At 39.2% G+C, this 61,739-nt stretch overlaps 1 protein-coding gene across 1 annotated transcript; it reads right to left on the bottom strand.

Annotated features, from left to right (window-relative positions):
- Positions 1-1,038: 1,038 nt before the first annotated feature.
- Positions 1,039-53,727, bottom strand: HIF1A (hypoxia inducible factor 1 subunit alpha). Its single transcript, XM_070750970.1, has 15 exons — positions 53,371-53,727; positions 27,555-27,745; positions 24,462-24,607; positions 22,961-23,045; positions 21,625-21,737; positions 18,567-18,769; positions 16,604-16,710; positions 14,656-14,803; positions 12,156-12,376; positions 11,300-11,583; positions 10,572-10,697; positions 9,274-9,686; positions 6,569-6,677; positions 4,601-4,727; positions 1,039-3,601 (listed from the first exon to the last, which is right to left on the bottom strand). The coding sequence occupies exons 1-15, from the start codon at positions 53,412-53,414 to the stop codon at positions 3,450-3,452; spliced, it is 2,469 nt and encodes an 822-aa protein (XP_070607071.1). The 5' UTR covers positions 53,415-53,727; the 3' UTR covers positions 1,039-3,449.
- Between the last annotated feature and the right edge of the window lie 8,012 nt (positions 53,728-61,739).

Genomic DNA, 61,739 nt, shown 5'->3' with positions numbered 1-61,739 from the left:
TATTTATACTATTTCAAGCCAAAACCTCCCCATCGCAAAATGTGTCTTACTTTTTTCTGCAGAGAAACAATTTTCAGTTTTCCCTGCCAAATTTCACACTGTTCTTATTGGCTCACTGTTTGTATCTTTCTTTTCTAAAGTACTGGTAGTTCTCAACCTATAATCACAATTAAGCCCAACATTTCTGTTGTTAAGTGAGTTTTGCCACATTTTATGACTTTCCTTACCAGTTGTTAACTACAGTTGATAAGTTAGTAAACTGGTTCTTAAGTGAATCTGGCTTCCCCATTGGACTTGCTTGTCAGAAGGTTGCAAAATGTGATCACATGACCCCAGGATGCTAAAAGAGTCATAATTATGAACCAGTTGTCAAACATCTAAATTTTGATTACAGGATCACAGGATTGCTGCAAAGATTTTAACTGTGAAAACCATGACAGTGCCATTGTGACTTTGTATGGTCACTAAATGAACAATTGTAAGTCAACATTCCTTCTAATTCTGTATCACCTGAAAATTTTACAATAATCTCCCCCAGCCCCTTAATTAAAATTGTTAATAAAAATATTGAACAGCATAGTGCCTGAGGAAGAGCTTTCTGACATGCTACTCAATACTATCTTCAAAGTGATACAGTAATTTATGAATATTGTTTTTTGGGGGGAGCCATTCAACCAATTATGAATCCATCTATCAATGTCATCATGTGACCAATGTTTTACCATTTTATTAATAAGGATGTAAGGAGATTTTGTTGAGGTCAAGATACATTTCCCTCTAAAAGGAAGATTATATCCAAAAACAGAAATTTATAACAATACTGTAAGGGTATATGCCACATCAATCTGTTGAAGTAGACATGTTCAGAATGTCACTATAAAAATCATGCATGCCTTGAGAATTTTTCTAACATTCTGCGGTGAACATGTGCCTATCAGAGCTGAAGCACCCATCCTTATAATACTCCTCAACATCAAAAATTTCCTGGCATGATTATTTTGATTTCTACCCAAAAAAAACTACAGTACACACTGGAAATTCACTATGATCTGCAGATACAATCCTTTGTTACAGGCCTGGTCCACATAGTTTATTGATTTAATAAAACAATACAGTTAGTGTCATATCCAACCACAAAAAGAAAAAAGAATGAGTAGGTTGAATTTATTGTACAGCATTTAGAAAGAAAGGTGTTTTGTGACTTATTTCCTAAATTTTAAAAAAATTCTAAAGTATATTCAGCATTACTGAAAGCTATGTTTAATGGGGTGGGGGCAGTTCTGATGTTAATAATAGCAACAAGGTACTTAAAATCCAAAACACTGAATTATTAGCAAGCAACATAATGATAAAACTAGATAATGTTTATTAGAAAAGCAACATGGCTCATGATTTTGTCTGAAATATCACCTCTACCAAACAAAATAATGAGAACATTTAAACTGTTGTTGGTATATAGTAGTGATGGCGAATCTTTTTTGGCTCATGTGCTAAACGGGTATGCACATAAGTTCATAGCCATGCCATTCCTGTGCATGCGCACAACCCCTGCACTCCCCCCCCCCCCGGTGTATTTGCACAAGCCTCACTGAAGCCTCCGGACTACTGAAGCCTGGGGATGGTGAAAAATGACACAACGGGTCATTTTCTACTTACCTTCCCCACCAGTTCACATCACAACGTTTTACACGATGTGAACCAGAAATTTATTTATTATTAGATTTATTTATTAGATTTGTATGCCGCCCCTCTCCGAGGACTTGGAGCAGCTCACAACAAGCAAAAACATCATGTGCAAATTCAATATTAAAACAGTTTTTTAATTAATTAAAATACCTTTTAATTAAAATACCTTAAAGTCCATTTTTCTGAACTTCCGTTTTGTCCAATGGACCTTTTTTCGCCCTCTGGAGGCTTCAGAGAAATCTCCTGAAGCCTCCGGAGGGCGGAAATGGGCTTTGCCAAGGCCAAAAATTAGCTGGCCAGTGCACGCATGCACGCTGGAACTGACATAGAGCAACACCGCGTGCCATAGGTTCACCATCATGTACAAGCTAGGGAGAATTTTGAGTTGGTCAAAAATTTCAACATAAAAAATGGATTGTTTTTCAAATGAAAAAAAAATCTTAATATAAATAATAAGCTGCCCTGCTGGATCAAACCAAGGGTCTATCCAACTCAATCAGATGCTTCTAGAAAATTCAAAAACAAGGCATGAAAACAAAACCCTCTCCCAGGATGCTAGGAGACATCGTGCCTTCAAACACAGATTATTCTAAGACCATGTCTATTTTATTTTTTTTAGAAAAAGACGTCTTTTGGAAAACCATTTCTAAAATTGCCACGTACTGGCAGTGAATTCATTCATTTGCAGAAAAATAAGAACTTAAAAAAGGAAAACAAATGATTTTCAACTGGTCTGAAGATCAACCCTATTTAGTGGGCCCAATTTTTAAAAATCCAAAAGGAAGTGTGTGTGGGGGGGGGGGATCCTTCCATCCACTTGTTCCCCAAATATTTGTATGACATTCCCATTATCTACTCCATCTCCAATAATCTTTTTTCCTAACCTGAAAGTCCCCAGATGTTGCTAGCCTCACATATCAACTTGTTTCCCTCTAATCCTACTTTAATATTAAAACAGAGTGTTTAGGAGCATCTCAAAATACAACATAACAAAAATATAATACTACTCCCAAATTTCTACATAATTTCACATGTAATTAACATAAAAGAGAAACAAAAAAGAAAAATGTTCATATTAAAAACTAGTTTTATAAATGCACAATATTGCATGAGGAACTGCTGGTATTTTGTTTATTTTCATAAGAAAATAGTTTGTGCGACTGGCTACAAATGCACTGCTGCAAAGCAATATTTCTTTTTTTTTTAAAAAGGTAAAGTAAAAATTTATTCAAACATTAGAGATAACAGCACAATGTGCCTTCAAGTATGCCTACAACCACATGATAGAAAGCTTAGACGAATTTATTGCGGCAATGTATCATCAGATAAAAAGTCTTCAGTGACAAAACTCCTAGTTAAAATAAAAAATAAATACTTTTTGAAAAGGTGCCTACTTCAAAGCTGTCATTATGAGTATGTTCTAAATTTAACCGACTTAAAACTGTTTATGTACCAAAAATGCAATCATTAGCTGAGGGAGGGAGGGAGAAAGAGAGAAAGAAAGAGAGAGAGAAAGAGAGAGAGAGAAAGAAAGAAAGAAAGAAAGAAAGAAAGAAAGAAAGAAAGAAAACAAACTCATTATGTCAGAAATTGTCCAAAATAGAAAGAGGATCAGATACAAACTAACTGAATTAGTGCAGTATTTGTATCCAGGCTTCTAAAATCAGATATAGAAAATATAAATACACTGCTTTTAGGTGGTAAAATCACCAATGTCCAAGAAAACAGAACAATTACGAAGAGGGAAGTACAGGAAGAGATGCTCAGTTGATCTGATCCAGGGCTCTGAACAACTCTTCGCCTTGTAACAAGTTTCGATTGCCTTGTATAGGAGCATTGACTTCACAATCGTAGCTGGTAAGCTGTGGAAGTCCCTTCTCATCCATTGACTGCCCTAGAAGTTTACTTGCTATATCTACAATGAAAAAGAAAATGAATGTTACTTCTACAGCATTCTGGAACAATAAGTGAAGAAATAAATAAACAAGTCACCAGTCATTGTTAGAGAATTTAGCTATAAGTATCTTGATAAATCTAAATGAATATTTCAATTTTACAGAGTAGCAGTGAATAGATAGAACCCAGGGTCCTCTGGGTGGTACAAAGCCTTTCTCCTGACTGTGTAAATGATCGATTAAATAATGCTCAGCTGATGCGCATTTTATTTTTTATTCTTATTTTATTTATTTTATTGTAAGTCTCCTATCGTCATGCAAAAGTGCAATGGGAGGCTATATATATTGAATACATAAATATAAGGTGAAGTATTCTTTAAAAATAAAACAGAATTATTGGGCCTATGGAAATACGTCCTTTAAAAACAGTATTTAGCAGAATATTAAATTAAAAGGGTAGCTGAATTAGGATTTACTCTTGCTCAGAAGAGAAACAGTGAAAGGGAATATTATGCAACTATACATCTATAAATCCTCTTTGCTCCCACCCCCCCTTTCCCGGACAGTTAGATGTTCTTCACAACTAAGTAATGAGAGAGTCCTACCTACTATTTTTATTACCCCAGAATGCCTCTGACACCTCTATGGGTTCAGAGGCATTACTGGGAATAAATAATAATGCACAAAAGTATGCTATATAGCATGGGCGGAGGGTGTCTCCAATGACTTTTTAAGAAGCAAGGTTGCTATGTTCTCAAATTCTATGGAAGAATATTAGTTAGTGTTAATTTCACATTATCAAGGTTCCCTTTACCATAGGATCCATTTCATTCCTTTCCACAATATACGTATTAAAATAGAATTCCTCTAATAGACAGCCCAATATTAATAGTTTGGGCCTTTATACCCTTCCCAATTTTTTATCAATATTAATAAAATATTTTGTAAGATACAGGTGTTTACATGAGAAAAGAAGGGATCGAGAGATTTTATTACGATAGCATTACACAGACTCTAACCTGATGGTAACAAAATTACAGTCTTCTCCGCCACCTCATTCTGTCCACTTGATCTGCATCCTTTTACGCGTTTCCAAGCCAGTGATATATTTGTTCCAGGAGGCCCCGGTTGTCCCAATAATGTGCCCTGAAATATATATATATATATATATGTACACTTTTTAAAATGTAACCACAGAAGTTCTACACAAAAATACTACTGAAATGAAAAAATGTACTCATTTAAAAGCAGATATTGTGAAGAGAAGGTGACCACGGATAGCAGGAAAGAATCCCAGGTGCCCTAGGCCTCCCATGTTTCCCCCCACCCGAATCACTCCATGCTCTTACCTAATGACCACTCGTTCGTTTAACGAACGCATTGCGGAAAGCAGGGATGGAGAGGTTATCAATTATGCCCTTACTTTGACATCGACTTCCAACATGAATAGGCATGTTGAAAGTTGTAAGTCTCTAGATCAGCGGTTCTCAACCTGGGGGTAGGGACCCTTTTGGGGGTCGAACGACCATTTCGCAAGGGTTGCCTAAGACCATGGGAAAAGACAAATTTCCCATGGTGTTAGGAACTAAAGCTTCTATTCTGGCGCTTTGGAACATATTTTTACAACCCGACCAATCAGGCATTTACAATGGGGTGTCCCTTTGACCTCCCTGCTAGTGATGGGCGAACCGAACCCGCACAATTCGGGTCCGTACCGAATTTTGTGGTGTTCGGTTTGCCGAACCCGAAATTTTTTGAAACTTCAGGCAAAGTTCGGGGTCACGTTCGGCGTTCGGATCTTTGACGTCACCGGCAGGTTGCTAAGGACGCCAAGGTGATCACTTCCTGGATTCCGTGGAATTCAGGAAGTGATCACCTTGGCGTCCTTAGCAACCTGCCAGTGACGTCAAAGGCTCCGCCCCCGGAATCTCTTCGTGGGAGGGATTCCCCAGCTCCTTGAAAGGGAGGTCTTCACATAAAAATAAACATTGTTATTTTTATGAAAAAGGATGCCGCAGCAGCGCTGCAAGCAAAGGGCGGTCCTTTCACGTGAAAATAAACATGTTTATGTTGGTCCTTTTTCGTAAAAATAACAATGCGGCATCCACTCTGACACCCTTAAAAGTTCTGGTGATCTCTTATCCCACCACTAAACAAAACCCATTCTGTCTAGTTGAAGCATCAGGTCCATGGGTGTAGTCTACAACTCTGAGAGGGCATGAGTAATGAAATACAGTGGTACCTCGTCTTACGAACGCCTCTTCTAACAAACCTTTCGAGATACGAACCCAGTGTTTAAGATTTTTTTGCCTCTTCTTCCGAACTATTTTCACCTTACGAACCCAAGCCCCCGCTGCTGGGATGCCCCGCATCCAGACTTCTGTTGCTAAGGTTTGTGTGAAGGAAGCAAGGACAACGGAGTGCTTGCAGAGGCAATGAAAAGGTGTGTTTTGAAGAAAGAAAAGGGAGGGGTGGCTTGGAGAGAGCGAAAGAGTTTGCATTAAGAAAGCAAGAACGGAGTGCTTGCAGAGGCAATGAAAAGGTGTGTTTTGAAGAAAGAAAAGGGAGGGGCGCCCCCTTGCCTTTCTTCCTTCCCACACACCCTTTCCGCTAGCCTTGCTTCCTCCACCCACCCCCTTTCACTGCTCCTCCCTGCCCTCCGTTCACCACCCTTCTAAAGTTTGGGATTTTCCTGAAGGATTTGCACGCATTATTCGCTTTTACATTGATCCCTATGGAAAACATTGTTTCATCTTACGAACTTTTCTACTTACAAACCTCGTCACAGAACGAATTATGTCCGTAAGATGAGGTACCACTGTATATTGCTAAAGGACAGAAGTAGAAGACTAGAGCTAAGCGACCTTTCATTTAGCTGAGAACTCTGGACTAAAAATTGTAATGTTCTTGCAAAATAACAACCTGATGGTTCAAAGAAAAATACATTTTTAAAGGTGTAATACCCAACATTAAAAGAAAGGACGTACAATTCCTACTGCCTGGAAAAGCAATCCGTCCTGCTCCATTTTTCGTTTCCTCTGAATATTATGTAGAGCTATTATCCTTGGACTGATGTCTTCATTTGCTTCAGTTGATCTAGTATGGAATATAAAGCCAGAGGATTAACAATTGTTCCAAATCAATTAAAACTAAATTTATGAATAATTTGATAGAATAAAATCCAAATTGTTTTCTTTTATAATAATGTTTTATGTTTTATTAATGTTATAATAGTGCCTGGAACACACTGCCAATGACATCCTTAAATGAAAAGGTCTTAAATTTTCAGCTCAAGATGTACTGTATATGCATTTTACGTGGACTAGTTGGGGTGGACTTAGGACTTTCAAATTCAAAGAGGCCATCTATGTCAAAATTGAACGACCCTCCCTCAATAGAGCAGGAGGGATACGACATCATCTGAGATACAATATCATCTATCTCCAATCTACAACACAGTCCTTTCAACAGTTTCAAGAAGGCTCCATACCCATTTGTACCACTCAGGTGACCCTGATATAGATAAACCTCCAGATGGCCTTAACGACTTGCTAAAATAATGCAAATGGCCAGCTGTCTTTAAGGAATATAAATCCTTCCATTCCCCAGCATCTAGTCAGCGCTGAAGAAGCTTCTTGTCCGAGAAGTGAAATACCATCAATGAAAAACCAGAAAGTCCAGCTGCCTCTGGAAAAAGCACCACTGAGACAACTATGACCTGGGTAACTGAAATCTCCATAGACATCCAATCAGCAATATTTTAAAAATACTAAATGTACTTTCAGTATCAAATTTGGCTTAGCTACCTCAGAAGACCAATATTAATTGCCAATCAATTAAAACAGAGCAAAAAAGACTAGCCCAGGTGCAATTTTATTCATGTTTAGTTTGATATGGAAGTAGGTGCTTTGGGACCATTTAGCTCACATGAATGTCCCATTCTCCAGTATTCAAAGCTAAATTTCAAAAACAAGATTCCACACTTCTAAGATGAAAATAAAGTGTACAACTTAGAGCAAGACTGACAGGAATGGTTTGGGTTTATTAAGAAGCCCATTAAACAGCTTCATCTAGCAGACTGGGGCTAAACTATTGGGTCACAAACCTAACTGCGCTTCTACTTAATAGATAACTTGGTAAAGATGCATCCTTACCTGTGAATAGGGAAAATATTACTATAAGGCAACACTGGCATACCAAGAATAAATGTCAAGATAGCTGACTTTTGTGACCCATGGCACATTGGATTATTTAAAAGCAGCAGTAGGTGTATTCGTCAAATGACTACAGGTGGTCCTCACTTAATAAACATTTATTCAACAAGCGTTTGAAGTTACAACGGTGCTGAACAAATGTATGGACCTAAGAGTGAGGGCCGCTACAGCACCCCATGTAATCAAAATTCAGCACAACTGTATTTGCAACTTCAGCATGTACTTCCATCTCCCCCCACATAGTTATTTCCCCCTATCTCGGCCTTTTGGCTACCCCCCACTCCCTGTCCCTGCTGCCTTGCCTTCTGCCACTCATGCTGCTGGGCAATCTGTTACCTTTCCCCCCTTGCCATCTTCTCCCCACTGCTGACCAGTAACTTGCAGCCAGCAGCTGTTAATGAAGGGCCAGGCCAAGTGCAACTTTGTCAGAAGTAGGAGAAAGAAGGAGACAGTGAAAACAGCAGAAAGGGAATAATATATGGTGCAGGGCAGGGCAGCCAAAAAAAGGGGGGAGGGAGGAATAGTGGATGGGGGAAACCGAAGCATAGCCTAGAGTAGCAGAAGTGTGAGATCCTTGGTTAATGACTGCAACCAAGATTACTAGAAGTGCTGCTGCTAAGTTGTATGGTCATGTAATGTTTTGCCTAATGACTGAATAACAAAATTGAAAGGGACCTTGGAAGTCAATGAGTCCAACTCCCTGCTCAAGCAGGAAACCCTATATCTTGCCAGACAAATAGTGGTCTGATCTCTTCTTAAAAACCTGCAGTGTAGGCGCACCCACAACTTTCTTCTGGAGGCAAGTCGTCCTATTGATTAATTGTTCTTGTCAGGAAATTTCTCCTTAGTTCTAGGTTGCTTCTCTCTTTGATTAGTTTCCATACATTGCTTCTTGTCCTGACTTCAGGTGCTATGGAGAATAGGTTGACCCCTTCTTCTTTGTGGCAGCCCCTCAGATACTGGAACATTGTTATGATGTCATCCCTAGTCCTTCTTTTCATTAAACTAGACATACCAATTCTCGCAATCGTTTTTCATATGTTTTAGCCTCCAGTCCCCTAATGATCTTTGTTGCTCTTCTCTGCACTCTTTCTAGAGTCTCAACATCACTTAGCAATGGAAACTCCTGTCCCAATAAGGATCCTTAACAGGATCTACAGGACTACCTGTATCAGAGGAGATTTCCCTGTTTACACATAGTTGTCACAGCCAATAGCAAAATACCTTTTTAGCAAATCTCCTCCCCAGTGATCCTATTAACTATTTCCAGAGAAGACTTTCTTGAACCTCAGAAATAGTTTCCAGCTTAAATGCTAGTGGTTTGTAATAATAAAACAAATTCTAAAAGAAAGCTAAGAAGGATCAGTGAACTTACTAGTGCCTGCAAGCAGTGCTGATCATAGGTTCATTCACCTTTCTATGTTTAAGAGTATAGATCACATGACTACCTTTAAGATCTGACAGATAACCCCATTTACCTGTTGCCAAAAGTGACCGTCAACAAGTCCGGAGCTCCTGGACCTATTTGGTCTGTCTGGTCTATTGTGGCTTTTCCTGTTCTGACTGGAGACGAAGTCCGACTTTGATTCTTAGCGTAAGGTGATGCCGGGGCACTGATTACGGGAGCAGGATCTGTGAGTACTTTTGACTTAATAGGGGCAGACGTTACAAGCATCTTCGGAACAGGTTCGTGTTTGATTGTTGTGGATTTTATCGTGTCAGTGGCTGATGACTGCATTGGAATTTGCGGGAACCCTGTACCAGGAGTCACATTAGAAGAAGAATTTGCAGTATTGCCCTCTAGTGGGGAAAGCTGGTCGAAGGTGCGCAACTGGAAGTCATCGTCCATGGGGATATAAGGTGCCAACATTTCCAAATCTAAATCTGTTTCCTGAAAGAAGATGACAATGACATAATTGCATAATCTGACACAGGATTGTGATTACACTGCTATCAAGCTTGTTATCTTCCAAGAATCTATCAATCCTCCTTTTCATCCTGCTCCCAAAAGGCTTAGCTGGGAAGGCTACTGAAGTGGAGATGATGAGCAACATAGTTTCCATGGATTTATGGGGTTCAGCTACATTAGACTGATAAAATGGCCTTATCTTTACTTTATACCGATATTAATTTTGTGAGGGTTCCAGAAATAACCTTTATAAGCATCACCCAGACACTAGGATTCTGCAGCATTTAAAATTCTTTCACCATCAGATGTTCCGGAACACACAGTTGCCCAAATATACCACCTGCCTTTAACAATTTATAGCAACCATGTAGCCATATCCTTTCCTAAATTGCCAGAAAATACTGGAAATAAGAAGTACATGGTGACACTGCCAGGCACTCAGAAGCATCGCTTTAGAGAATAAATCTGAAGTGCTACACAGACCATTTTGAAGTTTTCTGACTGCAATCACTTCAGTCAAAGTATTTTGATTCCTCAGAAATGGATATTGTAGGTGGTCTTTGACTTCGGACAATTCAGTCAGCAGCCACTTGAAGTTACAGCAAATTACTTACATCCATCCATTATCTATCTATCTATCTATCTATCTATCTATCTATCTATCTATCTATCTATCTATCTATCTATCTATCTATCATGTCACTCATTTTGCTAATTCCCTCACCCACTCACCTGTATCTAGTCAGATAGTAATGAACTTAGTACTCTACCTCGGTATTTGAATAATTACACCAAGCACTGTAAGCCCCGTTTGAATGTGTACATATTAAAATAGAATGAACCAAATTTTTTAATTAATGTGCTCACCTGCATTGAAAATGGATTTTTTGATTCTGGGTCTATTGCAAAAAGCTTTTCCACTAATTCCAGCTTGAACTCACTTGATATGTCATTATCCACGCTGAAGCAATAATCATTAGGAGGACTGTTAGGCTGTAAAAATAATCAGCAACTTCATTCAGTAAAATGAGACCAAATTTCAAGTGCGTTATCATAATGAATCTGATCCCATAGGGAAAAAAGGTCTATTCATTGAAATTTCAAATCACTAAGATCCTATAATTAGGATGACACACAACATATATATAGATTGGAATAATAAAGCTCACACAATCATTTTAACACATAGTTCCTCACATTTTAGAATTGTATTTAAAAACATTCTTAAGGCTTAGGAAACAAGGCTATACTAATAAAAACGAATTGTTAAATGCAAATTCTGTATCTCAGAATAATTCTTAACTGTCAACAGAAATGAATCAAATGAAAGAGGAATTGAATTGTTTTAATCTTTAGCTGAACAAAACAATTAAAAGCTTCTACTACAGTGTTTGGATAAAATGTGAAATAGTTTTATTATTTCTAATAAAAGGTTTTTGATCAAAAGTTCACTAGCAAAGATTCAATCAGTTTTTATTGCCCCCTACTATCCTCTTCTGCTGTTTCCTAAGCAAATGATCTGATACAAGGTCGATAGTGCATAAAATTTAATACAGAAACAATGGAAAGTTGCAAAAGATTGCTAAATGACAAACCTCAGGTGAGCTTTGGCTAGTGCTTCCATCGGAAGGAGTAGCTGGTTGATCTTGGCTCCGCCGGCTGGAGAAAGTAAGATCTAAGGGCTCCATGCTGGGCTCCAGCTTGGCCACCATCTCTCTATTGAGTGCTGGATCAGCACTGCTACAGAGGGGCTTTTTTGTTTCAGAGGCAGATAATGGAGACATTGCCAAATTTATATTCTGCAGCTTCTCATTGGAAGAGGGGAGCATTACGTCATTATACAAAGGAACGTCATCAGATGGTTCTTGTTCATCTGGCTCTACAAAAATTTTAAAAAAGACATCATCAAACAAAGACAGAAATATTGAGTCACCAATTAAGAGCCTTATTATGATTCAGTATATAACAACAACAATAGAGTTGGAAGGGACCTTGGAGGTCTTCTAGTCCAACTCCCTGCTTGGGCAGGAAACACTACACTACCTTCAGACAACATCTTAAAAACTTCTAGTGTTGGAGCATTTGCAACTTCTGGAGGCAAGTTGTTCCACTGATTAATTGCTGCTTCTCTCCTTGATCAGTTTCCACATTGCTTCTTGTTCTACCCTCAGGTGCTTTGGAAAATAGTTTGACTCCCCTTTCTTTGTGGCAACCCCTGAGATATCAGAACACTGCTATCATGTCTCCCGTAGTCCTTCTTTTTATTAAACTAGATATATTCAGTTCCTGCATGTGTTTTAGCTTCCAGTCCCCTAATCATTGTTGTTGCTCTTCTTTGCTGTCTTTCTAGAGTCTTAACATCCCAAGAACATATCTTTAAGAAATTCTAATGATCAGCATTTATGGATAATTATCCTTTTTCTTTAAATATTTGATTAAATGTACACATACCATCATTGTCGAAATCTAATGCTATTATGGTATCTCCAGCAGCAGGAGCAAGATAGGTTAATGCATCAGGTTCCTTCTTAAGTTTCTCAAAGAGGCTGCTGCTATCTTCCAGATCACTCTTGTTGAGTACTTTCATCATTCCCATCTCAGGAGAATCCACTGGTTTCAACATACGCTCTGTTTGCTGAAGTGAGAAAACCAAGTTCCCCTGAACAATTCCACTGCAAAAGAATAAAAACAGAACTGATAAAAGAGATACTGAGAGCTGCATAATGCTAATTTATTTATAATGTACGTCAATTGCATAAGAAACATATACGTAATATATTTTGGCCTTTTACTGCTCTGCCAAGGCAATGGGCACCTGAGCATTTATCTCAGTCTCTGCTTACTGATGAAAATTCTGGGTGTAAATATAGATGGTGGAATATCCAAAGCTACTAGGTTTTACCACCACCTTGAATCCTAAAATAACTTTTAACAATATTTCACAATTATATATTGTAAAAAAATATTAGTGATGAATAAACTGTCCACTAGAAAATGAATCTGCTATTGTTGTTTTTTCTTTTCTTGAGAGGCTAACCACATAACTCTCTAGATGTATGTTTAAAATAATAATATAGCATTCTTTTGGGAACAGGCATGAATTCAATAGGATATGTTTATGTATACAAACTTATAAAAAATGGGAAATAAGCACCATAAATAGCCTGAAAAGAGTCAAAATCAAAAGTATAAATGTGAGGATGTAGCTGAAAAATGTATTAATCCAGAAAACTCAATGATTCAGGTAAAGATTCTAACCATTTAATTTGGGAATGACAGGGACCAAAAATTGGAAGAGGTCAATCCATATACAAGTATTGAAGAAAGGAAACTTAACATAATACACAAAATAATACACAAACATCTTAACTTTGCGCATAAGCTAGGATATTCAATTCAGAATTAGAACCCAACATGGAAACGAGCAAGTCAAAGGTTTAAGATGGCTTTAGAAAAAGCCAAGAAACATAATTCCTGATTCACACTGTTTCCTTATTAATCAAGAAAGTGAAAGTCAGTATGGGTTTCATTGATTACAGGGACCAGTTTAATTGTATCCATCATGCCAAACTGTGAAAAGTGCTCATGCAAATATAAAAATGGGAATCCCAGAACACCTACTGTCCTCATGTGAAATTTAGATCCAAGTCAGGAAGACAGAGTAGATACAGAAAATGGAGAAATAGATCATTGACTCTAGGTTGACAAAAAAGTGAAAAAGGAATGTATACGCTCACCTTATTAATTCAACATATATGCAGAAGCTGGACTAGAAGATGAGCATAGTTTAAAAGTGGAGGAAGCAACATCAAGAACAGGTGCTATAGTGATGAAACTATTCTGATAGCTGAAAATACAAATGATGAACACAAATACAAATTCGAGTAATAAAAGTCAAGGAGCTTATTAAAAACAGGACTAAGATTAAACATAAATAAAACTAAATGAATTACCTCAAATAGAGTAACCAGCCTTTAAAAAGAAGTGATGGATAACTTTTGCATTTTTTAAAATTATCAACAACTAAGGAACCAGCAGAGATTAAATACTTCACATAAAGTAGCCATGAGGCCTTGGAAAAGATATTCAAGATGCTGGGATTATATCTATGTCTACAAAGATAAGAAACATCCGAATAATTGTTTTCCTCTGACATTCAATGGAACCAAAAGCTGAACCTTGAAGAAGATGGATAGAAAAAGTATTGACACCTTTGAACTTTGGTGTTGCAAAAGATCCCTGAGAATACCATGGATGGCCAAGAAAAGAATCATCAAACAAATCAACCCAGAATTTTTACTCAAGGTAAAACTGTCCACACTCAAGTTATCATACTTTAGATACATTAAGCAAAGGCTAGCTTAACAGAATAGTGGAAAACGTAGAATGAGAAGAGGCCAACTAGCAGCAAGATAGATGGACTCAATTAGTGGTGAGGGTGCACCATTGGAAAAAATGATAGACCAAGTTGGGAAAGATCATCCTGGAGAATAGCTATATAATCATGATTGCTAAGAGTTGACACTAATTTGATAGTATGTAATCAATCAATAATATCTGCATTGAAGTTATAATGTGATGTACAGTATGCATTTCTATTTGAAGGCAAAATATTCCAACAGAATTCTATACATGGACTGGAAAACTATGCGCTGCGAGTGGCACACATGCAGACTCTTATTTGTTGCAATAACTACATTCATTATTGCCCCCTGATGCAGTTTATTGAAATATAAATAGCACCGCAACAAACAGATATGAAAACCTATGGTCAATCAGTAGGAAGACAAGCTAAAGATTTCATACAGAAATCAACTCAACATAACAAAGAAATGAACAAGTATGATTACAAAGAAATACATACTAAGGAAGTAAGCTTTGCTTAATACCTGGCTGATTATTTGCACGCCCCCCCCCCCCCCCCACAACAGCATTTACAAACAAAACTTACCTCAAGACATAGTTCACACACACTATACATTGTGGTTGAGAATTCTTAGTATTGTATATAACAGTTGCTTGAGTCTCTACCCAGACATATCCCCCTTGCTTGGCAAGCATTCGATACTGTCCGGTGGTGACTTGCCCTTTGGCAAACACTGGAAGAAGAAAGAGACCCAAATTAATTATATACTGAAGACTGGGATGCCCAGTAAGTTGCCAGAGACTCACCCAACTCTAATTGGCCTTGCCTTTTTAAAAGCAATTATTTTCAATGAAAATAATGGGTGACCAGAATACTGCAAAATAAAGTTCCGGCCACTTAAAACATCTTTATTCCCAATAATGCTTTTAACATTAATATTTGCAGTATTAAGATGGGAATTGGGGTTTATATGGCCAAACTGTATGAATGGTGTGTATGCGTGTGATTATGACTTTTTAAAAAAAAATAACAAATGGTTTTTTTATTATGGGGTTTTATAGTTTTAGATATTACCGTGTTTCCCCGATAGTAAGACACCCCCGATTGTAAGACGTATCGGGGGTTTCAGGGGGGTCGGCTAATATAAGCCGTACCCCGAAAGTAAGACATATGTCTTACTTTCGGGGAAACACGGTACTAAAAGCAAGGGAGCTGCGCGCCCAGGAGAGTCTCCCTTACGCAGCCTGGTGCCAGCTGGCGGTGGCGCGCTGCGCCCAGAGCTTGGGCCTTGCTCCTGCTCGTGCCGCAGCCAGAGCCGCGCCGCTTTGGCCAGGGCCGCCGCCTCGCCCGCCGGGTGGCCCAAGCTCTGGGCGCAGCGCGCCACCGCCAGCTGGCACCAGGCTGCGTAAGGGAGACTCTCCTGGGCACGCAGCTCCCTCGCCAGCGCCGCAAACTGCTCCGACGCCTCCGACACGTTGGGCTTGCGCAGGAAGCGCTTGCGGAGCTTAGACGACACCAGCCGGTAGCGCGTCAGGAAGTCGCCGCCAGCTCCGGTGCCCAAAGAGGCCTCGCCCGGGCCGAAGCCCGAAGACGAGCCGGCCCCGGTGCCCGGGACAATATAAGACATACCCCGAAAGTAAGACATAGTGGGGCTTTTGGGGATAAAAAGAAAGTAAGACACTGTCTTACTTTCGGGGAAACACGGTATAATCAACTATTTGTATTTGTATTTATATCATTATTGTAAGCTGCCCTGAGTCCTTTGGGATTGGGCGGCATAGAAGTCAAACAAACAAACAAACAAACACACACACACACACACACACACACACACACAAAAACACACATATACATACACAGAGAAATTGGGGTTTTAGTTTTGTAAGCTGGTTGGATTCAACCAGAGCTGGGTATTTCTAAATAAAAATTTCTAAATAAATAATAGTTATTTTTTAAAACATAAATAGTGATGGGAACTAGGGGCAGTGTAGGGCATCTGAGTAAGCTAAAGGAGATGGTAAAGAATAAAGGAGTGTTTTGATTCACCAATGAAACACATGTGCATAGATGCTTGACTATTTTTGAGAATAATTACATGCTTGTTTCCAGTGTGGTCTTTCCCTAAGTGTGTGTATTTTGAATCAGAGTAATATGCTGAGGGACCATTTCTGTGAGCATTACCGGTTTGACACCGGCACAAATAGGCAATTTGATATTTGTGACTCAGACATCTTGTCAGTTAATGAGCAACTTATATCCACCTAGCAACAATGACTTTTACTGCATTGCTGTTTTACAATTAGTCACTTGTAAATTTGCCATTTCTTTATGGCAGCAAATCTGTGCCCAAGATTAGCTCTCCAACATTTGAAATATACTCATCCAGAACTTTTGAGTTGCTTAGAATTGCACAATAGCATACACAGTATCTGACAAAACGCTGGCATAACGTGTGCAAGATTTATGATAAATAGCACAGAATATGTTAATGAAACCTGAATAGCATAAAACAGTTCTGCCTTCATCAACTTACTGTCATGATGAGTTTTCGTCAGATGATCAGAGTCCAGTGCATGATAATATTCATATATAGAACGCCCCAGGAGTTCTTCAGGATCATACCCCATTAGTTCTGTAATCCTTTATGCAAAAGGAGGAAAGAAGTAAATTTATGACATCTCTAAAGATTACTGGTACAGTTTATTTGAAAAGTATTGGAGATTTATTGGAAAAAAACTATTGCAATTTATTATTAAAACAAAAAGCATAATATAAGCTTTACTAATAAGTATAACATCACCTCAGCTTGGAGCCAAAATGAGCTAGAACAATTAAAGTTTAGCAACTTTGCTTGATTAAAAGCAACTTAGAAAATATATCAAAATTAAAAAAATATTTACATGCTGGTTTTATTTTGCATTTTGGAACCAATAGGATGTTACGAATCATGTCATTTAATGGTTTTAAATATGCTTTTCCCCAAGTGCATGGAGAGTTGTTATTAAAAAATTCCATAACAGAATGAAATGGAAGTAAACATTGTCTTAATTAGACAAACACAGATCACAATGCAAGCTTTACTAGTAGCTACAATATGATCTATGCTCGGAGGCAAAATGAATTAGAGGAGGATCGTTGCTTATCTTAAAGAAAAAAACCATAAGAATACAAACAAAAAATATTTCAGCATTACATCAATTACACTTTTCCTATATTAGAATACCATCTTTGTCTTATTATTTCCGTTCCCCAATCAGGTGCCTCCAGATGTGATAAACTGTAAGTCCTGTTGTTCCAAGCTAGCATGCCTAATATGCTTGGGGCTGGAGAAATGGTCCAACACATCTAAAGAACTCGACTGGGGAATGCCAAATTTAAAATTATTTCAGCCACTTGATGGCAGTGTTACACAAAATAAGAAAAATAAACACTACAGAACTGAGAGAAAGCAGAAGTGGGTTTTTTCCCCCTAAAATGAATATATTATTTATATATATATTATTTATATATATGCTTTAGGTTTAATATATGCTAATTAAATAAACTGTTTCCAATATTTTACTTAACTGGAAAAATTTAAAACATGATCTTTATTTTTTTTTTTATCATTTAAAAACATTTTGGAAAATTAAAAGCAAAATAGAAATCATTTTGCATCCTCATTGTTCAGAACTGAAAAGTATGAAACTGAAGTTAAAAAAAACCAGAAGGACATAAATTTACACCATCATTTAACTAATTATCTCCCTCAGCTTTAACAAATTCATGGTACAGTAAAATGGCACACTATGCCAGTGATGTTCAACCTTTTTTGAGCCGCGGCACATTTTTTACATTTACAAAACCATGGGGCACACTGAGGGGGGGGGGGGCGCTAAAAAAAGTTTGGACAAAAAAATTCTCTCTCTCTCTCCCCCCTCCCTTTCGTTCTATTTCTCCCTCCCTCCCTCTTTTTCTCCCTTCCTCTTTTTTTCCTCTCTCCATCCCTTTCTTTCTCTCTTCCTTCTTTCCTTTTTTGCTCTCTTTCTCTCTCCCTCCCTCTATGTCTTTCTCTCTCCCACCTTCCCTCCCTCTCATTCTTTCTCTCTTTCTTTCTTTCTCTCTCTTTCTCTCTCTCTTTCTCTCTTGTTCTCTTTCTCTCTCTTGCTTTCTTTCTCTCTCTCATTTTTTTTTCTCTCTCTTGCTTTCTGTCTCTTGTTTTCTTTCTCTCTCTCTCTCTTGCTTTCTGTCTCTTGTTTTCTTTCTCTCTCTCTCTTGCTTACTTGCTTTCTCTCCCTTTCTCTTTCTCTCTCTCTCTCTCTCTTTCTTTCTCTCTCTCTTGTTTTCTTTCACTCTCTGAGCTTCACGGCACACCTGACCATGTCTCACGACACACTGGTTGAAAAACACTGCACTATGCCATCAGCAAAGAGGTGAGTATAACAATTCAAATGGAATCCATTTTGGAAGTGGAGGAAAGTGAGGTATGCATTGGCATTGTTGTCCAAAGGCTTTACCTTTCATCACAATAGGAAAATTTCATGTCAAGGCTATGGCGGCTGAGGAACGTTTTACTATCCAACGGGACTTCAATATTTGATGGATGAGGTATAGGCTCACAAATTAATACCAAGCATGTCATGGGAGGCTTTTTATAGCCACACACAGTCTGATTGTTGCAATTCTCATAAACGCGGATATGACCTGTACAATGAAGTACCTGAGTGTTGAAAAGGAAGAAAAAAAATGTTTATCCTCAACCTGATATGTAAACACGGAAGCAATCTCAAGCGCTTTTTATTCATATTACAAAGTCATTTCTTTAATTGGCAGCTGAATTAGGCATTAGTTTGGGCAAAAGTAGTCAAAAGAAGCTTGTTCCTCACTAACAGTCAATAGAGCAGTCCTGTTTCCCATTGTTTCAAGATCTACATTTGCATCATTAGTCTGCAGCATTAAAGGATAACTGTTTCATCTTCAAGTATTAACTAAATTAAGTGAAATTAACCACTATTTCCATGAGCAGTAGCAAGTAGGTTTCACTGAAAACTATTTAAATTGTTTAAAGCAAATGCCAAAATGAAGTTCAGAGCTATATAGTTTTGGTCTGGTTGCCTATATATTGCGCAAAGAACTCAAATCAATAGAAAAAGATCCATATTGCTCTGATTTTCTCTTTTGAAATGGTCCCTGATTGAATAATTATCATTGAAAGGAAGACATTTTTTTGCAGTGGGGGAGAGGTTGTGATTTCTAATACACATAAAGCATACCAATGTCTATGAATTTTTCATCCCATGTTAATTAATTTGTTAATGAGATTTATCAGTACCTGAAACCTAACAGTTTCTAGTTGGTTAATCAATATTATAATTACTGGTAATTAAAACTTACAAAATCCAAAATCTATTTCCACAACTTAAAATTAATGAGCTAATATTTTTTGAGTATGGTGCCAATAGTTATAATTAATTCTCTCAAAGGCCTTTGGGAAGAGCCAAATTTCCATCTGCGCCTTGGAAGGCCATGAGGTGGGGGCAAACTAATGGGGAGCCCCTAAGAGAACACCTTTCCCTTCTGCCATACCTCCTTAGTAGCTAAGGATCCTTAGCAGATCCTTCCTATCTTCCCATGTAGAATGTGCAGAATCTATTGGGAAACACTGGTGTTTAAGACGTCCAGGTCCTGCACCATTTAGTACTTTATATGCAATGACAAGGAGCTTGGATTGCACTTGGAAACCTAACAGTAATCAGTGCAGCTCCCACAGCTAAAGGGTAACATGTAACAAGAGTTCAGGAAGTGCCCCAGATTGTAGCCCTGCTCTTTTCTGAGAAACAGGACTACATCAAGAACCAAAAACGTCTATTCAATCATGCCTAGGTTGGGTTCAGTTTGTTTTTCTCCATCTAGACTATCTTAGGTCTACATAATTCATATTCTCCAGAATCCTCTGCAATTGTAACCCCATAATTTTAATCCCTAAGAAAAAACAAGGTGAATGATAAGGCTGTTGATGTCCAATCTCGCTGGATCCAGGCCTGGCCTCTTCGCTAGAAGACAGACCAATGTATCTTCTGTTACTTCCCCATCCCTTAACAAACTGCTACCTGCAGCCAGAATCCAAATTCCAGGCTGCGGAGGACTTTACTTCGTCAAAATCACAATCTCCCAGGTACTGCACAAGACATCACCTCTATCATCTCAGTGGATTCTGTCCATCCAATTTGTGATTCAGAGTGAATGTGAGAGATTTTATCCACGAAATGCTTGGCCAGACGATCACAACTTACATAAACTGGATCTTCCTTTTTCCATTCTTTCCCAAGGGGTCCAGGACACTCTGAACAGTGTAGTTGGCCAACATTCCGCAGACGCAATAAGGGAGGAAAAGTAATTATGCTTCACTGCCCTTATCGCCACAGAGTAGGCTCGAATCTGGGCTCCTACTCGTGTCCGGTCACATTCGCTTCTTGTTTTTCACCGGCATCATTCTAGACGGTTCTTCACTTCCTTCATTTCCTGGAGCTCCTCAGTGAGTCAAGGAGCTGTGAGGGGTTGATTTGGGGAGAAGGGGGGGGAAAGGGGGGAGAGGCTGCTCAGGGATAAATGCTGCTGAGAGGAGTGCCCTGGCCGCCACCGTATTCCAGAGGTCAACAAAGCGCTCAACAGAGTCGCCCTCCAGATCGCTGGGAAACTCCCCAAGCGTCATCAGGAAACCTTTAATGTAAAACACATAGATTTTTCTCACAGATTTGACACTGTGACTCTCTCTCCATCCTTCAAATTATTTTAATATGCTTAAAATATTAGATTTAAGTTCTTGAACAATACAACAAAACAAACCAGTCCCAAAACGTTTATGTACTATTGTGTTTTTAAAAGATATTTCACACAATGCTACTTTTCAGTGAAACGTCTCATCACTCATAGCCATCATGGCTGCTTTACTGCTTAAACATATCGAAGAAAAAGCTACTCTTTTTAATCTTTATACATAACATCAATTATTCTATTTTACTCACGCTGGGTGGGCACTGGATTGGAAATCTTACTACTTCCAACTACCTAAGTAAAACGATATAATAATGCTTAACAACTGCAGAAAATATAATTTCTGCGGTATAATCGGCTGACCATTGCAACCATGTCATTCTGGATTTTCTTCCCCTATAGACTGGATTTCTGGTAGCTCTACAGCTTATCATCCCTCACATTTCTGTGCCCCGACATGAAGACTGAGAAAAAGTTTGTTTCAAGTACCATTGTTCTCTGTGAATGAACATTTGTAGCAACTAGGGAACGGTTGTAGGGAACAGTGTGCCCCATTTAGTTTCAATAATTGAACAAAATTCTAGATTATGAGAAATTTTGCTCTTAACTTAGAGCACTTTAAAATGCCATTATAGTCACAGAGCAGATGAATGCAGCCTAGAATGTAACTAAAAAAAGCTTTAAAATATGGAGCATCCAAACAATGTGAGATGTTAAGGGAACATCTTTTAATACATATATTCTTCAAATGCTCTTGAAGCATTTATTTATACACTTCTTTCAGAGCAGAAAGAAAATTACCTTCCATGTGGCTGATTTTATATTCACCGTTCTTCCTCTGCTGGTCAGTGTACATTTCATCCTGAGGAAAAAACTCCGTTCTGTATTTTGATCCTTTCCCTTTTTAACTGATCCTAATATAAAAAGAGCACAATACAGAAACAGATTAACACAATTTATTTATTTATTTATTTATTTATTAGATTTGTATGCCGCCCCTCTCCGCAGACTCGGGGTGGCTAACAACAGTAAAAAGACAACGTAAACAAATCTAATATTAAAAAATCTAAAAACCCCAATTTAAAAGATCGGTCATACATACAATCATACCATACATAAATTTTATAAGCCATGGGGAAGGGAATATTTCAATTCCCCCATGCCTGACGACAGAGGTGGGTTTTTAAGAGCTTACCAAAGGCAAGGTGGATGGGGGCAACTCTGATATCTGGGGGGAGTTGGTTCCATAGGGTCGGGGCCGCCACAGAGAAGGCTCTTCCCCTGGGTCCCGCCAAACGACATTGTTTAGTCGACAGGACCCGTAAAAAGCCAACTCTGTGGAACCTAACTGGTCACTGGGATTCGTGCGGCAGAAGGCAGCCCCGGAGATATTCTGGTCCAATACAAAACATTATGTGTAACTTGAATTCAGTTTCACCTATTTGGGGGGGGGGGGGTGTTGTTCAGTACTGCAAATGCACACGGCATGGGAGGAAGCGAGCCGGTAGAAAGATTAGTTAGAACCCACCCCTGACCTGTATATGAACGGGATGAAAATTTCTACTGAATCCAAACTATTCAAGACAAATTTCAGATATTAGCAAGAAAACGCAAAAGTGGGGTTTTTTTTTTCATTTTCATCCCAACTTTTTCAGTTACAATTTTTTACAAATTTAAAATTTCACAAGATTGTATTTGGGAGGGGACTTATAATTATCATAAATTATGTGATTGCTTAACAGGATTAATCAAGCACATATTTAAGGAGAAGCCATCTGGCTTTAAAGCAAAACTCTCATTGAGTTCTTGATGTTCTCTGAGCTTGCTTTTTTTTCCCTTTCATTGCAAGGATAAAAATAATCATCGTTCCTAAGGAAGTGATGTTTATGAACTTTTTTCTCCTACAAGCATTGATTTTCATCAAAAAATGCCTAATATCAGATAAACAAGATCAAGAAATAACAATGTCTCAGTGGGGCAACCATATATAAACAGCCAACATATTTCAGTCCCTTACACACTGATGTTACCCAATCTGATAATGAAATGTCTGCAAGAAAGCAAGTTCAGAGAACACCAATAACCCAACAATTCAACTTCAATCTACATGTATTTTCCAGTATCTTTTCTTTCTTACCATTTCGATGGATGAGCATTTCTCTCAACTCCTCATGATCACATGGATGAGTGAAATCAAACACACTGTGTCCTGTCAACTCAAACTGTCAAAGGGGGTAAAAAAAGCTCCATTTAGCACTGTATATTTATAGCAGGAATAAAACACTGAAAACACTGTTCGTAGTCACGAGGAATTCACTATGCCAATGATGAAGTTGACTTCAGAAGAAATGTATATTCCTATATTACTATATAGGAAAGGTTCACAATAAATTATTCTAAATCTAAAAGGGATTGGGGGCTTGTAGGCATTGAATTATCACAAGCACTAATGAAAGACAAACAATCTCATAGACCAGGTTTCAACCTTCAAACATTATGACATAGTGTTCTAACCTTCATAAATCTGGAACAAATAAATTAAATGTATATCTAATATTATTATTAACCTACTGGATTTCTTTTATACCAAAGGAGGTAAGGATATGCTTGTAGCCATAAAATTATTTAATTGAAGGGAGAGGGGATGGATGTAAATTTGTATTTGCAGCTTGGTACTTATAAAGTGAGCATTTTATAAATTAATCAATAATCCATTTAATTAGTTTTAGTAGTTAATATTTATATTCCTTAGTATTTTGTTATCTGCATTTATAGTATCACAATGAATCATTTTACTGACTTTTACTGATTTTCAGTAAGAGTTTATAATAAGTCACAGAAAATGCCAGTTGACTACAATAAATTTAACAATAATAATTTTTAACATTTGTGTCATTGCAGTTTAGTGTCCTAGTGAACTATGACCAGGGTGATTCACTATAAATCCACTATCAGCCACAGAAGCTAACTTGGCAATGTCAGGCTAATCATATTCCCGCGGGGGGAACTGATTAGGAGGTTTATGCACACAGTCTTGAACTCCATGAGAAAAGGCTAGAGATCTAGTCAAAAATGAATAAAAATAAATAATACTCTATACCAGTGATGGTGAACCTATGGCATGCGTGCTACAAGTGGCACACGGAGCCATATCTGAGGTCACGCGAGGCATTGGCCTATGTCAGCTCTAGTGCTCATGCATGTGCTAGCCAGCTGACTTTCACCCTTCTTTTTGGCCATTTTCACTCTCCCCAGGATTCAGAAATACTCTCCTGAACCCTGGGGAGGGCCAAAAATGGCGCAACGAGTCAACTGGAAGTTCGTTTCCGAATTTCCAAATGGCCTGTTTGCCCTTTTTTTGCTGTCCTGCGGTTTTCCCTAACCCTGGTGACAGCAAAACTGCCACCACAAGCCTACTGGAAGTCCAGAGGCTTCAACGGGGGGGGGGGGGGGGAGCATGTGGTGGTTGTGCACATGAGCAGGGGACAGCAAGGGGGTTGTGCGCATGTGCAGGGGGGAGGGCATTACATTACAGGCATGGGCACACGTGTGCACGCTATCACGCAGGCACGCCCCCTTTTTGGCACCCAAGCCAAGGTTCACCATCACTGCTCTACACAATCAAAAGAATGGCATACCTGAGTGAGTCCCATACACTTGTTCACATTTTCAGAAGTATAGACCATGTCACCATCTTCAGATAGGACCATAACAAACCCATCCAGAGCTTTTAAATAGAAACAATTCAACTGTGTCTCCATTTCAGCTTCTGCCTCCAAGTCATCTAGAAGAATCAGTACATATTATATTGATTGCCTGCAACCCATCACTATAAAAAACAATGTATCCGCTTCCATAAAACCAAAACCAGATGAAAACCTAAAACCATACTTTGTGGTCCAAGCGTGCAAGTTAACTGAGGCCATAAGGATGTCGCCCTGGGAATCTTTTTAATGCAGTTTTACAATACTCTACCCTTGGGCAGGACTAATACAACAAAAACTTTCAGGCCTGCTAATGAACTTCTCTTTGGAATAAATAACTTTACCCTGTAACCATGCGTATATAGTTGCTCAGTGAATGTTCAAGCATATGTTCTCTCTAAAAAAATTAAAGTATTATAGGTGCAGAAGCCTTGAAGGCCTGTTTTCTTCCAGGCCGTGGGGTGAGATGGGCAAGTTTGTTTTTGTCATTTTTGTTTTTGGTCTGCCTATTAGCTGGGATTATTTCTGATCTATATTGTTTTTTATGTTATTGTCAGTAGACTTCCCAGAATCATTTGGATTGGACAGCATCTAAATAGAATTAAATAATGTATCAATAACTTGGAAAACTGAGTTGCAGAAAGACATAAACATCTTTAATTAGATTCAAAGCAATCTATTTTACTGTCCACTAAATATTGTATGTCTAGTGGTGAGTGTGTTGTCCTTGATACCAATTTTTAAATTTAACTTTATTTGGGTATGAGTAGTACAGTGATCCCCCCAGTTTCGCGCTCTCGATCATTGCTAATCGCTATATCACGATTTTTCCACCCGGAAGTAAAAACACCATCTGCGCATGCGCGCCCCTTTTTTCTATGGCCACGCATGCGTAGATGGTGGAGTTTGCGTTCCCCGGGCAGATCAGCTGCTGGGCGGCTTCCCTGGGTCTTCCCCCTCTTGCTGGCGGGAGGGCGAGCGGCGGGCATCAGCGAGGAGCCGGGGTTTCCCCTTTGCGTGGGCGGCCAGTAAGACCCTTTGCCGTCTGGCTTCAGGACTCAGCTGCTGCAAGCGAGCAGCCGGGCGGGCGGGCAAGCAAGCAGCCGGGCGGGCGGGCGAACGGGCAAGCGGCAAGCGATCTTGGGGTTTCCCCGTTGCCCAGGCAAAGGGGAAACCCCAAGATCGCTTGCTAGTTGCCCGTTCGCCCGCCCGCCCGGCTGCTTGCTTGCAGGGCCGCAGCAGCGAGGAGCCGGGCGTGCGGGCGAACGGGCAAGCGATCTTGGGGTTTCCCCGTTGCCCAGGCAAAGGGGAAACCCCAAGATCGCTTGCCGCTTGCCCGTTCGCCCGCACGCCCGGCTGGCCGCACATGCGCAGATGGTGGAGTTTGCGTGTGGGCGGCGGGGAAGACCCCTTCGACCGCCCAACAGCTGATCTGCTCCGCAGCGCGGCAGCAGCGAGGAGCCGAAGATGGGGTTTCCCCGTTGCCCAGGCAATGGGGAAACCCCAAGATCGCTTGCCGCTTGCCCGTTCGCCCGCCCGCCCGGCTGCTCGCTTGCAGCGCCGCAGCAGCGAGCAGCCAGGCGGGCGGGCGAACGGGCAAGCGATCTTGGGGTTTCCCCGTTGCCTGGGCAACGGGGAAACCCCATCTTCGGCTCCTCGCTGCTGCCGCGCTGCGGAGCAGATCAGCTGTTGGGCGGTCAAAGGGGTCTTCCCCGCCGCCCACACGCAAACTCCACCATCTGCGCATGTGCGGCCATGGAAAACAGGATGCGCATGCGCAGATGGTGTTTTTACTTCCGTGCTGCTACATCGCGAGTTTACGATTATCGCAAGGGGTCTTGGAACGGAACCCTCGCGATAATCGGGGGATCGTATTTCAAAGAAATAGGACAAATAGGCTGAAAAATAGCTTCTATCCCAGAGCAGTAACTATACTAAAATCTACTGTATAGTGCAATATTAATGCAATATCAGGGATTTTTTAAAATTCAATTGTACAGAATGTGAAGGATGTGGTTTACAGTTTTCTGTGTAATGTACACTGAAGATGGCATTTAATTTTGTTGTATTAGGTTTAATGACAATAAAATAAATATAAGTAGGAGTTATAATATTACACTTGCATCTCCTGCTTTTCCTTTAGGGATTAAAAAAATATGTATGTGGAACTGTCAGAGAGCCTTCCATTTGACAAAATTTAGTCCAGCAAATTTTAGACATTGTGTGCCTTCAAAACATACTTTGTGTCTTTTTTGTCTCAGGAAATTTAGAAACATTTTACTGCTTTTGTTCTGGATAGCACAATATTAATTGTTGTTAGACTCTTGGGCTTTAAAGTAGCATCATGACTTTCAAGAAACACAAACTAACATTTCTCTAACTTCGTATAAATTTAAATAATGTCACCTATTGGACAGAAAATCCTTTGTTTTTAGGTAGCAAAATTCAACCTTTGTTATAACCCAGTTTTTTCCTGAGTAAACTGTGGACAGAATACTTTTTTCTGCCAAAATATATTGTGGATACACAGTAGTTGTACCAAAAACATGTACCAACATTTTTCAGTTTCAATCTTCATCTACATATATTGATCTTCAAAGCATGACTATTTATCAATGCTAGAACCACACCTGCCATAGTGAATAGTTTTAATTAAGTCTTCAATCAAGTATTAAATGCTAATAAGCAATGTACAAGCAAAATTTTAATACATGAATACGGTTATGCACAATGAACAATAGAAGAAGATTTAAAATGTTCTAAGAGATATTATTTTTATTATACATTCTAGTCTTGTGCCTGGTCTAAATACCAGCAAGTCATTTCTTGTGAAAGCTTCTGAAATAAATGAATGAATGAATGGATGGTCCTTTGTTTTATCATTCAAAGAAATGACTTTTTGACATTGGGAGATAAAAAGAAACTGCTGGGAAGTGATATAGTTTTGGATCGTAGCGCCACAGACCGCAAATAATTCATTCACCAGCCACTGAGAAATTTTCACCCAACTGCAAAAATAACGCTTACCTGCATCAAGCAGCTTTCTCATACGGAGGTAGCTGATTGTAAGCCTCATAACAGAGGCTTTATCAAGATGTGCGCTCACGTTATGGGGAAGAGGCAACTCGTGAGCAAGTTCAAAGAACACTTCCGATTCTTTACTCCTCCGACACCTGGCTGCATCTCTAGACTTCTCTTTCCTACGTTCCGAGCTAATCCTACAAAAATAAACACAATATCCATATGGCTGAAAAATATCATGTATCAACTGATTGAAAATCAGCTCTTAGACTACTTAATCAAGATTCACAAACGAATGCTTGTACCCGATTCATGTTTCTTAATCTATTCATTATGTCCTTGCAACCTACAAATTTATCAATAGTTTATAACTTAAAAGTATCAACCCCCTAAATATTAAAATCAGCAACAAAAACCTTGTTTTGAAATGTGCATTTTAGAACCTTTTGAAAAAGCCAAGAAAGGGATGTATTTGAGTTAATTACAGAAAATACCCAATAAACTTATTGAAACAGGAAGTCAACCTTATCAGATTACTTCAGGATTATCCAAAGCACATGATCTTTAAAGATAATAACCGATACTTCCTACACTAATTAAAGTTTCTAAATGCAATTCCTTGTGGAGGCTTTTTTTTTGCAGTCAACTTTTAAGGTTATCAATAGCATTGATAATGTCATTTTCTTCCAGAAAGTGGTAAGACTTGGCCTATAAAAACCTTAAGTGATATAAAGGCTCTGGGCTGTAGTTTTAATCTAGGAAATTAGAGCATAGTGAAGTTCAAAGCATCATAAATCACGCACCAGCTCCTTTTGGGAAAGTGTAATCATCTAGCACAAGGGAAGGCAAAGTTGGCTCTTCTATGACATGTGGACTTCAACTCCCAAAATTCCCGAGGTAGCATTATTGGCTCAGGAATTCTGGGAGTTGAAGTCTACAAGTCACAGAAGAGCCAACTTTGCCTACTCTTGATCTAGCACCATGATGTCAAACTTATGGCATATGTGCCATAGATGGCATGCAGAGCCCTCTTTGCGGGCATGCGAGCCATCAACCCGGCTCAACTCCATTGTGCATGCGAGTGCACCTCCCACCAGCCCTTTCCTTGTCTCTGCGGCGCATGTGCAGGGCTGGGGTGAATGCAATAGATGCATGTGCATGCAGGGGGCATGTGGGGCCACATGCTCATGTGAGGGGGCAATACAGGGGTGGAGCTGATACTCGGCGACGAAAAAGTTAGCCATCACTGATCTAGTACATTCACTGGAATTATAAATCACCCCAATAAGCACCTCTGTCCTGCTTGAATTTAATTTTAAAACATCCTTTATTCAATTACCATTTGCAGACAAGAAAGTACACATATAGAATACTCATATGTAGTCTCTTAACAAGCAATTGAATGTAAAAATGAAGCTTACACAAATCCGGAATTGTTTTCAATCAATAGTCTATTATAACATCTCTCGTTTGATATTACATACAGCAAATCAAAATTCAGACTAGTTGTTTTCTTATTTACTTCATTCATTCATTCATTCATTCATTCATTCATTCATTCATTCATTCATTCGATTTTTATGCTGTCCTTCTCCTTAGACTCAGGCCGGCTTACAACATGTTAGCAATAGCACTTTTTAACAGAGCCGGCATATTGCCCCCACAATCCGGGTCCTCATTTTACCCACCTCGGAAGAATGGCAAGCTGAGACAACCTTGAGCGGGTAATGAGATTTGAACTGCTGACCTACAGATCTACAATCAGCTTCAGTGGCTTGCAGTACAGCACTCTAACTGCTGCACCGGCTCTATAAGTCCAATGTCTTTGAAAGGATCATATTAGTCAATTCTCTTTGATTTCTGAAGAAACTGTCAAACAATTATAAATAGCCTCTTGAATCTAGAGCAGTGGTTCTCAACCTGGGGGTCGGGACCCCTTTGGGGGGTCGAACAACCATTTCACAGGGGTCACCTAAGACCTTTAGAAAAGACAAATTTCCCATGGTGTTAGGAACTAAAACTACTGTTCTGGTGCCTTGGAACATATTTTTACAATTGGACCAATCAGGTGTTTACAGTGGGGCTGTCCCTCTGATCTTCCTGCCAATCAGCTTAAAGCTCTGTTGGGAGAACTGGCGCTAGACTTATGGTTGGGGGTCACCTCAACATGAGGAACTGTATAAAGGGATCGCGGCATTAGCAAGGTTGAGAACCACTGATCTAGAGCCTGAAAGCAACTTGATCAGGAGAAACATGTTTAGACAAAACCTCAATTAGATCAAGTACTGTTTGTAAACATTTTAACTGAAATATTTATCCAATCACCAATGCAAGATCCATATAGCAGCACTTAAACAGAAGTGTTGGACTTTCGTGTAGCTGCTGTAAAGAAGCAATCTTTTATTTTCTTTTTTTGATTGGTGGACTCAATGTCTCCTACCAGCATCCAATTTCTACCTGCCAGTCTTATCAGGTAGACCAGACAGGAAATATAATCAGATATGCTCATTCTACTTTATTGTAAAGCTATATTAACTGAATCTTGCAAGTCTGAAAATATAGTTCTCTGCTGCTACCACTTTTAAGCCTAATAATTTATTGAGAGTCCCCTCTGAGCCCCTTGATTCACCCACTATCCAATTATTGGGTATGCTCTCCCTTATCTGGCCATTCCCTGGATGGTACCTCTTTGCCCACTCTCCCAAGGTCATTCCCACATACCATTACACTACCTGAGGTCCATTTTGAGCTATTTGTAGTTCTCTCTCTATAGAATATTGCCTAGCTTTGTATTGGGTTTGAAACTAAATCAAACCATATTATACTAAGAGTGTTCAACTCATAAGCTAATTAAACAAGGTCATCTGAGCCTAGGGATCGTGTCATCTGTCTCATGGTGTCTGCCTTCTGGAATTACATCCCCCTTGAGATCTGTATAGCTCCCAATCCAACATAAGGACAAAATCATGCAAATTAACTCGAATAAAGTTGAATAAACAATTAAGAAGCACACTGAGGTACATCAAACTATTTTTAATTGTAGAAAGATTTTTATAATCTAAATCAGAATTGAACATGTTCTAAATAAAAAAGATTATACTTCCAATTTATTCCACCCCAAATCAGCCTAGCTTCACACAAAAGCTCTTAAACCTGGTACCATTCAGCAGAGCCTGTAGGCACTGCCCTGTAAGTAAAGTCCTACACTTAGGTAAAAAACACCCAAAAGTATACTGTATATATAAACTGAAACCAGGCTTAATAGTAGTAACTGTGAGCCAGCAGTGTGCAGCACAATCCTAAATTGCATTAACAGAGGGAGACAATCTAGATCAAGTAAGGTAATAATACCACTCTATAAAGCCTTAGTTAGACCACACCTGGAGTATTACATCCAGTTTTGGTCATCACACTATAAAAAAGAAATTGAGACGCTAGAAAAAGTGCAGAGGAGAGCAACCAGAATGATTAGGGGACTGGAAAGCTGAAACATAAGAATGGTTGCAGGAACTGGGCATGGATAGTCTAGGAAAGAGAAGGACTAGGGTAGACATGATAGCAGTGTTCCAATACGCCCCGAGTCTTCGGAGAGGGGCGGCATACAAATCTAATAAATTCAATTGAATTGAACTTGAGGGGCTGCCACGGAGAGGATCATGCTATTTTCCAAAGCACCTGAAGGACAGACAAGGAATAATGGATGAAAATTGATCAAGAAGAGATTCAACCTAGAAATAAGGAGGAATTTTCTGACAGTGAGAACAATTAACCAATGGAACAGCTTGCCTTCAGAAGTTGAGGGAGCTTCATCACTTAAGACTTTCAAGAAGAGATTGGACTGCCATTTGTCAGAAAAGGTGTAGGGTCTCCTGCTTGAGCAGGGACTTGGACTAGATGACCTACAAGCTCTCTTCCAACTCTGTTTAATCTGTTTGTTTAATCTGTTTGTTCTGACACAAATAATTATTATAATAATTATAATTATCGTAACCATCTCCCAACTTTCCTTCCTCACTTTGTTCTCTCATCCCAGGAAAGACCCAGATGATCAAATCCTGTCCTTCAGTTTTCCAAGCCTAGCTCAGTTCCACCAGAAAGCTCAATAGATTTGTGGTGCTACCATTTCATTCACTCCTAGATCTTCTAAATGCCAACATGTCCTGCTGGTAAATCTCAGGCAATGTTTTCTCCATTGCTGCTTGTGTAAGAAATTAAGGCTGTCATGTTTCTTTGACCATGTCAGCTGCACATTTGTCTTTTCTTAGACCCTTCTATGCTTGTCTCAGATTTCATTTGTTTTCTTGAGATCCTTTTTCTCTCCCTCCCCCCCCCTTTAGAAATTCTTGTTTGGCTTTTCAATTCAATTGGTATTTCTATTTATTCCTTCAATGGTTCTTTTCCTTCTATTGCTTTGCCTCTTTTTAAATTTCAATAACACTTAACAAGATGAGTATTATACCATCAGATTAACGCTGACCTCCAGGTCTTTTTCAAGAAGTCTTTCAGGGTACTTCCACATGGAACAGTTTCTGCTCTGTAATCCTCTTTATTATATGGTTCAGATTTATTTATTTTTAAAATGTAGCTGTATGATAAACAATCCGGAAAGCTCAAAAGAGGACTTATGACACAATTTATTACATTGGCCAATTTGATAGATTATAGAATAAACCTTTTTAATTGCTAAGACTAAAATTCACTAAGAAGAATAAAAGAATATCCAGGGTCTGGAGATTTAAGACAATATATTTAAGAAATAATTCTTGATTACCTATAGCCATGACATTCTTTTGAAGATTATGTATGATTTCTATTATTTTACAACAATTAACCTACAGTTGTTGACAAGGAAGTTTAGTTCATTATGTAAAGAGGGATTTTTTAAAGTCTTGAAGTCAACACTGTATAAGTCTTCAAGAGGCTGAAATAAATACCTTTTGTTGCTATTTTGTGTACTGCTAATCCCAAATCTAAGAAGATAAGAATACAGCAGACCTGGAGACACTTATTGCCAGTCATTTTATAGGCTTTATCTTAACTATAGCAAGGATTTATAGATGAATAGTGAATTAAAAGTTTGGTTAAAGCCACTATCAGTTGTTCAATTTATCATCAAATAATCAGTATTTACTATTTTTTTAACTCACTCATATGCAGGATTTTTTTCCAGGAAACCTATCCTGTTGATAAATTTAACAACTAGACACTGACGTAGATGTTTTAAATATAATCAGCAGCAAGTTAACAAAACAATTTTCAGTATTTCTTTTCATATGTAGTGCTAATTGCTGGCTAGATATTTTATAACACACTTAAATACTCTTGTTTTATGTGCAGATTCATGTGTTTACTAAATGTGGTATAGAAGTACTGTATAAATAAGTATGTAAATATTATAAATCATGTTGAAAACAACTTACACAGCTTAGCATTTATGGTTTTGAATCCAATATTAACCTATATTTATGGCCTCAATCAACACTGATAATCTGTGAATTAACAAAGGCAAACGAAGTAACATCAGTTGAAATGAAATGTTAAATCTTAATTTAACTAAAAATATTTTATCTTCCATTTAAAAACAAGATCGTCAATTTATTTTAATAAAAAATTTAAATATGTTGTTAATTATTGTAAAATTGATCTTAAATCTCTGGAAGGATTAGTCCACCACATTTCCGATATAACTTTAGATACCTTTGACATGTACCATACATCCTAAAACCATTCTTCTATTGTCAGAGCAAACTGAAAAACATTACAAACAATGATATAGGAGAGTGAAAGAGTACTTAGAATTGCTACCACTAAAAGATGTGAATGTGTGCATGTGTTAACATACCACAATAAACCATAAGTAATACCAACTTAGTATTTTCAGTGAATTCACCCACAGATTTACAAACCATGATTTATGACGTTAGATGTATGAACCAATTTATTAAACCAGGATGGAGCTTTTTCAATTTTACTAAGAAATGTGAAATGTATGTGCATGAGCAAGATTATCTCTTCTCAGGAAACAGTATTTTAGAATTGTTCTGATTATGGACTTACCGGTATCTTTAAACATCTGAGCCAGTTCTATCAACTGCCTGAAAAGGTCTAATAAAAGAAGATTGTAATTTTATTCCAAAACTACTTCCTCTCTTTAACTTACCATCCCTTTTATTATATTGCAACTACAGTGATCCCCCGAGTTTCGCGATCCCGATCTTTGCGAAATGCTATATCGCGATTTTTTCACCCGATGACGTCACTCCCTTCCTTTCTCATCTTTCTTTCTCTCTCTCTTTCTCTATCTTGCTTCTTCCTCTCTCACACTCTCTTCCTCCCTCTCTCATCTCTTTCTTTCCTTCTCTCTCTTTCTCTATCTCTCCCCCTCTTGCTCTCGAGCGGCGGGCGGCACCCAGGGAAGGTTCCTTCGGCCGCCCAGCAGCTGATCTGCTCGGCAGCGCAGTAGCAGCGAGGAGCCGAAGATGGGGTTTCCCCTTTGCGTGGGCAACGGGGAAACCCCATCTTCGGCTCCTCGCTGCTACTGCGCTGCCGAGCAGATCAGCTGCTGGGCGGCCGAAGGAACCTTCCCTGGGTCTTCAACTCCCAGAGCGGCGGACAAGCGGCGGCCGGACAAGCGGCGGACAAGCGGCGGGCGGACAAGAAAAGCGGCGGGCGGACAAGCGGAAAAGCAGCGGACAAGCGGCGGGCGGACAAGCGGCGGACAAGCGGCGGGCGGACAAGAAAAGCGGCGGCCGGACAAGCGGAAAAGCGACGGACAAGCGGCGGCCGGACAAGCGGCGGCCGGACAAGAAAAGCGGTGGCCGGACAAGCGGAAAAGCGGCGGACAAGCTGAAAAGCACCGGACAAGCGGACAAGCTGAAAAGCGGCGGACAAGCGGGCAGGCAGGCAGCTCCTCAGCTGCTGGGTCTTCCCAGGTGCGGAAGTAAAAACACCATCTGCGCATGCGCGGCCATGGAAAAAGGGGCGCGCATGCGCAGATGGTGTTTTTACTTCCGCACCACTACATCCCGAAAAATCGATTATTGCGAGGGGTCTTGGAACGGAACCCTCGCGATAATCGGGGGATCACTGTATTGCTAATTCTTAGATGAATTACATTAAAGACACAGGAGCTTTTAGGTACTGCCTAAAAAGCAGATTTTTTTCACAAACAATTGAGTCCCCTCTCCCTTAATAAAATGATCGTGTCCAAAGGAAATACATAGAGAGAGAAAATACAAATGGAAGTTGCAAACTATCCAATTTTTTTTTAATGGAATAGGCCTGTGGTGGCGAACTTATGGCACGTGTGCCCAAAGTGGCATGCAGAGCCATTTCCGCTGGTACGCACAGCGTTGCCCATTCCTCTTCTGGGTTTTCAGTGCACGCATGCGCACTGGCCAGCTGTAGGAGGAGGCCAGGCATGGCTGGCTGGACGCTGCCTGAATGTAATACTAGCAGGAGGCCGAGGAGGCCACTACTGCCTCTTGGACAGTGCTAAGGGACTGCTACTGCAACTTGCCATCGCCCCCGCTGCCCTGCCAACTGCTCCTGCCACTGTCAGGAAAGCACTGAGACCAGGGGCAATGGGGTGGCGGTAGCAAGGATGGGCGGGGCGGGGCTTCCCTGTCTCCCTGTCCGAGCGGGCTTCTACTTCCTCCCCTGTGCAACCACATAATCTATCTTGGTAGAATTGCAAATATCTTTTTTACTGAACTTCTACTGCCATTACTATGATTTCCACATCAGTTTAAAACCACATATTATCTTAACTTGAAAGTTAAGCAGCAAAAAGTCCAATTACCACTTGAATGTGAGACCACTAAGAAATTCTAAGGTAGAAGATAGAATAACAGAGTTGGGAAGAGATCTTGGAGGTCTTCAAGTCCAACCCCATTTAGGCTGGAAACCCTACTCCACTTCAGGCAAATGGTTATCCAACAGCTTCTATAAAACTTCCAGTGTTGGAGCATTCACAACTTCTGGAGGCAAGTTGTTCCACTGATCAATTATTCTGTCAGGAAATCTCTCCTTAGTTCTAGATTGCTTCTCTCCTTGATTATTTTCCACCCATTGCTTCTTGTCCTGCCCTCAGGTGCTGTGGAAAATAGCTTAAACTCCCATTTCTTTATGGTAGCCCATGAGATATTGGAACACTGCTATCAAGTCATCCCTACTCCTTTTTTCCATCAAGCTAGACATGCCCAATTCCAGCAACTGTTCTTTCTATGTTTTAGCCTCCAGGCCCCTAATCATCTTTGTTACTCTTCTCTGTACTTTTCTATAGAGTCTCCATATCATTTTTACAATGTGACCAAAACTGAATGCAGTATTCCAAGTGTGGCATTATAAAGTGGTACTAACACTTCACGTAATATTGATTCTACCACTCTGTTAATGCAGCCTAGAACTGTATTGGCTTTTTTTGGCAGCTGCAGCACACTGGTAGCTCATATTTAAATGAGGGTTTTTAAAAATATTTTAAATTATATTTAGATTTGTCATGAATTGTTGTATCCTGATGTGAGCCGCCCCGAGTCTGCGGAGAGGGGCGGCATACAAATCTAAATAATAAATAATAAATAAATAAATAAAGGTTGTAGCTTAAACTGGAAAGTTAAAACAAATACAGTACTATGATAGATCACTTCCATAAAGTTGCTCAAAAAACTCAGAGACAATTACAAACATGTAATTGTAAGAATCAAATCAGATCAACTTACTTTTTAATATCTGTATTATATTGCAACAAACAGACAAGATGGATGGGCACACAAATCAAAATAAAATGATTGATCAATCAATCAATTAATCCACACACATTTTCATGTAATTCTGGAGGCATCACTATTGTCACGCTTTTTTTTTTTAAATGACAATTTCATCAACATGATAGTAAATATAGGTCTGATACTCTTTCCTATAATCTATGCAGGAACATCATAGTAACATGAAAATTGGGCCAGTTCTTTTTTAAAGTATTTTTTAAAATTTAGGTTGAAGATATGCACATGACCACAAAAAGACAGAGCAACAGTTGTCAAACGAAATGAGGAAACTGATTTTTCCTGTGAAGATTATTTTTAGCTTAATTTTATTATTTTTTTCTTGTAGTTCAGCATTTGCCTATTCTCCTCTTACTTCCTAATTACTTCCAGATAACCATCTATATTGATCTGAAAGTTGGATTTACAAGAAATACTATTTATATTTCTCCCTGAACCCAGAAATTATTACTGATTTTCAGCTGACAAAGGCAAAAAGGCACCAAATTCAGGCTTCTTAAAGTAGGTGTGCTGTTTGTAATACAGTACAGTATATTCAGCCAATTTCTTGCAACAAGAAACTCATACTCACTGATTCAAGCTATACATTAGAGTTCCAACTAATTCACCTATGAATAAAAGTAACAATGTTGTCCTTTGTATGTAGCGTATCAATATAGCCTCAAATGGGTTCTTTATCTCTTTCTACTCAAAACTTGTCCCAGCTTGACCAAACAGAAAAGAATTAAATTGTTATAGTGATATGGCTTTACAGCCTCGCAAATTTGCTCCCACTTTCGTTTTTGATCATGACCTTCCAAAGTGACTCACATTAAAAGTCCCCAATTCGCAACAATACTAGAACCAGAGAACCAGTGAGTCTTCAAATGACGTGATCATTATTTATTAAATTTACTCTGGCAACTCTGGGAAGTTTACAAATTATTTAAAATATGAAAAATCAGACATGTACACTGCCAAGAAACAAACCCAAAAAATAATTTTAAAAAGATAAAGGTGGCCCCACAGCAAACTTGGTAGAAACAAAAGAAATCAATCTAGGTTAAAAGATGACTTCAATTATCCTTACCAAACCTTTGCAGGGGTGAACAGCTCTTCCTGAACCCACAAATTTATTTAAAATTGATGGTGTTACCCAGGACTCTTGGAAGTTACAGTATGGCAATTTCTGGAAAGCAACCATCACTGTCCCATAAGGTTTTAATGATTATCAAACACTTTTTAACACCGAGACAATAGTATTTACATCTACGGTAATACAGTGATCCCTCGAGTTTCGCGATCTCGAGTTTCGCGAAACGCCATATCGCGAGTTTTCAACCCGGAAGTAAACTCCACCATCTGCGCATGCGTGCCCTTCCACGCATGCGTAGATGGTGGAGTTTCCCCGCCGGGCAGAGGCTTCCCTGGGTCTTCCCCCTCTTGCCCTGGTAAGACAGCATCGGCACGAGCAACGGCGTGGGCGGGCGGGCGGCACGCGCGCGGGAAACCCCACCTCCGCCTCCCAGCTGGGAAGCGGAGCCAGCAACAGCGTGGGCGGGCGGGCGGTGCGCGCGAGCCTGGGGACACCCTAACTCTGCTTCCCAGCGCGCGCGCGTTGCTGGGGAAAGCGCGCGCGCTTGGGGACTCCCTAGGTCCGCTCCCCAGCTGGGGAGGGAGTCCCCACCCCGCGCGCGTTGCTGGGGAATGCGCGCGCGCTTGGGGACTCCCTAGGTCCGCTCCCCAGCTGGGGAGGGAGTCCCCACCGCGCGCGCGTTGCTGGGGAATGCGCGCGCGCTTGGGGACTCCCTAGGTCCGCTCCCCAGCTGGGGAGGGAGTCCCCACCCCGTGCGCGTTGCTGCGGAATGCGCGCGCGCTTGGGGACTCCCTAGGTCCGCTCCCCAGCTGGGGAGGGAGTCCCCACCGCGCGCGCGTTGCTGGGGAATGCGCGCGCGCTTGGGGACTCCCTAGGTCCGCTCCCCAGCTGGGGAGGGAGTCCCCACCCCGCGCGCGTTGCTGCGGAATGCGCGCGCGCTTGGGGACTCCCTAGGTCCGCTCCCCAGCTGGGGAGGGAGTCCCCACCCCGCGCGCGTTGCTGCGGAATGCGCGCGCGCTTGGGGACTCCCTAGGTCCGCTCCCCAGCTGGGGAGGGAGTCCCCACCGCGCGCGCGTTGCTGCGGAATGCGCGCGCGCTTGGGGACTCCCTAGGTCCGCTCCCCAGCTGGGGAGGGAGTCCCCACCCCGCGCGCGTTGCTGGGGAAAGCGCGCGCGCTTGGGGACTCCCTAGGTCCGCTCCCCAGCTGGGGAGGGAGTCCCCACCCCGCGCGCGTTGCTGGGGAATGCGCGCGCGCTTGGGGACTCCCTAGGTCCGCTCCCCAGCTGGGGAGGGAGTCCCCACCCCGCGCGCGTTGCTGCGGAATGCGCGCGCGCTTGGGGACTCCCTAGGTCCGCTCCCCAGCTGGGGAGCGGACCTAGGGAGTCCCCAAGCGCGCGCGCTTTCCCCAGCAACGCGCCACCCCAGGCGCGAGCAACGGGGTGGGCGGGCGAAGGGCGGCCGGCAGTGGAAGCAAAAACACCATCTGCGCACGCGCAGATGGTGTTTTTACTTCCGCACCGCTACTTCGCGAAAAATCGATCTTCGCGAGGGGTCCTGGAACGGAACCCTCGCGATGATCGAGGGATCACTGTATATATTAGTGTCCACTATTTAAAGGTTTCTGTTCAACCCTTTCAGGTATGTGGTAGATATCAAATGTGTGCCTGGGCAGATACCAGTGGATTCCTCCTGATATTGCAGCTCCCATCCCAGAGACACAAATCTGCCCCAAGCAGTTTTAATATTTTCTAGAATAATTTGGGAATGATGTTTCAGACTATCAGTAATTAGTCCAAGAGAAGCACTTATTATGACCTACAGTACATATAAAGAAAGGTGAAATGCAGCATGCACCTCTATAACGACACAGACTATCTGGTATAGAGTAAATGGAGAAAGCTAAAAGAGTACAGTTGAATAGTATCTTCATGTGAATTATGTCCAAATTAATTCAAATAAGCTTAACCTAATTTTATTCAGGTTGAATAATAAGAAACACACAATTTGTTTTGTCAAACAAAAGAAATATATTTATTTGCAAAATATAAAAAGGAAAGTTAAGGATACCAAAATGCAGGCTTTTTATGGCACAAGGTAGCCTGTGCAAGGGGTGAAAATCATTTGAATTGTTTCAAACTTGAAACTTCTTCTTTTAAGCTAAAAATTAACATTTTACTTGTGTTTTGTAGAACACTTCCCTTTCCCCCTTGAAAAGGTAGTTTCACAGTTGAGATGGGGTGGGGGTTTAGTTTGAATTTAAACAAGTTACTTCTTTGCAACAATTAAAAATATAAGAACTGCCTAACAATACCTATAAAATTACTTAATTCACATGGATTTGCACAAATAATTTTAAAACAAGAAAGCAGAACCAAATGTGATAGTGTACTCATCATTCTGTCATACCAGACATAAAGTTAGGCATTTTGTAACTTATTTCTGGGACCGGATATAAGCTGGAAAAGTTGAGAGGGAACATCCAGTTTCTGCAAGGGTGGAAAAAATCTAGTTCACATTTGAAAGTTTCAAAGCTGTATGACGCTTATTTTATAGATGAATGTTCTTAATAATAGTAAACAATACTCTACTAAACAAATAATTCCCTCAACACTGTCAATTTTTTACTACACAGAAACATAGAAGTCTGACAGCAGAAAAAGACCTCATGGTCCATCTAGTCTGCCCTTATACTATTTTCTGTATTTTATCTTAGGATGGATATATGTTTATCCCAGGCATGTTTAAATTCAGTTACTGTGGATTTATCTACAGTAACTGCATCTGCACTTCTATTTCTACTAGTTTTTTCTCATCATTCCTATCACCCATTTCCTCCCACTTAGGATTATAACTTGTTGCTTGTATCCTTAAGATTTTTGTTTCTTCATTGCTTATTTGACCCCTATGATAATCATTAAGTGTTGTACCACATGATTCTTGACAAATGTATCTTTTTCTTTTATGTACACTGAAAGCATCTGCACCAAGACAAATTCCTTGTGTGTCCAATCGCACTTGGCCAATAAAGAATTCTATTCTATTCTTTCCTAATATGCGAGAAGCAGGTATTTCATGGCTGGTTCTAAAATAGGAAATAAGAGAAGGGAGAGGCTTAATTTGCAAAATAATGAGAAAAGCATTCTTGTTATTTCCTTTAGCTCCCATGTGGCCAGTGCTGTATGGTGGATTTCCTGCTGTGAAGCAAACAGACTGGAAGTGGCCAGAAGTTAACTCCACAATATTCCATACTAACTTTGCAATGGTCATTTTTGATAATCTGATTGTGAAAAGGATTTGGCTCTGGTATTCCTAATCTAGGTGGAGGAGGGGAACCATATCATATCATTACAGATCTTGTTTATGACATTTCAATAGAAGAGAATAAAGCAGTGGCCATTTGTGGCCTATTTTCAAAACAGTATTCTTTGATATGCCAAATAGACACTGCAATTGCATAGGATCTCATTGCTTCCAACATTCCAAAGCAAATATTTTCCCAAATATCAAACATTTTATTTGAATGTATTTAGCTGCCCATATAACATACAAGTGACTCTGGGCAGCATACAACACTTAATTTAAAAACCAATAAGTATGTAAGAAACAGTCACGATTTTTAAAAAATATACCATTCAAAGCAGCAAAAAATGACTAGAATTTAATTTAATCATATATTAATGTAATAATAATGTCTTGTGTATATATTGACACTAGTTTGAGAGGTCCCGTCATAGTTTGGCAGGAATCTGGGAATTGGTTCACACATTTAGATTTCAGCGAAACCTCAGAAAAAGATTTTATTGTCATAAGGACAAGAAAGAAAGTATCCGGATTAAGTCTTGTATATAAGGGCCTGAGATATATTGAGGAGGCTGAGGAACAGCAGACAAAATAGGCAGAAGAGAAGGTAAGAGATTTTAAAACAATAGCAATATTGGACAAATCAGGAGAAAAGTGAAGAAAAACAATTCACTATTGGGTTCAGTAGTTATGACAAAGAGATGTTGTTGAGAGAGAAATGGTTACCACCCAACAATTCCCATACTTTTTGGCAATTTTTGAGTTTGAACTTGAGAAAGTATGTCATGGAAACAATTTAAATACCTTCTGCATTATGTTTTTAATAGTAGCAGTTAAAACCAATCAATATAGGTTGCTCAAAGAACTAGGTCAATATAACATGGACAACTTCCTACAGATTTGGAACTCTGCCAAAAGAACTGCTGATTTCAGAAGTGTTGATTAGAGAAAGTGGAATTGAAAACAAAAATAAAAATTGTATTCTTATTGTAAATCATGAATGATGTAAAACATTAATATATAGGGCAATTCTGTCTTTAATTTGTGTCAAATGTCATTTCAGATTACAGTACTAGTATATAGTAAATCAGTGAACTCCATGGATATATATCCTTGGCATCCATCCAATTTCCTACTAAACTGATTTTTCAAAAACTAAAAATGAAAAGCTGGTAAAATAGACTCCAACATTATTTTTATTCCCAAAAGTGCCTCTAAACCTCAAGAGGTATTCCAAGAAAATAAAATGCCCAAGTACATTAGAGTATGATATAAAATATTTTGGGGAACCAGAAGAGAAGCACCCTTGGTTTACAAATTGTCTTTCTGTGATTGGCTATACTCCCAATGTCAGTCATTTTGTAAGAATGCCCACAAAATATTCTTAACATTTCAGATACATCAGGCATGTAAAAATTTTAAAAATGACTAGGAGATTCTCGCATTAGTTTGCATATCTCAACTATAGTTTTAAAAAGAGTGATTAACATCTTCTAGAAGCCCATGAACAAGATTAACAGCAAATATATAAATGCAAATATACTGTAGCTATAAGAAGCCAAACTTTTTCACAAACTTGCAACAAGTTAATTATAAATCCACAGAACTGTCAAACTATTTACCAAATCACACTTCACAAATTCATTGTGTGTCCAATCATACTTGGCTAATAAAAAATTCAGTTCTCTTCTGACGTATTTCCCTTGAAATTGTCATTTACAGACCAACATACTGTTTTAAAACTATAATAATCTTCTAGAGGCAAAGATTAAGGGAGTACTTTGCAGAAAGGGATGTAGAAGCAGTGACTAAGAATTGGTACTTAAAACTGTTGAATATTCTTGGGCAGCCATTTGATGAGTGAGTAAGCTCACCCATTTTGCAAAAATATCAGCAACATATCAGCATGAAGAGTTTGGAAACTCGTGTTGTTCTATATTACAATCGTCTTTTTAATATAATTTTTATAAAAATCATAAGATGATGTTTTTCCTTTCCTCAATTTGGTAACATATATTTCCCTTCTTATTTTGTAATTTAATAATAATAGTAGCCCCATGTAGAGAGTGTTGCAGTTATCGAACCTCGAGGTGATGAGGGCATGAGCGACTGTGAGCAATGACTCCTGGTCCAAATAGGGCCGCAACTGGTGCACCAGGCGAACCTGGGCAAATGCGCTCCTCGCCACAGCTGAAAGATGGTTCTCTAATGTGAGAGCTGTGGATCGAGGAGAACGCCCAAGTTGCGGACCCTCTCCGAGGGGGTCAGTAATTCCCTCCCCCCCAGGGTGATGGATGGACAGATGGAATTGTCCTTCAGAGGCAAAACCCACAGCCACTCCATTTTGTCATTTACTAATCAATCTTCTTTCTTTGTCTTTTTTCCCCCTCCAAGGGATCTATGGCACCGATGGAGCTTATCAGACGCTGAAAGCAGTTATGTTACACAGAGCGCCACTCCACGCATACCGTTCAGCTTGGCAGCTGGCTTCGCCCCCCCATTACATGTAGTCTTGAGTGGCAAAGAATCTACAACCAGTTTGTTCTTTTAAAAAAATTACCCCAAGCCTTTTATATTTGAAGGAATGTTAGTCAATAAAGCATTTTTGCTAGCAATGGTTAAAGCTAATTGAAGGCAAGAGAGAGTGGAAGTGAAGAAAAAATGGTTTAAAAATGTTCAGGTATTAAAATCTGCAACTTAAAAGAAAATTACTACTTGCCTGCTGAATAGGTTCATTGTTACATTGTGTGGAACTCAGTGGTTACAGTGCTATTTTCTGCTTTAATGTGCTTTTTTTTTGAGGCAAGCTGCTAATTGTAAGATGTCTACTGTGAAATAGAAAACATTACAAGTCTATTGGGTGTCTGAGCTTGCAAATGCCCAAACAATTGCTTATTGAACATTTTCAAGTGGAGAAATACCTTTTTCCTGTTATTTATTAAGAAAATGTATATGGTTACCAGGGTATCCAAAGTATAGGCTACCTCCACACCACTACCGGTACCCCGCAAGCCAGCCTGAACCGGTAGAATTTCACCCCTGGTTTGGATTCTCAAAATATTTGTTCCAAAACAGCCTCATTGAGGTCAACCACAGGGACAAAGTGATCTGATGATAATGAAAGTTGTGTAACAAGTTTCAATTATTGCAGGCAAACACATTCTTCAGTTACTTCAGAGTACTGCTGCAGAGTGCTTCAAAACAAATAGCTCAGACAACCAGTCCGTTGGTTAATACAAAAATGCTTTCCTACTTTAATAAATGTAGCAAATACATTTTGCAATCAATTATATTTTTTCTGTAGTCCAAAGGAATTTATGCTATAAATCTAACAACAACAAAATTATGTGGATTTTCTCAAAAATCTGTCCTGTAGAAAAGAAAATGTTATTTAAAATGTATTTCTAGTTCATTTCCTCATATCTAAATTGGTATCCAAATTTGTTGTTTCTGTAGTCAATTACCACATAGTTCAACCCTCTGTTCAGTGCAGTTTCCACTAGCACAGAGAAGTCTGATTTGGTTGATTGTAGATCAAATACTAGTAATGTCCTTTTGAAGAAACATGAAATCCAATTGATTGCCAATTGGAAGTTCTACAGATTTGTCAATACAGTGGTACCTCTACTTAAGAACTTAATTCATTCCGTGAACAGGTTCTTAAGTAGAAATGTTTGTAAGTAGAAGCAATTTTCCCATAGGAATCAATGTAAAAGGAAATAATGCATGCAAACCCATTAGGAAAGATATAAAAGCTCAGAATTTGGGTGGGAGGAGTAGGAGGAAGAAGAGGAGGAGAACAGTCACTGCCGAAGGAAGAAGGTAAGGTGAGGGGAATTTTAAAAAATCCAAAACTTTAAGGCTTAAAAAAAAAGAGAGGGATTCTGAGGAAGCTAGGAGGAGCACGTGCCTCCCATACACCCGGCGCGAGGCTGCCTTCCATACACTGCGCCAGAGAGAGAAACCCAGGGGGAATGGCAGGAAACTGGCCTTCGTGCCGCTTTCAAATTTCCTGGGAAATTTTTATGGGCTCGGGTTCTTAAGTATAAAATGGTTCTTAAGAAGAGGCAAAAAAATCTTGAACACCCAGTTCTTATCTAGAAAAGTTCTTAAGTAGAGGCGTTCTTAGGTAGAGGTACCACTGTAACTACATCTAATGTTCATTTCAACTCTTGGCCTCAGTGTGGACACCAACTATCCAGGATGCACAGGATGGATGGATAGATATATATAGATCTAGTAAATTATGAACAGTTTGTTACATAAACCTATTATTGATTAATATGTTGTTAGAGTCAGTGATGTGAAGTGGTACATAGAATATTGTTATACAGTGATCCCCCGCTCGTTGCGAGGGTTCCGTTCCAGGACCCCCCGCAACGAGCGGGTTTTCGCGAAGTAGCGCTGCGGAAGTAAAAACACCATCTGCGCATGTGCAGATGGTGTTTTTACTCCCGCAGCGCTAGCGAGGAGCCGAAGATTGGGGGTGGCGCGGCTGTTTTAAAATGTCGCCGCCGGCATGGGGGGCTTCCTAGCAGCCCCCCAAACCCGTGTTGGGGGTCCGGGGGGTGCTGGCATGCCCCCCATGCCGGCGGCGACATTTTAAAACTGCCGCACCGCGCTGGCTGTCGGCGCTTTCGAGCTGAGTCCCGGAGCGAATTCGCTCCGGGACTCAGCTCAAAAGCACCAACAGCCAGCGCCAGCGAACGGCTTCTCCGCGCTGGCTGTCGCCGCTTTCGAGCTGAGTCCCGGAGCGAATTCGCTCCGGGACTCAGCTCAAAAGCGCCGTCAGCCAGCGCCAGCGAACGGCTTCTCCGCGCTGGCTGTCGCCGCTTTCGAGCTGAGTCCCGGAGCGAATTCGCTTCAGGACTCAGCTCGAAAGCGGCGAGAATGAACGGCGTTGGCGGGCGAAGGGTGGCCGGCAGCGAGGAGTTTGCGTGGGCGGTGGGGAAACTCCTTGCTGATGCCCGCTGCTCGCCCTCCCGCCAGCAAGAGGGGGAAGACCCAGGGAAGCCGCCCAGCAGCTGATCTGCCGGGCCCCATCTACGCATGCGTGCCCATAGAAAAAAAGGGCACACATGCACAGATGGTGTTTTGACTTCCGGGATGAAAAATCGCAAATTACCCTGTTCGCAATGGTCGGGGACGCAATAACCGGGGGATCACTGTATTCTTAATTGGTCCAGAGAATTTTATTATACATGTATCCAATGGAAAATGTTTTTTTATCTTGGGCTGATGAGGTGATCTGTTTGTATGTGGGCTTTTGCTTTGCTCGGATACAATTATTTCATCAATGTAACAGATTGACTTTATTGGAAGAGAAACAGCATCTTTTCATACCATTTATCATGATCCAGCTGTTCCTTAGGGGCTGAAGCATACTGTAGTTATGTAATGAGTCTATTCCTATTTGTGTGACAGAACAGTATTTGAGAGGTGTATACAGGTGGTCCTTAATGTGAGATCGCAATTGAGCCCAGACGTCATTATGGTCATAAATCAAGGCATCATGTGACTGGACCTGATTTTTTTCTTCTTTTGGCAGCAGCGGCAGTCATTAAGTGAACACTGTTCTTAAGTGAATCCAATTTACCTAATGGTGACTGTGGGATGCTGCAAATATCCACAAAGATGACTTAGTTGCTAAGTGCCCAAATGTAATCATGTGATTTTAAGAATACGGTATTCAGGCTAATTCTGCTGACTGCCGGCTGCCAGCAATTCGGTTTTCACTGGCTCTGAGGCCAGCAAAATGAGGGCCCAGATTGTTGGGGGCAATATGCTGACTCTGGAAACCACTTAGAGAGGGCTGTACAGCATGGTGAAGCAGTATATAAGTCTAAGTGCTATTACTATCACAACTTCAAAATTGAGTTGTAAGTGGGGTCCATCATAACTTCAAACAGCAAGTTCATATTTATTTACTTTATTAAATTTAAATAAGTCAGTATAACTAACAAATTAAATACTTTGTTTTCTCCCAAAGTACTCTTTTGTCTCCTGGTTAGCTGTTTAATATCTGCATGAAGTTCTAATATGTTGAAGACATCCAGCAATATTCTTCTATAATATTGTAATCAAGAGAAACCAATCTAAACTAATAGTTAACAATTAAAAATATAATAGCTGCTTTAGGTAAATAAGCTGAATTTGAAAAGATGGCCATAGCGTAAGTAGTTCTTCCATTCAAATAATATAGGAATTACTCATTCTGAATAAGATTGCTTTGGAAGAATGTGCTTGCAGTACTGGGATACTTCCAGATTTATCAGTTATTCGATTCTATGAAGATACAATTGTCCACTATCATTTAGTTTGTGTGAACTGTCCTATTTCTGGAAAAAAAAACCTTCCACACAGTGAAAGTTAAGCCTTATTATACAAGTTCACATTTTTGAGCCATTCTTAGTGTACGTTTTTGGATTCACAATCATGGCCCAATCTCACAACTAGTACAGATCAGATCAGTTGCTCGCATAAAAGCATATCCGAAAAGCATTCTAATTTGACAGCTATCAAATTCCTATTAGTTAATAAAAATCCTTAACAGAGTTACACACTATGGCTTATGCATGAATTGGTATCCATTGTTCCAAATTAGTTAGCTATGGTTAACAAAGTGTCACTATTTTATCAAGTCCAATAAAAATATAAACTAAATGATGCCTTAAATATTATGCTCTAGTTAGAATGTCACTAAACTCTCTTAGCTGTCTTAAAAGATCCTAAAAATGAAGTCAATTATATCTCAGGAAATTCCAATATATTTTTCAGTTTTTATTTTAATATTTTAAGATTACAAAACCAATTCCATGCTTTATGGAAATAAACTTCTCTGAATTTATCTATTAATGAACTTGTTCTTTATTGACATAACAGAAAGGCAGATCACTAGATATGTAATAATATCTTTAAAAACAGTTTTCTATTAGTCTTGTATTCTGTTTTGTAAGCAGAAACAATTTAAAAAACTCTCCGAATTCAATAGACTGAACCTCAAACAATGCAAGACTGAGTTGAGCAGCAAATCTTCCACAGACACAGCTAGTTTTGAATTCACAAAGTTCTATCGCAATGCCCTTTTGTGTTACTTTAAATTTAAATAATAGTGGTCTGAACTGTATTTTGCTATCCTGTTCAAGGGATCTAAACCTAAAGAAGACAATAGTTTTTTTTAGAAAAAAAGGAAAACTCATTGTAACAGCTGCATAAAGTTCCCAGAAACATTTTTTTCTCCACTATACATCCATGCATGTACAAAATATAGTTATATATTTCTTCAATAAAACATAAACCAACATTCTAATTAGCACCTTTTATACTTTTATTAATCGCCTGTATTCCCCTTGATGCATGTACAAAACATAGTTATATATTTCTTCAATAAAACATAAACCAACATTCTAATTAGCACCTTTTATACTTTTATTAATCGCCTGTATTCCCCTTGATGTAGTACCACTCCCCTCCCTCTTTCTCCCTCTACCTTCTTTCTCCTTCTCTCCCACTTTCCTACTCCCCTCCTCTCTCCTTCTTCCCTTCCTTCTCTACTTTCTTTTCTCCCTCTTGTCCCTTCCCTGAGTGTTTCTAGTCAAAATCTGTCTTATAGTTAACAGACAGATTATTTATATCCCTAAATTCATTTTAATTATTGGTGCAACTCTTTAACTTTTCTGATTGGGGGGATGATCCATATCTATGCACATATCTTATATTTTCCTAGGTAAAATAATACTACTTTAATGCTGCCTCCTCAACTACCTAATTTTGTCACCTCTACCTCTAATTTTGTCACCACATCTACCACCTTCAATTCTATTTCCTCCATATTTATCAATGTTATTTGTCTTCTATACATATTCATTTTCCAACCAATCATAAAATTTCCCCCATACATTATAGTATTCAGAGTCTTCCTTATATTTATCATTGGCAATCTATTCATTCCTGCACAATCCATTATTTTAATTACCTCTCTTTCAGAAGGGGCTTTTGGTACTTTCCATTTTTGCACAAATGCAATTCTATCTGCTGTAATTATATAAATAATTAAAAATGTATTTTCTTTTTAAATTTCTCTGATAATATACCCAAGAGGAATATCTCTGGTTTCAATTCTATATGTTGTTTCAATATTTTTATCTATTCATATTTGAATTGAGCTCCAATATGCTTTGGCATCAGCACATGTCCACCACATATGATTAAAATAACCCGATATTTGTTGACGTTTCCAACATTTAAATATTTTAGCTATCCTTTCTGAGGACAGGTGCCATCTATAAAACATATACAGTGGTACCTCTATTTAAGAACTTAATTCGTTCGGTGACCAGGTTCTTAAGTAGAAAAGTAGAAGCAATTTTTCCCATAAGAATCAATGTAAAAGCAAATAATGTGTGCAAACCCATTAGGAAAGAAATAAAAGCTCAGAATTTGGGTAGGAGGAGGAGGGGGAAGAAGAGGAGGAGGACAGTCGCTATGGAAGGAAGCAGGTGAGCTGAGGGGAATTTTAAAAATCCAAACATTTAAGGCTTTAAAAAAAAGGATTCTGAGAGCACATGCCTCCCACACAACCGGCGCGAGGCTGCCTCCCATACACTGCGCCAGAGAGAGAAACCCAGGCGGCCGAGAGGGGAAGCACCACCGAAAGGCTCCTCTGGCAACCCAGAAAAGCCCGAGATGGCCAGGATTAAAGGGAGAATGGTAGGAAACTAGCCATGCCTTTGTGCCGCTCTGAAATTTCCTGGAAAATTTTTCCAGGCTCATGTTCTTAAGTAGAAAATGGTTCTTAAGAGGCAAAAAAAATCTTGAACACCTGGTTCTTATTTAGAAAAGTTTTTAAGTAGAGGCATTCTTAAGTAGAGGTACCACTGTACACATTTTCTTTATATGCTGTTGCCATTGTCAATTTATAATTTCTTTTCCAAAGCTTTTGCCATTCATCCAGTTCTATAGTATGACCGGAATTCCTTGCCCATTTAATCATTGTTTCCTTCACTTGCTCTTGCTCCAAATCAATATGTAAAAGTAGTTATGCAATGTTTTAATTAGTCTTTCATCCATTCCTGTATTTCATCTCATTCTGTCATTTCTAAATTGATACCCTTCATTTTAATATTTTTAATCATATCTTGCAATTGCATTCTCATGTACCAGTCCATCTTTATTCCTTGTTTCTCCAACTCTTCTTGAGTAGATTTCAATTCCTCCTTATCTGTTAGGATATCTTTATATCATGCAATATTTCCACAATGAAGTTTATTTGGGTAAGTTGGTGTTTCTATTATAGATAACTAATATGGTATTTTCTGTACAAAGAGTCCCTTATGCAATATCTCTGGAAATAGCTGTGTATTTTACTTCTTCCATACCATAAAAATGTGTGCCATCCTATCTATTAATCATGTCCCTCCAAAACCAAAAGTTTGTCTATTTCCATTCACTAAGGAAAACAAAACTTAAAATATACTTGGCTTGGAGCATTATGGAAATTTTTATATTCCCAGAATTAGAGAGTAGTGGAATGGTTTAAAGTCAGCTGGCAAGCCAGAATACAACATATTCTGAGGTTGCAAGAAAGTGATGTTTTCCTCTTCTTTCACTGGATAATTCCTAAACTCCAAGGAAGAAATATTAAATAGCATAAAGATTGGGGCAAACAAAAACTAGTCTTGGGCCGAAAGCAAACTAAACTGCCATCACTACATGCAACTGTTAATATTATCAAACATTCCTGTGCAATGTTCCTTTCATCATTGATTTTAAATTTTTATTTTTCAACCAGAAAGACCTGGGCTAATTAAAGCAATGGGGCATTGTTTGAATCAGAATTATACTGTATTTGGAAAATAAAAACAGGTTTTATATAAGCTACAGTCACAAATATGGTAAAATATAACCTCTGCAAAGCAGAAAGAAGTTTTCAATTCTCCCTTTGGAAGGTAAAAAAAAAAGCCAAAGGAGAGCCAACCATTCTTGAGTTCATGATTTTAAAAGAATCATGTTTCAGCTTCTCTGAGAGGCAACTTCCTCTACTAAGTTTACAATATTTTTTGGATAGATGTATTCACACCAAATCATGAATCATTCCATCACATGTTGTTTCTTTGTAAGTTAGAATTGATGTAGGTGAAATAGGGGTTGAGAGGAAAATCCTGTCATATTACCTATTAATTGCACAACTCTACAAAATTCTACTAAGTGCTTTAGAAGACTTCCTGGGATATGAGTAAAGAGATGATAAATAGATAAAATATTTACAATGTAAAAAATTTAAGAATCCAGATTTTATTCAAGTTCTGAAGGAAAGATAAAACAAAATAAAGACAAACCAGTAACCTTTGCACCAAATTCTGAAAAATGTAATATCAAATATATTGACTATTTTAAATCATAAATGGTTTAAAAAAACACATTTAATGTAATGTAATAAGGCCCACCTGTTTTTTACTCAAGGTCTATAAAGGTATGAAGCAATCCAGTCCCCTTTGAAGAATTTTTAATTGCTTTATACCCTAGGGGTGGAGACAGGATTTATGGAAGCTGTTCACTAGTCCTAAATATTTAGTTACAAACTGCTAAGTATTCACACTAAAATTCAAGAGAAGGATTAACATATAAATTGAACCAGAGGACATTTGTATTGTTCCTCTTACAGCAGGGAGATATTTTTGAAACTTGGTGGGTAATTACCTTTTTTGTACAATGTAGATTGCCCTATTACAAAAAATGAGACAGTTCCTAGAGATGGGGATATCCAAACCTTTACATGTCACATCAGCTGATGTATACCTTCCCCAGCTATCGTCCCCCCAAAATAAAAGACACAGTTTTGTCACAGTCAACATGGTCTACTACTGAATATTAAATGGAATGGAAGAAGTTGCGTATTTCACAACTGGTAGAGAAAAGCTTCAGATTAGTCCTACAATGCAAATTATTCTTTCTTTTGAACCAGTAAAGCCATTTTTGTATCTAACCACATCAAGGAGCCACATGATATTAAAACAGTTTATTTTAACATAGTACAGAGTGCTCATCCTATTGTTTACATATACGTACTGTAAAATTGATAAACTTAATCCTACATAAAAGGTTTGAAGTTAGTGAAATACAAAACAGACCATCCAAGGACCTGCAACTTCCAAAAACACATAAATGCAGACCTTAACACAAACCAAAAAATTTACTGCTTATAATTCACTAAAGTGTATCAACCTTATTCTGGCAGGAGTAGTTTGGAGAGAACTTAAGTTGAAATTATCTCACAAAGATTCAGGTAGGAGAAGCACAAGTTGGGAACTTATGCCAACCTTGCAGGATAATGCCCTTTTCAATATCATTCCACTAAAAATTACAGGGTAATCTGTCCCAACCACTGAAAGAATCTGAAAAACTTAAAAGTATCATTGACTGTCCCACTTAAGACAGCATATCTCCATCTCTATTATTAGCTCTCCTTCTACCTGCCTTTCTAATTGATATCTCTTATTGCCTGCTTACAAAGGATTTGAAAATGTACACAGCAAAGCAAAGTGCTGTTCTTTCCAAATCATAACCAGCCAAAACAGACCCATCCTTTTCATATTCATTTACAGTCAAGATGCATTAACATAACTCCCGTGGATTACCCCCCCCCCAAAAAAAAATCACAATCAGACAATCATTATATTAAAGCTATTTCCTACTCTTTGGAAATGCCAGATATTTTTGTTATGTTTTAAAAAATAGGAACAAAAAAAAGGTAAAATAAAATAAAAACTCAAATGTAGAGACTCCATGTCCTACATTAGCAAATAACTTGCAAAAAAAAGTTGCACATTTAGCAAGCTAAGAACGTCTACCATCAAATCTTGAGAGAAATCTGATTTCTCTCTTTCTCTCTGATTCTCACATTCACATATTCTCCCCCCCCCCAGCACAAAATGGCGACGTGGACAATTGGGGGAGGAGAAGAAATAAAAGAGTGAAAACATCCTCCTAAGAAAAAGGAAGAAGGGGGGGAGGAGGGAGGGCATAAGAGGACATGAAGACAAATGTGAAGCGAGGGAAAGCTATTTAGGGAAAAACAGGAAGAAAAAAATGGTAGTTGGGAAGCAAAGGGGGGGGGGTCGCTACGAACAAAAGATGGGCCCGAAAAGAGAGGGAATAATTAAAAACAAACCCCCGGGGGGGGGGAAGAGATCTCCCAAGTTCTACCCATTTTTTTAAAAAAACGAGACCCAAAATTTCGAACAACACCACCAAGGTTCGAAGGCGGGAGTTCTACATAATTTGCACCCGCGGCGAGATTACAATACCCAGCATTCGGAATTGGGCTCGGCGAGCCCGTCTGCCGGGGGTGGGGGAAGCCCCGAGGCGAACAAATCGCCTGCGAGGTTGACGTGGGCTTTGCCCGTGAAGGCTGAGCGATTATAAAGATGAGAGAAAGAGAAAATACTGCTCGCAGTAGAAAGACGCTCTTTCTTTCCCCCCTCAAACTCCACACGGCGAATTAACATTGTTTAAAAGAAATACAATGGGGGCCGAGGATGAGTGGTGTGTGTGGAAGCCTCTTGTCCTCCCTCCTATAACAACGGCAGGCAGTGCCAATCGCGCCAAAGGCTCCCAGGCCGCGACCGGCAGAATGAAGGGCAAAAGGATCGGGGCCCCTTCTCACCTTTTCTTCTCGCAGGAGCCGTCCGTCGCCGGGCAAGGCTCCATGTCGACGTCGGAGGCCAGCTTCGGGCTGGCCCAAACCGGGCAGGCTTTTCTGCGGCCTGTAAAAGACGAAAGGGGAAACGAAGCCGAACGAAGTGTTGCGGGGAGGCGGGGAAATTTATCTTCCTGAGCGGCTCGGAGGCGCTTGGCGAGTGACGGCCGCCCGACTTGTGGAAGGGGAGCGGCAGAGGGGGGGGGAAAGGCCTGACAGGCGGAGCTCGAACCCGCCGGCCTCGGCCTCGCCTTCGCAATCACGAGCGCGGCTCTGGCCCAATGAGAAGGCCTCCTGACGGCCCGGCCCCCCTCACAACCCCGCTCGACTGAGCTCTCGATCTGGGAAGGCGTGGCGAGGCTTCCGGCTTCACGTGGTTGAGGAAGGATGCGGGAGGCGAGGAACAGCCTGGCTCGCTTGGCCGCTGCTTTGCGAGTTTATTCGCTGAGGCTTTAATGGGGTTTTATTGTTTATTGTTTTTAATTGATTGATTTTGTCCAATACACAATGAGGGTTTTAGTGGATATACACATAGTAAAATACATAATGAAGGTTACAGAGGATATACTCATAGTAAAATATATCTAAGAAAGAATAGAAGATATAGGAATAAAATATATCAATGAAAGAATAGAAGAAGAGGTATAGGAATAGAAGAAAGGTAATGGGGTTTAGATTGTTTATACTGTTCTTACTTGTTGTAAGGTGCCCAGATTACGGAAGGAGTTGGGTATTATTATTATTATTATTATTATCATCATCATCATCATCATCAACAACAATAACAATAATAATAATAATAATGTAATAGTAACAACAGTAACAGAGTTGGAGGGGACCTTGGAGGTCTTCTAGTCCAACCCCTTGCTTAGGCAGGAAACCCTACACTACTTCAGACAAGCATATAAATTGATTGATTGATTGATTGATTGATTGATTGATTGATTGATTAAATAAATAAATAAATAAATAAATAAATAAATAAATAAACAAACAAACAAACAAACAAACAAACAAACAAACATTTGCTTTATTCTCTCTGGATGGCTTCAATCATCCAGGTCATCATTGGTGCTTTTTCTGTTAGACTTTCAGGGTTTTTTTTCTTTGCAGATGTTTCGCATCTCATCCAAGAAACTTCTTCAGAGCTGAAGAAGCTTTTTTGGATAAAATGTTCAAGAAAAACAGAGCTGAAGAAGCTTCTTTGGATGGCAAGAAAAACAGCCGAAGCTTCTTGGATGAAAAATGAAATGAAATGTCTTAAGAGAAAAAAACAGAAAGTCTTAAGAGAAAAAAACAGAAAGTCCAGTTTTCTCTTGAAAAATCACCCTTGGGACATACTTGGCTTTATTGATCAGAAAAACATTTTTTGAAAGCCTCAGCATTCAGTTTGCCTGATTCCACCCAAAGACCACACTGTATTATGATCACACACTCCTGGTATACACTCACTTGACCAGGTCAGCCACAAGTGTGCCCATGCTTATCCTGGCTGAAAAGCCGGCTTGCAGATGCACCATCTGAATTGTTTTGATCCCACCCTTAAAATACAGTCTAGATTGAATAGAGAAAAAAACAATGTAACAGCAATATTACAGGCAATGTTGTTTTTAAAAATGGGGAATGGTTAAACACAAATTTATGTAAACCTGAAACACGCTTCTAAGAAACTAAAACAATGTTATTGATTTATTCAACCCAATAAATTGACCATACTGTACATTAATTACAAAGGCTCGTTCATATGACAGATGAGATTAAATGTGGTTTACTAAATGCTAGCTAAACTGGGAAGTGATCTAGCTCAGTGTTTTCCAAACTTTATCCTTCATAACCAAGGAAGTTGGTTAAGCTTATCAGAAAGTTCTTTTTCAGCTGCTCCTATTGTGATTAGGTAGTGAATCATATCATGACGCAAAGAAAAAAACCTTTTACTCAATTTTACCCAGGCTTGGGAAGTGCTGCTCTAGCTAGATTGCAGGATATGATTAAAACAATATAAAAAATAAGATTAACTAAAGGAGGGGGGGGGAATTGTAAAGTACAAAGTGCTCAAATATATTCCCTATCATCAAAAAGGAATTGATTGCTCCACACTACCCCAAGGTCTGTGGAAATGTTCCCCAATTAATAGTACAAGCTTTTATCACACTTTCCAACCATTTAAAAATAGGCCGAATTGTTCTACATTTAAAAAAAGAAAGTGAGCAAGGGGTTATACAGAGCTCACAACCAATGAACCTGGGAACAGCTTTTAGCATTTAGACTTATATACCGCTTCATAGTGCTTTACAGCCCTCTCTAAGCCATTTACAGAGAGTAAGCATAGTGCCCCCAACAATCTGGATCCTTGTTTTACCAACCTTGGAAGGATGGAAGGCTAAGTCAACCTTGAGCCTACTGAGATTCGATCTGCCAAACTGCTGGCAGCCGGTGATCAGCAGAAGTAGCTTGCAACACTGCACTCTAACCACTGCACTACCCAGGCTCTTGTAATCAACTGATTTGGGGGTATTCCTGCCAATCAGCCTTTTCCTTATTTTTCCCCTCAAAAACTAAGTTATACTCTGGTGCATCTTATAGTCCAAAAAAATAGAGTAAGTTCTTATTTGATGGGTCATAGGGTTGCAGCTTCAGTCAACAACTGACTTGCAGTCCCATGCAAAACCTGCCGATCCTTCAAACAAAATTGCTTTTAGACTTTTAAATAAAACAAGGACAGCTTTAAAGGGTGTTGTAAGAGGAAGAAATTACTCATCTAAACAGGCATGAACAATCTCTTTGGAAGAAAACTACAGCTTCTGATTCAAGGATTAATTATTGGACTATTTAATTTTTCCTTTGAATCAATATCATATGACAGAATCACAATGTATTTCTTTCTTACTTTGGATTAAAGTGATATCTATGAATTAGTTGTTCAAGCAACAGTAAAAACTTATATGAACTATAATCAGAAGAGAAGGATTTAGGGGTAGTGATTTCTAACAGTCTCAAAATGGGTGAGCAGTGTGGTCGGGCAGTAGGAAAAGCAAGTAGGATGCTTGGCTGCATAGCTAGAGGTATAACAAGCAGGAAGAGGGAGATTGTGGTCCCCTTATATAGAGCGCTGGTGAGACCACATTTGGAATACTGTGTTCAGTTCTGGAGACCTCACCTACAAAAACATATTGACAAAATTGAACAGATCCAAAGACGGGCTATAAGAATGGTGGAAGGTCTTAAACATAAAACGTATCAGGAAAGACTTAATGAACTCAATCTGTCTGGAGGACAGAAGGAAAAGGGGGGACATGATTGAAACATTTAAATATGTTAAAGGGTTAAATAAGGTTCAGGAGGGAAGTGTTTTTAATAGGAAAGTGAACACAAGAACAAGGGGACACAATCTGAAGTTAGTTGGGGGAAAGATCAAAAGCAACGGGAGAAAATATTATTTCACTGAAAGAGTAGTAGATCCTTGGAACAAACTTCCAGCAGACGTGGTTGGTAAATCCACAGTAACTGAATTTAAACATGCCTGGGATAAACATATCCATTGTAAGATAAAATACAGGAAATAGTATAAGGGCAGACTAGATGGACCATGAGGTCTTTTTCTGCCGTCAGTCTTCTATGTTTCTATGTTTCTATGTTTCTATGTTTCTATCATAGTTCTTTTGTTCATATCAATGAAACCCCAAGGAAACAAGATTATAGGAAAACTTAATCTGTAGCATCATCAATGATATTAAGCTAGATAACAATGTCTCTAGAAATGATAATTTATTTAAACTTTTTCTGACATAGGGACATCAAAACTTGTGTGTCACAGTTACATGTTACATTATTTACATGAATTCTTGGTACTCTTTATCAATCAAAGAAAATGTACTGTAGCCTACATTTTGAAAAACAAGAACAATATATTTCAAATAGTATGTTTATCAAGTTGGAGATACAATTGATTAAAATGTTACACTGGCTATCAGACACTATGTATATTATAATTTTCATTGTTTTTGAGATTAACCAAACATGGGAAGGCAGATATCAGACCCTTTGTCAAAAATTGAATGCACAGACCTTCACACTCAAGATGTGAATGCATATACAATGCAGTAGCTTTAAGATAGCCAAATCTTGATACTTAGTTCTTGGTGCTATCAGAATTATAAATACTGTCTTCATTCCTTTATAGTTTATTTCTTAAAAAATATTCATGACTAAAGCAAAACATTGTGACTTGGTATTGAACAATGATCAGAAACAGACCTTCTTAACTCCTATTTTGCATCTATTTTCTCCGGTAAGATAAATGGAGACCTAACTAGTCATTATAAAGCATAGGGGAGAAAGAGAACACAATAACTTAAGGTCAAAAAGGAGAAGGTAAGACACAATTAGAGAGCCACTTTGATAAAAGTAGTGAAAGGCACAGGTTTAGAAGCCAGGCGAGTAAGTGCTAATGAATTCTAGAACTCTGTGAGTTCTAGCCCTGCCTTGGCCATGAAAGCCAGCTTGACTAACAATCTGTTGCTTCCTCCCAGCCTCAGGAAGAAGTCCATGGCAAACAACCTCTGAAAATATTGCAAAGTCAACTATAAGAGTCAAAATTCATTTGAAAACAAAAAAAGAGGAAGAACATGGGGGTTTCATACAATATATTTAACTGAAATAAGATCTCTGGTTTCAAATGAATTATATCCAGTAATGGGCTACTGCCCCCACGGGGGGGGGGTGCAGTGGAGGCATTAGGTTTATGCACTATTTATTGAATACTTGATAGTTTTTTAATTGTTTTTCCTTCTCTAGTACCTTGGTATGATCCTTAATTACATTTATTTATTTATTTATTTATTTATTTATTTTTATTTATTTATTTATTTATTTATTTATTTATTTATTTGATTGATTGATTGATTGATTTCTATGCTGCCCCTCTCCGAGGAAATAATTAAATAGTATGCTTTAAACCACAAATGCTTTAATCGTTTTAATCATTATCTAGAACTGAACTTTTATAGCAATTAAAGAAAATTGCCTTGCCTACTTGCCTAATCTGTTATCATACTGAACCTTGTGGGTTCGATACAAAACCTTAAAATGTTACTGTGCTTCTCAACAAATAATGCTGTCTATCATTTGTCCTTTTTGTGGCTATTCAAACAATGTGACTTAATCAACTGAAAAAGAGTCCAAGCACCAATTTGAAAATGTATCTTGGTCCGTAAGCCACTCCCACCCAATCACATGACCTTTAAGCCACCCCCCCCAGTCACATGATTTTCAAGCCACTCCTACCTGCTCACAGGGCCTGCAAGCCATTCCTACCCAGTCACATGACCATCAAGCCACACCTATAAAATAAGTCATGCCCATAGCGTGGCAGTAAAAATTTTGGCAGCCCATCACTGATTATATCACAGGTAAACAGGTTATTAAAGCAACTAACAGGGATGATATCAACACCCTTCTTAATAATCTTGGAGAACTCCTAAAAATTGACAACGGCCCAGAAGAGAGAAAATGTTCCCATCTTTGAAATCAGGAAAATAGGAGAACTGGGAAACTACAGATCTGTCAGTTTTATAACACATGGGACCAAGTCTTCAAACAGATTTTCAAGCAAGATATTTGTGGAAAGGCATGCTACCATTGAGAGGAGCCAGCAAGCGTTAGTTGTTGCAAATACATCATACTAAACTATCTGTAGTCTCTTCTTTGACAGATTAGTTTAGTGTACTTGGACCTTAGCAAAGCTTTCAACAGAATGCCTCCTGATAAAATATGGCTAAAATAATATTATTTCAGACATATTTGCAATTGGCTGAATTATTGCACCTAAAGAATGTGGTTATTTATCTTTTAGGGAATTATTAAATGGAGTGTGACAGGCCTGTCTTGGACTTTGTGCTGCTCACCATTTTATCAATCACTTAGATAAGAGAATTATGAATTTTGCGAGACGACACAAAACTGGGAGGGACAACTAGTATAATCTAAAGGCGACAAGATTAAATCAAATCTAGCAAGGCCGCAGACTGTGTAAAAAACATGTTCTATTTTAACAAGGAAAAATATAAACTCCATCTAGGTAGGAAAAATAAAAGACATGAGTCTAGGATTGCAAGACCTGGCTTCAGGGTAGGATACGTGAAAACAATCTGTTTGTCCTTGTCAACCACAATGTAGACATGAGCTAGCAGTATGATCAAGTTGCTAAAAAAGCAAATGCTATCTTAGGGTATATAAGCACTCAGGAGCAGAATCCTGATCATAGAAAGTAATTATTCAAATCTACTCTGTTTTTGTGGGATACCATTTGTAATTTTATGTCCAATTACTGGCATAGAAACATAGAAGACTGACGGCAGAAAAAGACCTCATGGTCCATCTAGTCTGCCCTTATACTATTTCCTGTATTTTATCTTAGGATGGGTATATGTTTATCCCAGGCATGTTTAAATTCAGTTACTGTGGCTTTACCAACCACGTCTGCTGGAAGTTTGTTCCAAGGATCTACTACTCTTTCAGTACAATAATATTTTCTCATGTTGCTTTTGATCTTTCCCTCAACTAACTTCAAATTGTGTCCCCTTGTTCTTGTGTTCACTTTCCTATTAAAAACACTTCCACCCCTTAACATATTTAAATGTTTCGATCATGTCCCCCCTTTTCCTTCTGTCCTCCAGACTATACAGATTGAGTTCATTAAGTCTTTCCTGATACGTTTCAAAATTTGGATAATATTCTGTTCACTTCAGAAAGTCTTTCTTATTTATTGATTGTTTGTTTATTTGTTTGTTCATTTATTTAATCTATATACCACCCATCTCACTGTCAAATGATTTTGGTTGGCTTAAAATAACATTTTTCTATGAATAAAAAGTATTTTTGATTGTATGTTTGATTTTACTGCTTAATATTCTTTGTTTAGATAAACAGATATAACTTCAAAAAAATTCAAATTAAACATCAAAGTCTGGCCAAAAGGTAAGTTTTATTTGTTTATGGCATTTTTATCAACTTTTCTAAGCAATTCAACATACTATCTATGCTTCAATTTTTATTTTATTCTTATATTAGCGTAATAGCATAGCTTAGAGATAATAATGTTTTACAATCAATGTATTGGCACAATTCCTAACCATTCTTTCCTGAATAACAGACTAGCATAAGTTGGAAGGAACCTTGCTGGTCTTCTAGTCCAAACCCTTGCCAACGAATAACACTTGTTAATTATTCTCTGTGATTTCAGGGGAAACCAGAAACTCCCATTCTAGGACTTTTCAATCAATTATCTTCAATACCATCAAACATTGCAACCTTCTAGACTGATTTAGGGAAGGGTACAGTGGGGGAGAGTTCAGTGATTTCACCTTTTGTTAAAATAAGACTGATCTAAAAATGAGGTGAGAAAAGTTAGGGCTGCTAATGTTATCTTGAAACAAATAGTGATGTCTTTTAAGAAATATTTACTTAAATATTGATCTTAGGCATAGTTTACTGCAACTTTACTAGAAAGCTCACTGGATATTTTATTATTTATTTATTTGCTTGCTTGCTTGCTTGCTTGCTTGCTTGCTTGCTTGCTTGCTTGCTTGCTTGCTTGCTTGCTTGCTTGCTTGCTTTATTCATTCATTCATTCATTCATTCATTCATTCATTCATTCATTCATTTATTTATTTATTTATTTATTTATTTATTGTTAGAGTTGAAAGGGACCATGCAGGTCATCAAGTCCAACCCCCTGCCTGAGCAGGAATCCTAAAGCACCCCAGCCAAATGGCAGTCCAATCTCCTCTTGAAAGTGTCCAGAGTTGGGGAGTTCACAACCTCCGCAGGCAGGTTGTTCCACTGGTTGATCGCTCTGACCGTCAGGAAGTTCTTCCTTACTTCTAGGTTGAATCTCTCCTTGGTCAGCTTCCAGCCATTGTTCCTCGTCCGGCCCTCTGGTGCTCTGGAGAATAGAGTGGTCCCCTCCTCTCTGTGGCAACCCCTCATATACCTGCATACAGCTATCATGTCCCCTCTGCCCCTCCTTTTCTCTAGGCTATCCATGCCCAGTTCCCGCAATCTCTCTTCGTAAGTCTTGGTTTCAAATCCCCTAATCATTTTGGTATATAATGACACTTCTTCTGAAAAAGCAGTCAAAGGATTCCACAGTCTTATGGACCATCTCCTTTCATAAGCTCTTTGTTAAATCGTACCCAAATGGAGCACTTTCTCTCTTTATGCTCTTTGCCCTTAACAGCTTGATCTGCAACTATTAACAAATTATAATGGGGTCATTTCATGCCATATTAACTTTCACTTGATGATTTTTGAATTTTTCTAAATAATTGTTATATCAT

This window comes from Erythrolamprus reginae, chromosome 1 (genome assembly GCF_031021105.1).
Source record: "Erythrolamprus reginae isolate rEryReg1 chromosome 1, rEryReg1.hap1, whole genome shotgun sequence".
Classification (NCBI taxonomy): Eukaryota; Metazoa; Chordata; class Lepidosauria; order Squamata; family Dipsadidae; genus Erythrolamprus; species Erythrolamprus reginae.
Note: the sequence above shows the minus strand (reverse complement) of the source record. Positions and strands in the feature narration are given on the sequence as shown.

Excerpts from the sequence above, each read along its gene's own strand:
- HIF1A (XM_070750970.1), bottom strand. The coding sequence starts at position 53,414 with ATGGAGCCTTGCCCGGCGACGGACGGCTCCTGCGAGAAGAAAAG. Across the intron at positions 18,770-21,624 it reads TAAAATCAGCCACATGGAAG|GTACTTCATTGTACAGGTCA; the intron begins GTAATTTTCTTT and ends TTCAACACTCAG. Across the intron at positions 3,602-4,600 it reads TGTAATTTTGTTACCATCAG|ATATAGCAAGTAAACTTCTA; the intron begins GTTAGAGTCTGT and ends TTTTCATTGTAG.